Consider the following 60948-nt stretch of genomic DNA (forward strand, 5'->3'; position numbering starts at 1 on the left):
TTTTTACAGCAAAAATGGCAGCACTGAAAACAATGAAAAACTCAACAAAATGCACGCCAAGGCATCCATGGGAACAAGTGCTGACCGTGCATTTATTGTATACAAATTGCACAAACTCCTTTAAATTTGAATTTTACTGGCTTTTCAAGCTGTTTAGAGATGGCAACGGGAGCTTGAGAAAGCGACAGCCTTCAGAAACTGCGGTGGAAGGCAGTAAAGAAAAGGAGAACGTCAAGGAGCTTGTAAACAAATAGAGATCAATAAAAAATACGAGCCCATTCTCACACTGGTGAACTCTGGCCAGACCAGCATGATCCGTATCAGCACTTTTCAGCCTGGATATGGCACCATTCCCATTTCAGATCCTCCGGCACCCCGGGTGTTACTCTTCATTTATTTAAAACTGGACGGTTCAGTACATGGCTTCTCAACAAAGCAACTCTGCAGCTGGATAGACAACAGTTGCAGCAAAAGATCAGTAAACAAAGTGCCATCGGTGACATCTAAGCATTCGCTTATAGTCAATGTGCAATGTATTGGTATATACTGTATTTATTTTCCTTATTTATTATGGACTAAACACAGTTTAAAAAATATAGGTAAAATATTGCCTGTTTTCCAGGCAATGATCAATAAAAGACAAGAATACCCCCAGCATCCCAACCAACCAAGGTTGTAGACAAACTTTGCCCCCCTAGCTGTGGTAAAACTATGCATGTAGCTTTGTACCCTCCTGGGATAACCACATCACGCATCCCAGGAGGCCTCGGTGGGGTCTACAGGGCATATACCAAGGCTCATCATTGAGAGCCAGTTGTTTCTTACAGGTTCTTGCAGCCAGCCTCCCGAGGATGCACCATGGAGAATGCACATCATGAGGGGGCCGGCTGCACGAACCGTCAAGGGACATCCGGCCCATTGTTGAAGTCAGGAAAGAAGGTAGTGGTGCTGAACCAGATCCTTACAGATCACAACTGGATTGCTAGGCATGTGGGTATGTTTTTTCTGCATAACCCAACAAAATAAGGATGGGGTTGAAAGGGAGTGAAGTTTCTCTTTAACTCCTCCTACGGTGTTTACATCCTGGCCATCAATGTAGTGCACCATTGCATGTGCCTGTGCAGTAATGTCCCAGAGACTTGAATTGAAAGTTGCTTTAACAGTATGGGCTGTATGCAGCCAGGATGCAAACATAGCGGGAAGGAGATATATCCAATGAAGTAGACAAGTCTTCACATACGTGGGGGTGGACTTAGGTTAGGATAGTTTAGGGAGGAGGGGCCTGGGGAGTTATAATTAAAAAGTGGGGTTCTTTAAAGCCAAAATGAAGTCACTGAAATATTATTATTATACAGGATTTATATAGAGCCAACAGTTTGCGCAGCGCTTTACAATATAAGAAAGACATTACAATCACAATACAATTCAAGACAAGAGGGTAAGGAGAGCCCTGAGGACTTACAATCTACAGATAACCATTGTACAAGCTGCTTCCATTTCCAGTCTTACCTTCACTCTCCTGTAGACCAACCAGTAGATAAACAAGCTGGTAAAATAGATGGGAACCCCAAGGACCCATTCACACCATTGCATTGTGGGAACAAAATCTTTTTAACTGCTCTTTAACCATGTGTTGTGATCCACTACATCAAAGATTAAAGAAAAAGAAAATCAATGGGCTGTCTTAACACATGCACCTTAATGGGAATTTGTTAAAACACCACAAGCCTAAAGTATGGATGTGCTAAATCCCTGCGTTTCATTCCATATTTTTATTTTCCATTAAAAAAAATCATCTTTTTCATCCATTTTGCATCTCTGCTCTGCTTCTTTCAGCCTCTTTCTGTCTACAAGCACGTTCTTCAGCGTCAGCTGCACAATGCTTTGGGCAGCTCAGTGACACATTCATTGGGTGGGTTTCTTATGGGTACTCGGGGTTTCTGGTAGGTTAATTGGCTTTGGTATAAATTGTGCTTAGTATATGTGCATATGGTATAGGGGACCTTATATTGTAAGCTCCTAGAGAGCAGAAACTGATGTGAATGTACAATATGTAAATTGATGGAACTCTATAAATACCTATAATAATAATGGTGGACCGTGCCTGTGCAATGTGTGTCAGCACGGCTGCTTGAAGTCCTCATCAGGGTTGTACGTGACATGGTGACAGTTGTCACTCTATAACAGAAAGTACCTTCCAGGCAGGGTCACAGGGCATTATTTAAATTAAATCTTAATATTTAAATAGGACTTTTGAAATGACATGAACATGTTAAACCTTCAGATTTTAGTGCTTGGGTTTAGATATTTTTTAGATCAGAAATGATCATTTCAGAAGACGGGTCCTTTACTTTTGCATAACGTACAATTTCTTGTCTATGATAGCAGAAGCATTGCTGTCCTTCTGCCAAGTTCTGTCCGTCAGATACTTATGCCCTATGTGAATGCTGGTTGATGGCAGGCGGCCTCTGTGTCTAGTCGGGGCAGGGTGGGGGGGTGATTGTGAAGTGGATGTTTCATGGAAACGTGAGGGATGTTGGTCTCCGAACCGAAGACGGAGGTCTGGGGCTCAGCTGTTTGCAGGATGCTGCGACACTCCGAGAGGACACTCCAGGGCTCTGAAGAAAGGACAGGACAAGGGTGATGCAGCCACATTCAGTCTGCTGGCTTAACCCCTCAATAGCCACTGTGCCTGTGCTTCGAAGAGACACTCCGGACAAAAAAGAAATGCTTACAGATGCCAAGCTGCAGCTAACAAAGCTAGCAGAGTACTCTCATTCAAAATAGGGTATTTATATAAAGTATAAATCAATAATTCCACACCTTTACACTGGTTCAGCCCCATCTCCAGTATTCTGTTCAGTTTTGGTCGCCACTCCATAGGAAGGATGTCCTTGAATTAGAATGAGCACAGCAAAGGGCAAGAAAATTAATATGAGAGGTAGAGGACCTCAGCTTTGAGGAATGTTTCCATAGACTACACCTAATGACCCTGGAGAAGAGACGCTTGAAGCTGATCATACAGCATCCTGCTGACTTGGCCAAAATTCAAGCGGCAGGTGGCCCTGCTGGCACCACTCCGTTCAACAAAAGTCAATCAACTGTTGTCAAAAAAAGTTTGGTGGCTGATTCATTAAAGATTAGCCCAGGGAATAGACCTAGTCTGAAAAATGTAGTATTGCAATGTGTCTCCTGCACTCCTTACATTGATTGGACCTTGATTAATGGTCGTGGTGCTCGTAGTGATTGCACAGAGGGCGCTGTGTTTTCCAAAATCGTAGAAAACAGAGATCACCAGCACTCAGTCAAAAGCATTAGATCCTTTTGTTGAAGTGACACTATTTCTCCCTGAGGAAGGGACCCTGTGTGGCCCCGAAAAGTTGGCTACATGATGCTTGTGACATGCTTCTTTAATAAATAAGCAAAATAATCCAATGCTTTTGACTGAGTACTGCTCATCTCCGTTTTCTACAATTCTGGTCTGAAAAATGATGGCCAAACAGTGACTACAGTCAACCAGCTACATCCACTGTTCATGTATTCACGTTCTACTTGTGTGAATGGGCCCTTAGCAAACGGCAATATCTTTTAGCACTCAATCAGCAATCAAATGCGCTTGAAGAACATTTGTATCCACTTTCCTATTGCAACCAGATCTCAATTGTTTAATCAGACTGGTGAAAATGACTTCTGATTGGTTGCTGTGGGGTCACAGTACTTTTTTCCTCATCCTATTCTTTGGCTCGCTATAGAAGTCTGCCTATCGCTTTCTTCAATTTACTCTCCAGATTTTGATATATGTATCAAGATCAGCTTCCCAGATATGCTCTGCCGTTTCTCTGCTTCTGCCTGCCAAGGTGTAGCGAGTAGGTCCGAAAAACAGATGTTTCTCCCTCCAGTACTGGGCGGGTGATGGACCAGCTGCTGTTTCTGGTTTGTAAAGTGCATGTAAACCCTAATAATGAACTTTTTTTTTTATTTGCGCCCCTTTGGTGTATTAAAGGGATAGTTAACCTTTTTACATAGAGGTTGATTTATAAAAGTTCAGCCATGAGAATAGACTTGATTTTTGTCTACTGCAGTTGCGTAACACAGCCTGTTCACCTCCCCGTCCCCAGCTTGTGATTGGACAGTAAAGGAGCAGCAACAGACTTATAAAGTCATCGCTCTGTTCTCTCCTAATGTCAGCATGTTTTCTGTCAATGTATCTGCATACAGCACCCCTCTTTTGCTCCAAATGTTACCCCTCCATCTCCAAGTTGGACTGCTGCTGTACAAGGTGTAATAGGAAGTTGAAGTTATGTTGAATTTCGGTATTAACCTTTGTTGCATTTACAGTATAATTTATAAAGTTCCACCCAGCTATGCCATTTGCACAGCACTAGCACCACTAGATGGCGCAGAGGAACATAGGAATATCCTTGGTGCCATCTAGTGGCTATACACTGAGCAGAACATTTAAAGGGCACTTTAATACGGCAATTAATGTAGGGGGGCATTCCAATTAGGACAACTAAAAGTTAGTTGCTCCTTAAATTAATTGTCCCCATCAGTGCGCCCCTTATCAGTGTGAGGGGGCACTCTGATGGAACAACCAATGTAAGGGGGCAATCTGATGGAACAGCCAATGTAAGGGGGCAATCTGATGGAACAACCAATGTAAGGGGGCACTCTGATGGAACAACCAATGTAAGGGGGCACTCTGATGGGGGACAACTACTTATTAGTTATCCTCCTTACATTGTTTGTCCACTTTAGACTGCCCCCTTATATTATTTGTCCCCTAGAGAGTGCCCCTATACCTTATTATCCCCACATACCTTATTTTCCTACTTAATTAGAAGGCCAGAGGCAGGAGGCGGAGGGTGGATCTGCAGGAAAGGACAGAAGAAGATACTCCTCTGTCCTCCTATAATGCTATGGGCAGGGAACACATTTGACGTCACTAATTGCCAGGACTGCCCAGTGGTCCTAGCAACCAATGACTGGAGAGGATGTAGACACCTGATGTTGCTGGTTGCTAGGATGCCAGCAGTCCTAGCAACCAACCACTGAAGAGGAAGGAGCCTGCGCTGGGCTATGGCTTGCAGTGGATGTACTAGCCTTGGAGGTCAGCCATAACTGAACACAGGTTGGTGACTGGACAGAACTCAGTCTGTGTCTAGGCCATGGGCCGAACAGGGATAGCCAAAGGGGCTGTAAAATGCATCTCCAATAAAATAAAATCTATTATTCAGATTATGCAAAACAAGCTTATAGTCAATGGCATACTGGCCTGGCTTCAGGCCCGGCGCTAACGCAAGGCAAGTCAGGCGGCCGCCTGAGGGCGCTGCAGGGTACTCTGGCAGTCACCGGCCAGCTAAATTAGGACCCCACCTGGAGCTCCTCCCATCGGACCAGCGCTGACTCGCCGCTGCTCTCCCGCACCGAGGAGAAATTCTGTTGTTCTTTCAGATCCACACTCTGGGGTCTCTCTTAAGGAGAGCCCTCATCAAGTACTTGGTGGACCGGTGTTGGCAGGTCCCAAAGATCGGGGTCGGCCTGGCTTCAGCCTAGGTGGACCAGGGTTACCTGGCCCCTGTCAGGTGCCTTGTGTCCCGGGAGCTTCAGGGTATCGTGGCCCTTTCTCTTTAAAGGGGGAACAAAAGCACCTGTATGCACTTTTTTTTTAGTGTGTGATATCACAATTCACTTTTTTTGTTCACATAGGAAGTTTTACTATGATGCGGACTTCAAAAAAAAAAAAAGCACCTGAGCTCAGCATTGTGCAACAGAGTGGAAAAAAACCCATTAAAAATGTTTTATTATCTCTCTTTAAAAAAAGCCATATAATGCAGAAATCAAGTGAACTTCCTGTAGTGAGTGAGCACTGCTGCGCTGAAAGAAGAAACAAATTACAAAGATCACTTAATGAAATAAACCAAAATTACCAGAAATTAACCCCCCTCAAAAAAAAAAAAACCTCTAAATGAAAAGAAAAAGGACCAAAGGTCACCTATGCAGCTCAATGCCTTGGCACAATTTTGCCGAAATCCACAGAGACAACAGTTTTGCACAGACTGAGCACTGATCCTATGTCTATAGAAAGCCCCCCAAACCACCAGCATCGAAATAACCAGCAGGGCAGTATAGAGAACCTAGCCTATTTCCTTTGTTTCCTGCTGTGATAAGTGGGTGTGTGTATATATCTCCTGCATTGGACATGTAATTGATATCCGTAGGCAATGGGGGACATTTTCGGGCAAAGTATTGATAAGGCTTGATACCACAGTGTCAAAGCCTCTCCCACACTTTACTCTTCTCCGAACATCCTACAATGCAAATGCTACAGTAAGCACCTATGTGCATTGAGGTTTATAGCTCGATACACCCTTTCCATCCAGGCATTTGGACTGATCTCCCCATTTTCACACCTATGTACATTTAAATTACTAATGGATCATCATTCACTGTCTGGTGCATTGTGGCTGCATAAGGAACTCATTAGCTTCAAAGTGAATACAACTTATCATACAGATCTAGATGTCCTCCCAGGTTATAAAATGGGCTGGATAAATCTTTAAGAGAAACTGACAAGTCGACAAGTCTGTGATGACGTTATCCAATGTTCTCACAGGATTTTCTATAGAAATGTTTGCATGTGTAGCGCTCACCCCCGAAGGAGCCGCTCAGTATTGAAATAGGTTCTCCTACCTGTTGGTTCCAGCTACCGGTCCCCTTTGATCAGCAACAGCACACCGACACTCACGGACAGAACGGCTCGAGTCTTAGGGTCTTTTTAGGGTATTTATTTGCAACATCAATAGGAGAGAGAGGGTTTAGGGTCTGTAGGATGCCCTTGGAATCTTCTGAGAACAGCTGTCTCCCTTAGCAACTGCTAATGCTAACATCGCTGTGATCTGGCCCCAAGGACCAACAGTAGTAGTAATACTGTGAACAGATACCTGGAATAGGGTGAGGGCTCTCCCTTGTGGGTCCCAGACGGACGCTCGCACCTGCTCCTCTGCGGTACCCCTCTACAAGCGGACTCCTCTTCTGACCCAGTATTTTCCTCAGCAACAGGAGGAGCAATCGATCCAGCAGATTCAGAGACACCTATAGAATGCAGAGCTCTGTATAATCAGTATCTAGACTGGTTACAGTCCAGGTATCTCTAAATTGAATAGCGACATTTTAGAGGGCGCTACACATGTATGGCCAGCTTTACTTTACTTTTCCTTCATTCTCACTCTTTTCTCTAGGAGAGGAAGCCCTAGACAGTGCTTACCCAATGCTGAGGACAGTCTCATCACCTCCATGTAACAACACTGTGTGCCTGAGCAGTCAATAATCAATCACCTGCGGTGTCATGTGAAATCCATACCATATCTATACAGTTTGGGTACTTCTCTCTACTCTAGGTGGACAAATAGAGAAGAGGAAGTCCTAGTCAGAGCTTACCCAATGCTGAGGACTGTCTCACCGCCTCCATGTGACAACACTGTGTGCCTGAGCATTCAATAATCAATCACTTGCGCTGTCATGTGAAATCCATCCCATACCTTTTGGGTATTTCTCTCTACTCCTGGTGGTGAATGGAACAGCAGGGGAGTGAAGGTAAGGTCAATATAACCTGCTTGTTATGGTACTATCAGAGTCCCTGTTGGGTTTTACAGATCTTCTTGAATAATCCCAGTCAGGACCTCCAGAGGACCTGCCAGTACCTCTAATGGTACTCATGGGAGCTCTGCCATTACTTCTAATGGATTTCACAGAATTCAAGCCAGTATGGATAATGTTAGCCACAGATTCCAGACCAGGACATCCAGTGTGCCCTGAAGTGATGCTCCGCATATCACCTCTGATTTAGAGGGCCATTTAAACACTAGCTCTGCAAGGGGCTGGTTCTATGTCTTCAAGCCAGCTTCCTGCGTGTACAAAGAGCTTTAATACTACCCCTGTTTTGTGTTTGCTGAACCGGACCATTTGACCATTCTCCACTTGCCACCTGCCCTCATCTTCTGCCTGGACCCAACTTTGCTCTCGTTGCCTGCCTTATCTACTGACTGCTTGTTGTTGACCTAGACTACCCACTTTTTGCTCGTCGCCTGCCTTGATCCCTGCCTGGATCCGACCACGTTTTTTTTGTCTCCTGTTTGCTGGCTCCAGATCCAGACTGTCGATTATTCTCTGATTATCTCCTGTCAGATCCTTTGCCTTGTCCTGACCATGCTCCGGACTACTGTCTCCTCATTGGAACCCTCCTGACCTTGTCCATCCCTTGGCAGGGCGATCCTGGGGTCCTGGTACCAGCAAGCAGCTAAACCTAGCTCTGATGCAAACTGGCTAGTGCTTAGACTCCGCACCTCAGGTGAGCCCATCTCACCTGCCAGGGGATGTCACCTTAACACTGATGCAGGATTTGGCATTAAAGTGAACCTGCTGCCTTGCCAGCATGGGCAATGCGCAGGTTCACTTTAACATCTAGGCAGATATCTAAATAAAGTCACCTGCTTATCATGCAGTCTATTGGTTGTTAGACTAAAAAATATCCTATCCATATGGGCACTTTAATAATGCAAATGAGAGCAGATAGATTTGTAGATAGCTGGCATAAACGCTGATTAGACTGAAGAGCTAGAATCCTGACAGAGAGATTCCATCATGTAAAGAAATTTTGTGCTGTGCTAGCTGTCGGGGTTGGAATTTTTGGGAAGAACATTCTGCGGAAATTCCCTGAAGGAGTTAACACTAAACAACTCAATTATAGACTGTTTTAATGCGGCAAAAGTAGCTCCCCTCCCCCACCGGCTTGGGTCAGTTACTCAGATAAAATCACTGAATCTACAGATCTGGAGTCCCAATTAAGAGGATAGGTAGAAATCAGATGGGGAGTAGAGGGCTAGGGGGGGGTGAGGGGGGGAGACACGAGCACCAGTGAGATGAGATGTCAGCTGGAAAATCCGATGGGAAGACAGCAATTACTGACTCAAATCAAGCGTCCTCTATACACCCTAAACCTGCCTGAAGTGTGCCGACTCAGAATGTGTGTTCTGCAGTGAGGGAGGGGTGCAAGGCAGAGGGTGGGTGGGCTGCAGGAGGGTTTTATGCATGTGTGCACAGGCTCACCTATACCTGTCATAAAATGTTCATCTATTCATTAAAGCCAAAATCTGGGCTTATTGGGTTTTTTTGGGCCGCTGGGCTCCCTAAAAAAAAAAAAAAAGAAATAGCTCTGGCTGAAATACTCCTGAAAGACCTTTAATCATTATCTTGAAGTACCTCTTCTTCCCCACAAGATGTCCTAAATCTTCAAGATTGAATAACACCCACTCAATTGGGAAGACTTCAGATTGACTGCAAGTGCAGGGCGTCATGGCCCCACCCCCTCAGCATGACATCATGCATATTGCCACATGATGATATCAGCACGTGATGATATCAGCACGTGATGATATCAGCGTAGCTGTCATCATCATAAAGGGTTCCACAGACCAAAAAATAAACCCAGCCTATCTTGTGGCTGGCCAAAACACAGCAGAAAAAAAATCAAAAAGGAGAATAAAATACAGCCAGAGGAGTCAATCACTCAGACAGGAAGTGAATGGAATTCTTACAATAAGGCCACAGTAAAGATAGAGCCAAGGATAGTAGGATTTCCTATGCGCATCAACGTAATCTAGTGGCAGTAATGCCATGCCAATGGCAGTACCCCCTTCCTCAGGTACATTGATTTGTCTATTTGTCTATTCCTCAGGTTCTGAGGAAGGGGGCGTGACCCCGGAAACGCGTTAACGCAGGCATTCTGTGCTGGCACGCAGGCTGACTGTGCAGCTTCTCACCGATGTCCTCTACGTTTTTGCTGAATGCTCTCATTTGATCTACCATTGTAAGTATGTTTCTACTCTGTTTTGTTACCTTTCAATAGTAAAAACAATCTGCACTAGAGTGGGCGCCCTTCTCTTTTGTTTTCTTCTACTCATTGGTTCTAGGCATACTGACTCTTCTAGTCATTGGTTCTAGATGTACTGATTCTTCTAATCATGAGTTCTAGCTGTACTGACCCTTGGAGTCATTGGGTCCAGGCGTACTAACTCTTCTAGTCATTGGTTCCAGGAGTACTAAATCTTCTAGTCATTGGTTCTAGGCATACTGACTCTTGTTATCATGGGTTCTAGGCGTACTGACTCTTCTAGTCATTGAATCCAGGTGTACTGACTATTCTTGTCATTGGTTCTAGGCGCGCTGACTCAGGGTGGGAATTGTCTCATTTAGCAATGCTTCCCCCAACCTGGGTATGCTATATGAATTTTTGAAGTTAGCTTCTCACTCTGTGGTAGATACAGAAATAAGATTCATTGTTCATGACAATCTGATGGACATACAGCAAAGGTGATGGTCAAATTGTGCTGACCTCTTAATGCTAGGATCATAAGATATCAAAGCAGTGTGTTAGCATAAGGCCCAGGAGTGGTGGCCCAATGGTCAGCTCTTGGCTCGAGTAGGGATCAGCTGTTGTAAGAGACCTACGAGAAAACCAGCTCAAAGATGTGCGCATACCTCTGCATGCAATCCTGTGTTGGTGGTCATGTGCAGACGAGCACTGATGCATAGGCTTGCACACTAGAGTTCTCACTCGCGAATTATAATATCCCTGCACGCATTAGTGTGTAGGTGCACACACGTTAGCATATTGGCGCACACTCATTAGCGGGCACGCTCTGCCTATTTTAACAAACAAGAGACGAGAATAAGTTGCTGAGTGTTCGTCATAGTTCCCATTGTGACAAGGCTGGCCTTGTCACTGTGTGATAAGGTCAAAAAGGCACCTGCAATACTGTATGTATTCAGAACAAGAACCAGAGAGGAGCTCATAGGACATGCCTTTTGTTGGCAAGGGACACCATGACCATTAAAGATATGAGTCCTTGTGCTCCACCAACACTGGACAGGCAGTATGGCCTTCTTTGCATGGAACCACAAATGGTGTTGGCGCCATGGAAATGCACACTGCTGCTCTTACGCCCTAATCTTTTTGTAGGTGCATGTGTCTGTGACGGCGGAGGCCTGTCAAACACCAGTCTGTAACACATTAAAGAAATGATTATTATTTCCAAATATGCCCACACAGGATAGCTGATGTCGCTTGCCTCAGTTGTTGTTATTTCTATAGTTAGAAATTAATACAATAACATTGAGTACCCTGTCACATACTAGTTCTGTGTATTCCTACCTGCAAATAAGACCTGTCACAGTGATGGAAACCGGGGGACATTTGTCACTTCCATGAGTGTATGCAGAGCAGACAGGATGAATTTTTGGTGCAGTTACAAAGCAGTCAGATAAATTAAGTTACCCGTACATATACATCCAGTGCTAGCACACATACATAAATAACAAGAATGATTTAAATAAAATACATTGTTATACAGTTATAAAATCATTGTGCTTATTTAATACAGCGCTGCAAAGATCAATTGTGAGCAAAGACAAGTGCTTGAGACATTATAGTTGCTATACATTACTGACCTTTGTATATAGGTCTATTTAAGCAGAACATGTAACGGCTTGTAGAGTGTTTTCCTATATATTTTCCTATATTTCTTTTCTATTTTTCTATAACATATACAGTACAGTAAGTCCTTTATATTTATGCATACCATCTACTGGAGTAATAGGCTCCTTTTCACATGTTTACCTTGCTACTCTGAGCTGCTTTACCAAAATTGCAGAGCTGGATAGCTGAAGCTCCCATTTTACACTGAGCTGAAGATTTTAGAGGCTTGACCCATTCCCCTCTCCCTGCTCTCCATAGAAGCTTTTTTTTTTTCTTTACATATTCTTTTTTGGCAAAAGTTAACACACTGGATACAAGAACTTGTCCATGTGGACTAATGTACTGACACTGCAAGACACCAAACACAGAACCAGCATACATTGTGCCAAACACATATAATAAATTAAAAAAACGACACCAAGAAATTGCTTACAATATACCCAAAAATGCATTGGGGTCATTGAATACCACCGACATACATGGAGTGGAAATTATAACAGATCTGTGTACCATCTAGTGTATGAGTTTATTTCTTATGAAAGGTGAAAAGGGGGGGGGGATTTAATTAATTTGACCTATCCACAGAGTGATGGAGTGGGCATGTGGTTTTGGGACAGTGTTGTGGTGAAGTAGGAAAAAGGCTGGTTCAGCCAGTATTGTAAAAACGTTTTAGGATATACAACGTACTTTTGCCCAACATAGTTTCAGGACTAAGATATATGCAAGATGTCCCCTTTGGCTAATTAACATCTCCAGCACAAGTCTGGAGTCGTTGGAACCATATGGTTTAGGACTTATGAAGTCCTATACCAACACATAAGCATCTTAAAGCTGTATTCCTGGTATTTTGCGTTTATTGTGTGTAACATAGAGTTAGATTCCTTGTTCAGGTGTAAAATGTAGCTGTAAGTCTTGTTTCCATTTTGTTATATATGGGGGATGAAGTGTCCGGATGGGGAGTTTAACAGATTGTACATTATGGAGACATTCCTTCTTGAACATAGTGAGTGGTCCAAGAAAGTAATGTGCAGTTGGTAATGACCTGAAGAATTGAAAGAGTTGTGCTGTGCGCCAGAACTCTAGGCGCTCCAGGAGAGGATCCGAGGCCAGTTGTTCCAGTGTGGGCCATTGTTGATTGGTAATTAAACTATCTACCCTATGGTCTCTTAAGTGGACCAATGGCGAGAAACATGGGTCTTCATCTCCTGCTGTAAATAATAGGTTTCCCTATATAGGGGAGAGATGGGTGGGTGAGAAAAAATTTTCCCTAAGGAAAAATTTTCTGCAGATGGCCCAGGTAGTGCCAATGGTAGGATGAGATTTGATGAGAGGGGGACCTTATTAAGGCACCAGGTTATGCAGGTTAAAGGGATGTTGGTGACTGCCTTTTTTACCACCACCCATTGTTTGGTGTGGCCATGGTGACACCAGTTGATTATTCTGGTTAAATGACATGCTGCCTGGTAGTGTAAGACATCAGGTATTGCAATATATACGTGTCTTTTGTGAAGCCTCATATATTGTGTTTAAGTCTCACTGGTTTGTGGGCCTACAGAAAGTGGAGGAATGTTTTATTCACTGCTTTCAAGTATAAAGGTGAAATGTGTACAGGTAGAGCCAGAAATAGATAGAGGAGGTGAAGAATGTTAAACTTCAGAATACACCTTCTAAATCAAGAAACGGGTCCAGCATGCCTATGAGTGTTTAATTTTCTGGAGAAGGGGAGGAGGTATTCAATTGGCCCCTTGAGATGTTGGTAACAAGATATCTAATAGAACACTATGACCATTCATGGAGATAACATCATTTAAATCCTGTCAAACAAGTATAAATTTAATCACCCATATTTGATTGGAGGTATGCCATGCTCATCGGCGGCAGTGACATCACCACTTCAGTGTTAGCTATATATTTGAAGACCAGGCACTTGGTCACATGGTCTCTGCCAACGAGTAGAATCGGCCAGTCTGTATTCTGATCCTTTAAGCAAAGACCACATGATTAAATGCCTTCGCCTTTAGACATGTGGCCAGCACTCAATGGGGAATTTTCACAGCTATACATTACCATCTGGTATCATAGCTTTACGTTTAACTTTCCTCAACACTTTTTTTTAATGTTTTTTTCCTCTGCCCGTTATTTCATAATTTTTGTTATGATTAAATCGTTCCTTCTGTCACTGGGAAAATTACAGTTGAGGTGGTGTAATAACACCGCTGTTAGCATATGAAAGTTAACAAAAAATGTATATTTTTGTTGCTGCCAGCCTGCGGTTTCTAAATGAGGAATTATTAGTATAGAAAACAATGGCGCAGGTTTGACAGGTAACCCCCTCAACACCAGAGTCCTAGACAAAGTATTACTCAGTGCCAGATGTGCTTGACAAAGACTCGTTCATAAAAGTGACACAAAAGTGAAAGTTATTTTAAGGAGACTCACAAATCTGTTGCTCTGGGGTTCGGGTAGAGTGAAGTGACATGCTCCCTAGGGAGCAATCATGTCCCCAAATAGGGCGTTAATTGGAGCCGTTAAACATGTATTTTTGGTGATATTTGATGCAGAGCCTGATCGAGGTGAGGAGGTGCACAGCTGTTGTGTATTCTGTTATCTATCACATCTTCAGGATTCGGGAGGGAGAGAGGGCGGGACATGGCATTGAGAGGTGCCAGACCTCAGGATATCTTTAACAATGAGGAGAAGGTGCAATGCAAAAAGATGCTAGTACATACTTAAAGGGCTACAGCACCTAAAGCTGGCTTTTAATAACTGTTTTAGATTAAAAAAAGATAAGGAATCAAAGTAGATTAAAACCCAATCACTAAAATCCTATATAAGCTGAGGCTGATTTTGTTTCACTTTTAATACATTTTTATTGAATTTTCTATACATGAAATTCAACAAAGTTGCAAAGATTTGCATGTGTGTATATTTAACAGTCAGCTGCAGTACAATAAAGATAGCACAGGACCATATGTATGTCTCAAAATTTGATAAACACCTTCAAACTCATGTTTAATGAGAAGATATCTAATAGAGAATTGTGAGTGGGAGCGCTGGCATAATGAAAATGAAAAAAGGAGACATGGTCCATAATGAAAGCTCTGTAAAGAAGAAGGAGGAGACAAAGTCCATGTTGAATGCTCTGTAAAGAAGAAGAAGGAGACACGGTCCATGGTGGAAGCTCAGTAAAGAAGGAGGAGACACAGTCCATGTTGGAAGCTCTGTAAAGAAGAAGAAGGAGACATGGTCCATGGTGGAAGCTCTGTATAGAGAAAGAAGGAGACATGGTCCATGCTGGAAGCCATGTATAGAGAAAGAAGGTGGCATGGTCCATGCTGGAAGCTATGTAAAGAAGAAGAAGGAGACATGGTCCATGCTGGAAGCTATGTAAAGAAGAAGAAGAAGGAGACATGGTCCATGCTGGAAGCTATGTAAAGAAGAAGAAGGAGACATGGTCCATGCTGGAAGCTATGTAAAGAAGAAGAAGAAGGAGACATGGTCCATGCTGGAAGCTATGTAAAGAAGAAGAAGAAGAAGAGGTCGTCCATGCTGGCAGCGTAAAGAAGAAGAAGAAGGAGACATGGTCCATGCTGGAAGCTATGTGAAGAAGAAGAAGTAGAAGAAGGAGACATGGTCCATGCTGGAAGCTATGTGAAGAAGAAGAAGGAGACATGGTCCATGCTGGAAGCTATGTAAAGAAGAAGAAGAAGGAGACATGGTCCATGCTGGAAGCTATGTGAAGAAGAAGAAGTAGAAGAAGGAGACATGGTCCATGCTGGAAGCTATGTGAAGAAGAAGAAGAAGACATGGTCCATAATGGAAACTCTGTACAGAAAAAAGGAAGGAGACATGGTCCATAATTGAAGCTCTGTAGAGAAAAAGGGAAGAAGGAGACATGGTCCATGGTAGAAGCTCTGTAGAGATGAAAAAGACACATTCCATGATGGAAGCTCTATAAAGAAGAAGGAGACACAATCAATGATGGAAGCTCTGTAAAGAAGAAGATACAGTCAATGATGGAAGCTCGGTAAAGAGGAAGGAGACATGGTCCATAATGGAAGCTCTGTAGAGAAGAACATATGGTGCATGATGGAAGTTCTGTACAGAGAAAGAAAGAGGGTAGAAGACAGAATTAATAGAAAACATTTAGGATGGTAGAGAGAATAGAGGGGGTGATCTCAGAAAAAAGGAGGAGGGGAGAGGATACCGACAGATCAGAAGACGACCCTACACATCACATGACCAGCCTGAAGGCATCTGGAAAAGGTATACAAAAAAACCCCCATAAAATGTACACTGGGGGTCGCAAGGGGGAGTCTTTGGAAGAGGGTGGGTGGACAGGGGCTTTAATATGTTAATAATATATTTTCAAAAGTAATTTCAATATTTTTAATTCTGCAGCTTTCATTAAAATAATAGGAGATCCTGCCATAACGTTCTCTTTTAGGCACTTCCTGTTATAGGGTGACAAGGCCCTGTTCATCTCTTCACTTCTCCTGTGTTGTCACCCTTTCACACAGGCTTCTGATGGAGGCTACAAGTGGCCATTTTAATATACATTACCCTAGCTTCATTTATAAATACATATCAGGGTGGATTCATAAATGTTTCCAGCAGCGTATATATCTGGGAGGATGCTGTCTGCACAGCACTAGCGTTCCTAGATGCCCTAGAGGAGTATGGAAAATTCTTATGTGCCCCGAATGGCACTGAGGAGTATAGGAAGTTACTATTCACCCCTGGAAGGCCCAAAGGAGTATAGGAAATTTCTATGCACCCCTGAATGTGGCTGAGAAGTATAGGACATTCCCATGCACCCCTAGATAGAACTGAGGAGTATAGGAAAATCTTATGAGCCCCTGGATGGCGCTGAGGAGTACAGGAAATGGCTATGCACCTCCGGATGCGCTGAGGAGTATAGGAAATTTCTATGCACCCCAAAGATGGTGCTGAGGAGTATAGGAAATTTCTGTGCACCCCATAGATGGCGCTGAGGAGTATGGGAAATTCCTATGCTCCCCATGGATGGCGCTGACGAGTATAGGGAAGGAAATTGCTATGCTCCCCATAGATGGCACTGAGGAGTATAGGAAATTCCTCTGCTCCTCAGCGCCATCTAGGGGCGCTGGTGCAGTGCAAACAGCATCCGCCCAGCTAGGTAAAGCATTTACCAATCAAGCCTTATATGTATTTTTATATGCAACCAGGGTCATTGTGCTTTCCCTTGTTTTCTGGCATTGCTCTTCAGACTCCTTTAATTGTCGTAATGAGGTCACAATAGGTAAATATTTCATTCATTATTGGTACTTTTCTGTATTTGTGCAACTGGTAAAAGGGCAAGTCTTATTCGTCAAGTAATGACATTTGAATTAATGAATCCCATATAAATTAGCAGCTAATTACTATCTCCATAAAACAGCGGGCTTCTGTAGACGTTAAGGAAAACAAATGTAATAGGTGAAAATATAGCTGGAAGAAAATGGGGGAGGGGGGTGGGGGTGATGGTTGCCCTGCGGTTTCTTTAACACGATGCAAAATAGATCTGAATATAAAACAGATTTGGCACACTTGTGAAGAATTGATCCAGCTACCATTCAACTCCAATAATATTTGTGAGCGCTGAAAGCAAATCCGTCTCCTTTACAGTATGGGATCCTAGAGGAGGCTGGTGCAATCTGGAAATGGATTTGCATTTTTAAATTCATGCCGCTGCAGTTTGAGCACCTTCAGTTTAAAGTGAACTTGTTATGTTTGCCCAACCCGCTCCTGAAGCCTGAATTACTCCCATCATAATTTTAAGCTATAAACTGCAGGGATTGTAGTCCACATACATGATTTTTCTCATCAAACTCTGATGAAGGGGTGTGTGCTTTTGACCCCTGAAGTGTGCTGGCTTCACTAAGTGAATGTCCCCTGACCCTGATGGATTAAAGTTGTATCTGGACTATTTTAATTGTTGTGGCGCTTCAATTACTACATCTACTATTTTGTCATTTGATAGGGGAGGGTTAAAGATAAGCCGTTGCTTTGCTCTTTTAGGGACAATGACAGGTTCTCTAGAAAGAACAACCCCTTTCACCTTCACTGTGCTCCTTTACCTACCTTTCCTACAGAAAAGCCTGTAGGAAATACCTAAATATGGGGTATAGTAACCTCCCACGAGGTTCCAGTGCTTGGGTCTGAGTGGCCAATCACTAGACCTGAACACTGTCACATGGGGAGGGGAGGAGCCCTATGTAGGCTCTGACACTGGCTTACACAGAGTTTACATGGTGTTTGAACTCCTGGCTGTGGTGAGGAAGGTTTCAGCGGTGGAGGGCGGGTGAGGAGGTCAAAAGATTGAAGAGCCCTACCTAGAACTTCACCTGGTGGCTGAAAATGAAAACTCTAATTAATCATACATTTTATATATAGCTGATTAAAAAAAGAAATACAAATTTTATTTTTTTAGTTCTGACCCCAATAAATAAGGAATAGGCAAAGCCAACCACTATATACATATACAGGTGAAACTCGAATAATTAGAATATCGTGCAAAAGTAATTGCAGTAAGTGCTGCAAAAGGGGCCCAAACCAAGTACTGAGTACATATGCATGCTTGTACTTTTCAGAGGTCCGATATTGTTCTATGTACAATCCTTGTTTTATTGATTGCATGTAATAATCTACTTTTTTGAGGTTGTGGATTTGGGGTTCTTGGGGTTTTCATGAGCTGTAAACCATAATCATCACAATTATGACAAATCACGGCTTGAATTATCTTGCTTTGCATGTAATGAGTCTATCTCATATATTAGTTTCACCTTTTAAGTTGCATTAGTGAAATAAATGAACTTTGCACGATATTCTAATTATTCGAGTTTCACCTGTAGTTCTATGTGTACAGGTGAACTTACATACCTTCTGCCAGATGTGCAGGTAACGTGTACCTATAGCCCAATGTTTTTTTAATCCAGTTTGGTTAAATGAGAGAACAGTTAGAGATTCACCTTCTCTATTTGTCCTGGTGGCAATACTTTAGAGCAGGGGTGGGCAACTCCGGCCCTCTAGCTGTTGTGGAACTACAAGTCCCATGAGGCATTGCAAAACTGACAGTGACAGGCATGACTCCCAGAAGCAAAGGCATCTTGGGATTTGTAGTTAATGCACAGATGGAGGGCCGGAGTTCAAATAGAAACAGAGTTTTACTTATTTCACTGGTATGTGCATGCAAGTGACCTTTAAAGCTGATCTCCTGGCTGATATAAAAAAAACACAAATGAATGCAGCTGGCAGGTGTGCTGAAGTGCAAGAAGCATGCTGATAGGAGGAGAGAGTGGCAGACAAACAAGCTCGTCAGTCTGCTGCTTCTTCTTTCACTGTCCAGTCAAATGAATGAAGGTTATAAGACCTGTAAGTGCAACTGCAGCTTCAGTTCTAGGTGCAATTTGACTGGCTGTGATTGGCTGTTAGGGCATTGCTTCTCTGCGTTCGCGAACATACAGCGGCACAGTGGCGTCACAAGGGGGGTGCGGTGTGCACCCAGGTGCCAGCATTGGAGGGGTGACACCAAAATGACTGACAGTCATTTTGGTGTCACCGCCTCTGAAAAGTCAAGCACTCGGTCATGGACCGGAGAGAGGAGGGGACCTGGCAGCATACCTCATCACGCCGGGTGAATGTCCCCTCCTCTCTAAATGTGTCAATAAGATGAACGCGCATGCGCAATGATGTCATCGTGCACGCGTGCGTCGATGTCACTGGCATGCGCAATGACGTCGGGGGGGGTGTCACCCCTTCTACACTCCAGGTGACACCCGGCCTCAGGACGCCCCTGCACTGGCATGCATGTAATTACGTTTAGACGTGTATACCCGCATACAGCACATTCTGTCCATACAATCCTATCGGCAGAAAAACGGCACAGCTGGCGCTCCCGGGTGGCGCATAAACCAGCGTATTTTACCCTGTATGTCCTTACGCCTATATGTGCATGAGGCCTTATAAGACTGAAGTGCTCCATGGCACCCATGAGGTTAAGTGTCACCTCCCACAGTATAGAGGGACACATATCATGTCTCTATGGCAGGGGAAGAGTTAAGGCAACTCTCCCCGGGCTGAGAGTGACCCATTTATTGGAGCGCAGCGTGTATACAACCCTGAGCTGAGCCAAGCCTGAAGAGTGCGAGCTCCCGAGATTAGGGCAAATCTCTCAGCCTCGTTACACAACGAAGATAGATCTCGGCAAAGAGACGTTCGCGCTGCCAGGAGAAAAGAGGGGGCTGCTGCTTTGACAAGTGACATGTTATAGATACAGGGATAATTACTCACACAAACATGTTCATCTGTCTACACTTATACATCATATACATGTATTCGCATCACTGAATGACACATGACTGAAGAACACACGGCTAAAGGAGAACCCTCCCGCAATCCTACACATATACCAACCGATTTCATTTAAGGGGGCGGTCTACCCACCGCTGCTATTTACATTTTTGGTGGATGCCGGAGGGTCAAATGACCTTTTCTCTCTTAGGGACTCGGTTGGTGAGATCTCTGAGCTGAGTTCCTTGGTCTACATAGCTGCTGCCATTCGGAGGAGTTGCCACTCTCCACTCACTGTCCTGGAGTGGATCAGAGCTTTCCTCTGAGTCCACTAGCTGCATGCTGGTTCTACGGACACTTAAGCTGGCCGTGCGTGTATAGTTTTATTACTTTCAGCTCACGGGATGCAACGAGAGAACACCGCTTGATTCCCTCATTCATACTAAATATCATGGATGGGGGGAATCTTCCCTGCTGGCTATTGTATTCTGACAATCAGTGCCCACCGCAGTCAGAATACACAGCTGATCGGCTGGGGTCACTATTCGGCTGACAATTTATTTATCAAAGTTTGTGGTGAATTCATAGGAGTTGGAGGAAATTCTAAGGGCTCATTGCCATGGACGCAAATAAGACATTTAGGCATACGGCAGAAAATACGCCTGTATTTGCGCCACTCGGGAGCCCCAGCTATTGTGTATTTGTGTCCATAGGACTGTAACCCCTATTCACCCCATAGCGTTGCTGCAATGCATTCCCATGCATTCCCGGGCGTTTGTTTCTCATTTTGGCCAGCATCCCTATTGATTTCATTGGGTCCCTGGACATGCCAATTGCAGGAAAGTATACACATGTCACGAATCTTGCAACATGTGTTACATGTTTTTTCCCCGCGGGTTTGTACATCTTCTCCTGTGGGGAAAAACGTTTGTTTGTTTGGCTGCATTTGGGGCGCTATTAACTAGCAATGGTACCACAAGCACATTCTGCGTTTGGTGTGCGCAGCTGTGAAAGGGTTTCATTATCAATAATGGGACTCTTCATGTTGAGCGTTGTCATGCTTCAGGAAATGTGTGACAAAACACTGAGGTGTGAACGGGCACCATTGACAATAATGGGACTCTGAATGTTGAGTGTTGTCGTACTTCGGGAAACCGGTGACAGAACCCTCAGGTGTGAATGGGCTCCATTAAAAATAATAGGATTCTCTTTTATGAAAGAAAATAATAGGATTCTTCATGTTGTCGCACTTCGGGAAACGTGACAAAACGCTCAGGTGTGAACGGGCTCCATTAATAATAATGGGACCCTATGTGTTGAGCATAGTCGTGTTTCAGGAAATTTGTGACAAAACGCTCAGGTGTGAATGGACTCCATTGATACTGATGGGACTCTATATGTTAAGCACAGTCGTGTTTTCGGGAAATATGTGACAAAATGCTCAAGTGTGAATGGGCTCCATTGATAATAATGGGACTCTATATGTTGAGCACAGTCGTGTTTCGGGAAACGTGACAAAGCGCTCAGGTGTGAACAGGCTCCATTGATAATAATGAGACTCTATATGTTGTCACGTTTCGGGAAATTTGTAGCAAAACGCTCAGGTGTGAATGGACTCCATTGATACTGATGGGACTCTATATGTTAAGCACAGTCGTGTTTCGGGAAATATGTGACAAAACGCTCAGGTGTGAATGGGCTCCATTGATACTGATGGGACTCTATATGTTAAGCACAGTCGTGTTTCGGGAAATATGTGACAAAATGCTCAAGTGTGAATGGGCTCCATTGATAATAATGGGACTCTATATGTTGAGCACAGTCGTGTTTCGGGAAACGTGACAAAACGCTCAGGTGTGAACCGGCTCCATTGATAATAATAAGACTCTATATGTTGTCACGTTTCTGGAAATTTGTGGCAAAACGCTCAGGTGTGAATGGGCTCCATTGATAATAATGGGACCCTATATGTTGAGCACAGTCGCGGTTTGGGAAATGCTTGACAAAATGCTCAGGTGTTATAGGGGGATAAGTATTAAAGGTTCTGGTAGGGGTTGGTGAGGTATTAGGCGATGCTTTAGTATCTGAGACACTTTACTAGGGAGAGTCAAGGGAGTGTTCAGATTTTTACTTGTTCCAGTTACGCTTCAGAGAACAAAATGGACGCCCGATTGCTAATTCCAGAAAGGTTTACTATAGTCCAATTACCCTTCAGGTTCTGCAGTTACTTAACACGTTTCCTGAGATAACAGCGAGTCAGATCTCCAGAGTATTCCTTCTCTAACAATATATAGGATCATTGTGTACTCATCCGTACCGCAGTGCTATAGACTAGTGCTGGTGTGTGTATATGAGTAATGAGACAGACAATGCATACAAAGTATAGTACAAAGTAGTCATCCTACCACAAGGAATATGTTACAGTGAATAAAGGAACACCAACATTTGAAGTATTATAAATGTTATAAATTATACAGCAGTCTTCCTTCTCTGTGTGCGTGTTGCCAGCCCTTGGCTCTATCCGTTTCCCCTGTGTCATGTGACTGCTAAATCGTAAAAACTGTGCGTCTCCTATTTCTCTTTATGGTTTCTTCACTATGTAAATATGTATGTCTCTAATCAAATCTTTTTTCTATCAAGAAATACCCTTTTTATGGGACCCAGTGACATCATCACTAGGTCGGCCCTTACAAGTGAGAGTCTCACAGACAAACAAAAACCTCACAACAAAGGCTAATTTTGATCAAATTGATATCCTCTATTATACTGTATGAATTGCTACATATATATAGAGAGAGAGAGCTACCCCTTTCTTTGAGTCTACAAGGGGAGGGTCTCACAGACACACATAAACCTCACTACAAAGGCTAACTTTGATCAAATTGAACTCCTCCATTGCCTATGATTTACTGCATATAGAGTCACCACTTTGTCAGAGCCTACAAGAAAGAGTCTCACAGACACACATAAACCTCACTACAAGGGCTAATTTTGACCAAACTGAACTCCATTACATATGCTTTACTGCCTACAGAGAGAGCTACCACTTTGTCTAAGCCTATAAGTCAGAGTCTCACAGGCACACATAAACCTCACTGCAAAGGCTAATTCTGATGCAACTGAACTCCTCCATTACATATGTTTTACTGCATACAGGGAGAGCTACCACTTTGGCTACAAGTGAGAGTCTCACAGACACACATAAATGTCACTGCAAAGGCTAATTTTGATAAAATTGAACTCCTCCATTACATATGCTTTACTGCCTATAGAGAGAGCTATTATATGTCTGAGTCTATCTTAAAGGAGAACATTATGAACATTATAAAAACCACTGGGAACTGCTTAGCAACAAGTGACTAGTCAGGCAATGATTATGTAATATATAACATAATGTATAGAGGGATCGGGAGTATAGAATATAGAGTGTAGTAGTCATTCGCATGTTTTGTGTTCTGTGTATGTTATGGGTGTTTAATTTGAGATAATATATACTGTATGTAAAGAAACGTGTTAGCACATATAAAAAAGGAGTTGATTGTTTTAATAAAGAATCCATCCCTGATCCGTCCGTCTCTCTGACCCCTCGTCTCCACACGGTCCTTCTCTGCCCCTGTTTCCCATTTGACATATTCACATTTTCTGTCTAAGTAATTGAATTGTTGGCAGACAGTGTGAAAATGTACCCGTCTTGGTAAACCTCCTGGATTTGTTTGTGTTCTTATTTAAACTGAGTCACAATCCTCAGTAAATCTGTTTTTGTGAAGGAATAGCATACTGCAGCTCTTGAGATGAAAGACATTCCATATATTAGGCTGATGCAAGGTACGGAGATGTTGGGGTGCAGCGCTAATGTGTGGAGGGAAAAAACAGCCAGCCGTCAGAATACAATACGGCGGCTAGAAAAAACCCAACAATGGAGGGGACTGGTTGAGAGCAAACGTCCCCAATGTCCTTATTACACTTTGAAGTAGAACTAAATTCAAAAAAATTCCCTAAAAGGGGCACCCAAAATGTATGGGACCCCTTACTTTTTAATTTTTTTGGCCGTTGGGGTCCCCCTTAAAATTCCTTCCAGACCTAAAGGGTTTGGTGTGAATTGGGGAGGGACTCCACACTTTTTTCATTTTATTTTAACGTTTAACAATACAAGTTTATTACTAATGACATTGTGAACATTTTTTGGATGCATCCGAATTTTATTACCGGAGAATTCAGATACGTTCGGATTCGTTATTTCTTTCATTTGGACATTCAGATCCTTCGGCATCCCCGAATATGCCGATATTTCTCCGAATTTCGATTCAGGATGAAAACGCACCGCACTTGTCTAAGTCATCCCCCTAGATTGTCCCTAGCCCCATAGTCCCTCTGTGTCTTCACATGACTTGTAGCACTGACTGTGATTTCTCAGCCAGGAAGGGCAGGTTCTACCTCCCGAGACACTTCTGAAGCCTTTTTATAATTTCACATATCAAAACAAGAGCGATAACACAGAGGAGGTTCGTAGCGCGAATCTAGGAAATATGTATTATGGATGTGACACCCAACACCCACCCCATGCATTAAATATTATGGAAATGAGAGCTAGCTCCAGGGTATGAGTCAGGGCTGCGGAGATTCTTGACACCTCACTAAACACCCTCTCTTCCGCATTCTGCCCAGTACACAGCCCCGCTCCCAACCTTCTATTTGTCTCTAATGGGTTATACAAGTCTTAAAGGGACCCTGTCACCACAAGAGGAAACCATTCAACTCCCCCATCCATGGATGGAAGAAATCTCCCCTGACGGCTATTGTATTCTGACAGCAGGCATCCACAGCTGTCAGAATACCCCAAGAAAGAACCTGCCTCTTTTCCTGGCTGGCAGACATCCAGCATAATCTAGCCCTCCTCACCACTAGTCTGACTGTCCCTGGCCAACCCCTTTCATTCATTAATAGAGGCTCAGCTTTCCATGTAGCCATTACCTAGGGCAGTCTGCCTCCCTAAAAACACCCACTCCATCAGACTGACATCAACCCATCAGGACAAGTTGATATTTGCATAATTCTTCCCAAGAGCCTGCCCACTGCTTGTATCAGGGCTGAGGGCTCTTTGTAGGAGTACTGAAGGAGGGTGCTGTGATGTTTTCAGAAAGCTATGTACAGCACCCTGCTGGCTCCTCCTACCAGCCATGATGTGCCTGCACTGCATATAACAGCACAGCAGGAGAAGGGAGGGGACAGGTACGTCATATGATCTCTCCTCCTCCAATCTCAAATTGCTTTGTATTCTTTAAAAATACAAGACTTGGTGTGATTGGAGAAGGAGAGTGAAGGGTGCAGGGATGTGACTGGAGCACTTCAGTGCCGTAGCCCCTGCTCTCATCCCCACAGCGGTCCTTAGACTGCTGGAGAAGAGGCTGCGGGTCCAGGTGGATCAGGTGAGTATATCTGCTTTTTTTTTACCCTGGAGACAAAATGAGCCATTTGCAGTGAAGGTGTAGCCCCACTGCTGGGTAAGTTTGTGATTTGTTTCCGGAGTTCTTCTTTAAAGTGTAGGCATAGTTAAAATTCACTACAGGCCCAAACTATCAAAAAAGCTTATAAAAGCTGGACCCCCGGCAGTCTCTATCGGGGAGATCTTTCCTCTTTCAGTCCTGTCTCCAGTACAGGAAGTGCGGGGGAACACTCCCCATTGGGGACACAGGTAGCAAAAAAAATCGGCTTCTGGAGTTCACATTTATTTAATACATGAATAATATATCAAATGGATCTAACCTGATATTGATTACATTTATGGGTTTTTTTTCTTTCTCCAGTAAAGTTTTCCTTTAAGAAAAAAAAAAAAAAAGCGTGTTTTTCGGTATGAATCTAATGACTGCAATTGGCCAGACATTCTTTTCATTCGTTTTCCCTGCACAGTGCTGATGAAATGCTAGATCTGTTTGAAGTGGGATAGACAACATCTGTCCTGTCGGTGCCAGCCTATTAATTAAGGTTCATTATTGCACCAGTGAAAATAGAAAACTGATGGTCCAGATGTACTGGAAGTAATTATCCAATCACCTAAAACCATTGACGGTTTCCACGCACCGCGTCCTGGAAGTGTGCGCGCCAAAACTGAAAACTGATATTTTATTCATGTTCTACCTTCCAGAGGCTCAGATAACATCTGTGTTTTATAAAAGAGTTTGAAGAGCGGGGAGATCAGATAACACAGATGGAAGGACACGATCCCCCCACCACCACCACTCTCATAGAAGACTCTCTCTGGCTATGTCAATTCTACACAGGCAGACAACAAGCAAGTAGACAGCAGAAATATTTTTTTAGTGTCATGGGTGTAACCTGCGGTAATGTTTATTTGTAAAAGAAAAATGTATACACAAATAACACATTGCCACATTCAGGAAAGATGAAAAAAATAAATAAATAAAAAATTGAGAGGGATTTATCAAATCTGGAGTAGGCACAATCTGGAGCAGTTGCCCATAGTAACCAATCAGCTTCTCTCCCCTCAGATGGTTCAGCTAAGCTTTGAAAATGAAAGGTGGATGTTGATCGGTTACTATGGGCAACTGTTCAAGCTTTAATAAATGCCCACCATTGTGTGTGTATAGCCATCTATTGATCCAGTTAGAACCGATACTTTGGTCTTGTAAGACAATGGCAGGTGAAATCACTTACCAGCCTCTGAGGTTTTTCCCTGAGGGGCCCTTCACACTATCGCGTTGCGGTAATGAGCGTTAAAAGAGCCGTTTTCAAGGTGCGTTACTGCAACACCCATCAAGCCCATTGCAGTGCCACTCTTTATGAATGGCACCCCAATGCACTTATAGAACGCAACGCACGTGTGTTGTAACACAACACATAGATGTGAGTGATCTGTGCATTGTGGTGCATTGCCAGTTCCATGTCCAGTATGAGAGCACTGCAGAGCTTCAAAATGGACAGGCTGCTTAGCGCAATGCATGTTAAATGCGAGTACGTAACATAAACCGCCCCCCAGTAGTTCATGTCTGCCTTCCATATGGAGAACTCTCACACTTGGGTTCCATATTGTTCTATTCTTTCCCATGGAGAGTCCTTTATGTGAGCGGGCCACCATCATTTGGCTTTGTAATTGTTCTACCAGGTCTTTGGATCTGGAACTTCTGCTGGGTGAGGCCAAAAAAAGATCCCAAGAGCTTTAAGAAGCCAGCCTATGTTTCATCGTGCAAAGCAGAAACCTCAGATATAGGCATAACTGACCTAATGAATGGCGTATATTCCTAATTAATTCTACACAAGGTATAACAATTGGGAGTTTGCAGTTTGAGAACAAGGGAAATAGCTAATTACCAACTGAAATGTGTCGTGGCCACAGGTATAGTCGTCCTGTATAAGAAACGTATTGTCTCCATGGGTTTGTAGGTGCCAGGCTGGTGATCTGTAGCTCACTGCTGCCACCTGCTGGCCAACAATGGTTTTCATTTCCTCATTGGGAGAATAAAGTACTTAATCCTATTTTCTTCTGTAATCACAAAGCTTCTTACTGGAGTGAGGTGCCACAACTACAAAAAGGGAGAAAAAAAAGCAGCCCTAAAAACGCAAAGTGCTGTGAGCACCATAAAAGCTAAATCTTTGTCCTGGAAAAGCTTCCGGTTCTCATAACTGGGGTTAATAATTTGCCAATTTTGATATAATTAAAGTGTATGTAATCCCTTACAATGAACTGACTTTTGCAACTTGCAGTGCGGGAGTAGCCTCGTTTTAGTCTAGAAAGGAAAATAAAAAGGTTCTACTCACCTGATCCTCGGAGGCAGCTTGCTGTTAGACTGGTGCTTCCAGCCTCTCTCCCCCACCGCTGCAAGTCCCTGAGTCATCACGTTCTATACACAGGATATAGGATGTGAGGACGCAGAGATACATACTATTGCTGGAGCGGAGGAGGAGACATACAGGCATAAAGAGTAAATGTACTCTATTGGAGTACAGGGGTTGTATCAATGAATGTGATGTCACCACCCCTTGTCCAATCAGAGAATGCTTTGTATTCCTTGATGAGAAAACTAGGTGTTCTCTGAACGGCTGCTGTGCAGAGTGAATGACCCCCTGTGCTTTTACAGTAGATGGGAAGTCGCTCAGCACAGCGGCAGTACCGGGACCTGAAAGATCGCGGCCAGCACTGTAGCAGCTCTGACTACTACAGTGTTTTATCGGATCCCCGTGGGCAGGCCAGGTATATCATATGGCCAAGCTGGACCAATGTATGTATGAATAATACTTTAAACCTGGAGTTGAGCTTTAAATGAACCATACCCACCAAATGTATATATTTGATATGCTTTATTCTGTGACTTTATAAAGAGACATAAGATGGATCAGCGTTGAACTGTTTTTAACATCAGTATCCTTTTCCTCATTGGATATACTTTTTAGCTTCCCAAATAAGTCCCTGCAGCTTCCCTGTTCAGCTTTACTGAGGAAGACCAGGTTGAGGTCAAAACGTTTTGTCTGTGCCAGGCAATTCAAGATGTCCATCACTTCCTGCCACTGTGTTCCCTGGAGGTTCTCCTCCAGTACCTGAAGGATGTCTCCCAAGAGTGCCGAGCACACCTCCGCATGGAAAATGAGGGACAGTTTTTCAGCTCCGATCTGCAGGAGGAAGTCGTATCTTTTCTTTGCGTCTATCCTGCGCCACTCACGGGTGAATTCAAACGCATTAAATCAGTGGCCAGTCTACAGAGTATGTGGGTTTACTAATCAGTGGCCAGTCTATAGAGGATGTGGGTTTACTCCTCGGTGGCCAGTCTATAGAGGATGTGGGTTTACTCCTCAGTGGCCAGTCTACAGAGAATGTGGGTTTACTCTTTGGTGGCCACTCTACAAAGTATGTCAGTTATAGTGACAGCATTTAGTATCCACTGAGCCCCAGAGAAAGAAGAGAATTGGAAGGAACTCTGATGTCACCATAAAAAAGAAAGATTAAAAAAATATATATATTAATTTTTTTAAAGGGCTGCAGAGGTTCTCTAAGGAGGTGGGGAGAAGGAACAGGGGAGGAAGATTCCTGGTGTGTATGTGGCCTTTAAAGAGAACCTGTACTTTGACCATACTAGGTAAAGTAACAGGATCACTTAACAGGAGGTACTGTAAGCAGCCAGCAGTGCACTTGCCACTGCCAAAGCAATATTTGATATTCCATTACTTAGTGGCCAATCACCAGCCCATGCATGTCCCACAGGAACAGGGGGATCATGCACAGGACTTTGGTGGATTTGGCAGCAGATCAAGGTGACAGGATATGTACTGACCTTTTATATGTCACCTGTAAAATGGACCTGTTACATTGCCAACTACCTCCTAATGTACTCATGATTGAAAAACGTTTAGATGTCTTCCTGGATGAGCACAACATACAAGGATATGTATACTCTTAGAATAGTTAACTTATCTGACACACACACACACACACGTTGACCTGGATGGACCTGTGTCTTTTTTTTCCAACCCTAACTACCATGCAACTATGTAATCCTAATGCCAGACATGTCTGTGTCCACTGCAAGAAGGCAATCAGGACACAACAAAGGGGCTCCGTGGGAATACTTTCTTAGAACAAGTACCATTTCACTGGTATGTGGATGTGATAATCGAAGAAAAACACAACTTTTCTGGAGGTAATCAGATGGACACATCTGGATTAAAGGAGGGGATGGAGAGGATGGAGTTTGCAATAATGTCATAGGCGAGCGGTCGGGACAAGCAGAGGCAATCAATTTCTGTTTCCGCCTCACCTGTAATACGGTACAAACTGCCTCTCTGGATGAGCCGCTTGTTGAGGCAGTTGGATTCCATGGCTGCTTCCTATCTCCTCCAATCTTGTCCTTCCGCTCCAAGGGTTTCAGGTTAGATGCAAGTACAATATCTCTGCACCGTACAAGAGAGCATGGAATAAATTGGAGAAAGAAAAAGTCAATACTGACAATGCCAATATATTACCTTACTGGAAACATAATCCAAACTCCTCTTACATTAAAGAAAAACATATCATTGTATAGAAAAATTGAAATACAAAACAACTATTGAAAGAATATGAGAAAAAAAAGATGCAAAGAAATTCTATAGAGGGCGCAGAGAAAGGAAAAGGTTTGTAAGCAAGGGTTAGCTTTTGTAGAATTGCTAGAGGAGTTATGTTGTAACATATATTAGATCTAAATCCCATCACTTGGCATGAGCTCAGGTTCGGACATAACCTGGTCTGAACTCCTCTGAACTCAGAAGGAAGCTCCATCCCTCCTGCCCAATCAGGGAATTCCCTGCCTGCAACTTGATGTTAACAAAGGGCCGGGATTCAGTGACGTCTTTGACCTTATATGGCTACATGCCTATATTTGGTGAATGACATTTATGTGACTCTATAGGGTAAATGATGTGAGCACAAGCTTCCCTCCCCTTTGTTTACATTCAGCTTCGGAGCAAGGAATGCCTGATCTGCAGCTGATTGAGTAGAAGTGCCCATGGCTCTTCCTTGTGTGGAGGAGCTTGGGTTCGGACTGAGATAGGAAAAAAGTATTTATTTCCTATGCTCCTCAACTCCATCTAGTGGGAAAAAAATGAGAACATTCGTTTTTTCCTCTATTCGCACAGAATGCACATACCTTGTTTTGCAGGATGAATGGTTCTGCCAATTTTGAATAAATACACTCCATAGTGTATGGCCAGCCCAAATGTTTATAGAAAGGTTTGCTGACAATGACTGATTGCTGGGTGCGGGGCAGTCTCTAGGAGCAGGGTCATCCCGATAATGAGGCAGCCTGAAGCGGTTGCCTCAGATGGCATCTCAGTGGGTCACATGGGAAAGGGGGGGCAGGTGTCCCTGTTGCATCTTTCCGCCTAGAGAGCCAGGTTGCTCTTAGCAACCTGTGGCGCTCTGGCCGGCGTCCCACCCAGCTCCTGGCAACCAGATATGTCAGTGAACTGGGCGGAACGCCGGACGCCGCCCCCCCATCACCAAAACTCCCTGCCAGTAACGTGCAACGCCACTGACCACACCCCCAGCGGTGAATAGTGTAGGGACACCCCTGACCATGAGCCCTTGTTCACACCTGAACGTTTTGTAGCGCGTTCTACACTCGACGAACGCTCTACAAAACGCTCAAAAATATAAATCCCATTGTATTCAATGGTCTCGTTCCCACCTTGGCGTATTTCCACCCGTCCCTAACACGCTACAAAACGGCCCACGCCTGAAAAGGTACAGGTACTACTTTGGGCCGTTTTGTTGCGCGTTTCCATTGGGATACAGACAAGTAGCCTTCGAAAACGCGCGCCGGTCGCGCAACTTTTTACCACGAATCGCGGTAAAAAAACACGTGCCGGTCGCGCGACAGATGCGCATATGCAATACGCCTAGGTGTGAACAAGACCTTAGTGACAATGGCATTCTGTCACCAGCATGTACTGATTATCCCTAGGTTACCAGCATTTGTGTGCAGCATTCTGTGTTTTCATACGCCCTCCCAAGCAATGACGGACACAGTTCCACAGATTACAAAGCGCTGTCCACACTTTCTTGTTCACAGAATAACAGCGCCTCTTTTAAACCCACAGTGATTGGTACATAAACTCAACAATCGGGGATGTTGACTACAGCAGCCAATCAGCTTCTTTATTCTATAATCCGTTCTGAAAACTAAAATCCGATTGGTTGTCACTGGCACATACCTGAACTCCTCATAAGATGCCACTTTCTGATGGATGGCACGGAACTTGGCATCATTCTCCCTCTGGTACTTCTCGTCTGCAGCCACGGCATTGGCCAGCTCTCTCTCCAGCTCCCGAAAGTCAAGAACCTCTGCGGTATTCATTGTCCAGAGCTGAGAATAGGGAGGTGATTGGATCATATACATCAACATCTCCCCCCACCATGTTCTAAAGCTGGCCACAATGAGAATTTCATTCTAAACCGATTTTTTAAAAACATTCATTTCATTTTCTAATAGTTAATGGGAACAAATTGACAATCTTTCTTGACCGCAATGACGAGAAAAATAAAAAGCCCGGGTTGAAAAAATGTTTTTTAATCTGAATGAACAAAATTCTAGCAATTTGCAGGGCCCGAAACCTTGTGAAATTCACTCTGTATGAATATTTGCACAAACAAACATTCTTTATTTTTTCCTTACAAGTTAAATCAATTTTGAATGTTCTTCTAATATCACATTATGGACACTAGATGGAGCTGAGGAGCACATGAAGGGGTTGATTTAAGGGGCAGTGAATGTTTGTTCTGTGTGAATATATGCACCAATGAACATTCTTTGTCTTTTTTTCTTTACAAGTGGAATTAATTTTGAATGTTCTGTGTCTAATATCACATTATGGCATTGATCGGGAAGTGAGTGAACACATACCGCTGATCGCTGACTTCCCGATCCTCTCCCTGCAGAGAGTGGTGACTGTCAGTCACCCCAGGGATTCCCCCCTCCTCTCTCTGTTTCTTCAGTGCTGACTGGAGGAACGGACAGAGAGGGGGCGGGCACAGCTTTTCAGTCAGCTGTCAATCGGCCAGCGGGGTGGATCTCCACAGTATTGTCGGGATCCATCCTGGCTGCGGCCTGGCTCTGCGCTCTCAGCATATAGCGAGCAATAGCCCGCGATATACTGAGTTTTGGGTCACCGGAGAACATTAGTATATGTCCTCCCGTGACCCTGAAGCAAACTATGGGCAGAAATGTTTGCCCCATAGTTCTCTTTTAAGTGCTCGTTGTGTCTAGGTTAAAAAAAAGTCACTCACCCGGACCACCGGGGCCGGCTTGCACTTAGACCGGTCCCTACCACCTGTCCCCTTTTCTGCTGCAGCGATGGTATGTCCCTCTGCTTCCTTACAATACGGTGTATTAGACGTGATGACTTGAGGATCCTTTGACTGCAGAGTGGAGGAAGTGAGAGGCTCCAGGGAGCGGTATAAAGCTGGCCATACACCTAGAGATGATCTGCAGATTTTCTATGGTCAGATGGGAAAAGGGCCACAGATTCCTCCATCTACGCTACACTGTGTGGATAGAGGAATCTCCCACTGGTCCAAGCTTCAGTATCTTGCTAGTCGGCCCCGCTGGCTCTCAAAACACATGAACAATCTGATTGGATGCAGGCATTGTTCAGGTGTTTTGAGCGGTATCGTGCACGCGGTCACGGATCGCCCAGGTGTGACCCTGGCCTTAAGCTGACCTGAATGATCCCACCATCCCCCTGCACAGATGAATAATTGCTGATCCTGTCAGTCCCAGCCTCTGTTTGTTTACAACCTGCGGAGAACATCTCCATCTCCTGGCTGCACCCGCACAGTACATCCCCATCGACTTCTATGTGGCCTATCTACCTTTATTGCCCTTTAATGGGGATGCAAGGCGCATGTGCACGCATGGCCATGATTAGATAAGATCAGATCTAAAGGTCACCACACACATTGCAATCTGATTGTACAATCTCCTTAAAGCTGCCCATACACCTTACAATTATCTGCAGATTTTCTGTGGTCAGATAGAAAAGGTGCAACAGATTCCTCCATCTACACTTAACTGTGTGGATAGAGTAATCTCCACCTGGGCCAATCTGTTGCACTTTTTCCATCTGCAGATAAATTGTAAGGTGTGTGGGCACCTTTAGATCGATTAACAGCTATGCAAGGGCTGGATATAAATCGATTGGATAGATTCGTCAGGTCCTCATATTCCATCGTTTCGGTACAAACATTGTACGCTCAGATTGTAAAGTGTATGTGAACATAATACAAACACACACAGCACTCCATGGATGCAACATACCTGCTCAGAGTCAATAACCAATGCTACGCGTCGATTACCATAGCAACCAACTTCAAGCTGTTGATATCCACACGAGCCAATCAGGAACAAGAACGTCATGATCAGGAATAGAGACGGCTTCCGCTTTCGTCTCCGGCATAGGTGTCTATCATAATGCCAGAATTTCACCTAGTTTTGTTTCTGGAGTTATTTTTCCAACCTGAAAGGAATTAAATAAAGGATATTTTAAAAAAGAGCCGATATAAAATATAAACATGGCATTTTGCAGTGTCGTGTCTTTCAGGCAATAAAGGGGCAGCCCTCAGTGGCGCGTGTGTTGGGAAGCACGGGGGTCCTTCGCTGCTGGTGTCGCAGGAAGTGGTGTGAGAGAGCGGCGTGAGCGGGTGAGTGAATGGAACGTAGGGGGAACGTTCCGGGTTACGGGGGGTGATATGAGGGGCCGTAGACTGTCGGTTTTTCCATTGTGTCTATATGCTTTATAAGTCGGTATGAATGAATGGAGAGAGCGAAGGAATGCTGCTGCAGAACATTCCTAAAGTTGTCCTCAGACTTGCTGGAACCAAATCCCTCGGTCCTTCTCTCGTCTCCCTTTGTACCTCTATAACAATGTATTATATAAAGATACCCAGTCATAGGCCTCTATAGCAATGTATTATATAAAGAGAACCTGTAATAGGGTTTTTTTGCAATGTATTATATACAAAGAACCTGTCATAGGCCTCTATAACAATGTATTATATAAAGAGAACCTGTCATAGGCCCATATAACAATGTATCATGTAAAGAAAACCAGCCACCAGCTTACAAAATTGTACCTAAACGCAAGGACTATAAAGCAGGGCTCCAGGAATTACATTTTACAGGTTATTTTATTGGTTCAGCTTGGATAAATGTAAGATATTTGATATCAGGTGGGGATGCTGGAAATCACTGTAGTAGCCCCATGATAGCTGTGATCTTCTGGCAGTGGTTCCTCTGGGCACAGAAAGTCGCTCATTTGGCACCACCAATATTCAGAGAATTCTTTGACTACAAGGTGTTCTCTGATTGGACGAGGAGCGGCTGATGATGTCACAATGCATACAGAAAAAATGTCACATTAACATTCATAAAATAGGTAAAATGCACATGTAATTTTATAGGAAGATTTTTGTTGTTGAAATAAATACTCTGTTGACCGGGTCTCTAAAGCCCAATAGGACCCTCGGTTTAGCTAAATACATACCAGGTGTATCACAACAATAGGAGTTCAATGTCCTACAGTGCATTGCTTTCTAAAGCGGCCACATCCTGAGCCACACCTATTGCTCTGCATTCAGCAAAGCTCATATTCCCCACTGATTGGAGAGCTCTAGCTCCGAGACTCAGCAAGGAGTTGACCTCTTCAGAGAGACTACTGCTTCCACATCAAGAGCAAGAGTCCTTGCCTGCAGCATGCAGGTTCTCTGCCCCCTGCTGAGTCCGTCCTATAGCTCTGCAATAAGCAAAGCTCATATTCCCCACTGATTGGAGAGCTCTGACTCGGCAAGGAGTGTGTCAGACCTCTGCAGAGATAAATATGGACACCGACACTCCAATGATAGAATACGTCTATTTAATGACGTACGTGCAAAACATATTTATTGCACAGACCTCTGCAGAGAGACCACTGCTTCCACACAGAGCAAGGGTCCTTCCCTGCAGCATGCTTGTTCTCTGCCCCCTACTGCAATCAGCTAAGCTCATATTCCTCACTGATTGGAGAGCTCTGACTCAGCAAGGAGTGTGTCAGACCTCTGCAGAGATAAATATGGACACCGACACTCCAATGAAAGAATACGTCTATTTAATGACGTGCGTGCAAAACATACTTATTGCACAGACCTCTGCAGAGAGACCACTGCTTCCACACAGAGAGCAAGGGTCCTTCCCTGCAGCATGCTTGTTCTCTGCCCCCGAATGCAATCTGCAAAGCTCATATTCCTCACTGATTGGAGAGCTTTGACTCAGCAAGGAGTGTGTCAGACCTCTGCAGAAACACCACTGCTTCCACACCAAGAGCTAGGGACCTTGCCTGCAGCATGCTGCAGAGTGGGAGCCTTGTTCTCTGCCCCCCATGCTCAGTCAGTTCACCACCTCCTGTCTGGCCAAAATTCGCACAGTGTATGGACACCCTAACTATCTGTATGGAAGCAGTGGTCTCTCTGCTTCGGTCAGACATGCTCCCTGCTAGTAAGGACGTTAGAACATCTGTCGGGTTTATTTTGTTTCCTGCCTGTGTGCAAGGAGAGGTTGCGGAGATGACAATGATGGTGGAGGGGAGGTTTGGGTTCTTTGTCATCCATCAGAAATTAAGTAAGCACGACTGACACCACTTGCTTTGGGAATCAGAACCGTGAGTCATGCCAAAGGGGAAAGTAAGAAGCTCTTTATATTTCTGGCACATCAATCAGTATTGTTCTGCGTGTTTCAATGGATAAAACATGGGGAGATGTATTCCAGAGATATACTAAACTAAAATGGTTTATTTTTGTATTTTGTCTTGACAAACCCTTCAGAATATCAGCTTTGTGTGCCTATTGTACACCCGCCCTGCTTCCCTCTGTGGTGTCCTAGCTGCTGATTTTCTGATCTGTCTTGTCACATAGGGGAATGGTTATAATACATTACATTTGCTTTATTTACATCCAGGATCTGCAGACATGGACACTGACCCATATGATGAGTTTGGTAACTACATTGGTCCTGAGCTGGACTCGGATGATGACGACGATGATGATGATATGGGCAAAGATGACAGAGATGTTGATGTGGTGAGGCACATTTCTGTAACAGTAGATTGAACTAAGCAGACATGGAATGCATGGGATGTCATTTTTTTTCACTTTATTTATTGGAATTCATATGTGTGGACTGTTTTACATATAGATGGTTACGAGTATTTGCATTTGTAGCAAGTAGTTATTCAGCTTCAACCCCTTCACTGCCAGCGCTGTATCCATTATGGCGCTGGCTGTGGGCCCCTGTAAACAGACTCCTGGCATAGCCACTGGGACTTTGTTTACCTGTGTCCTATTTTACACTGGAAGCGATTCCAGTGGCTGAGCTACCACCAGATTCCTTCCTCGGTGGTCTAAAGTCCTTTTCAGGCTTAAAATCTGGATTTTAACGTGTGCCAAAAAATGACTTGGCAGCAAAAGGGTTAAATAAGCCCCACTGACCTGGAGTTGCAGATGCTGTTGAGCAATTCATGCTTAATGTTCACAGCAGAAGTCGTTCTGTCAGCAGCTCAGCTCACCTGCCCCACTGTCTGGGGGGAATTTATCAAAACTGGAGCAGCTGTGCATGGCAACCAATCAGCTTCTGTCTTTCATTTTCAAAGCTTAACTGAACAAACTGAAGAGAGAAGCTGATTACTATGGAAAACTTCTCCAGATCTGTCTGCTGCAATATTGATAAATTCCACTCTCTGTGTTTTTACCTTAAAGGTTATAAGGCTACCAGGAGGAGAGAGCAGGGTGAGCTGAGCTGCTGATTCACTTCTTGAAGAAGGAAGGAGGGTGTGTAAGGAGTCACTGCTGAGAGGGAAAGCAGGGTGGTAGTGTAGAGTTGAACTGCCTGGGAGAACTTTAGTGTTACTGCTGTGAACTTCCAGGATGAGTTACATCAGTTTGAGCCCCTTGGTTTCCTCTATACTCATCTTCATAATTGCTTGAAATCTTAAATCAGCAGAAAATGCTGGTCTGTTCAATTTAGCTGCAAGTCGCTTCTGGGAGGGGGGAAGGAGAATGAGCTAGGTTGCTGAATCGCTGGTAGGAGGAGAAGAGCAGAGGGCACTGAGCTGCTGAGTCACTGCTTGGAGGGGGAGCAGGGGGAGCTGAGTTCAGTTACTGCAGGATGGGGACCCGCGTTGCTTGAGGGCACAACTTGGGTGCTACGGCTGTGAACCTCAAGCACTTATTATTCCAGTTTAATCCTTTTTATACTCTTCTTCAGAATTACTCTGAATCGTAATCTGCAAAAATCCCGGCCTGTTGAATGTAGCTGCAAAACATAATATAAAACTAACATTAAGATAAACAGAGTTTTCTCTCCCACTTTAGCAGCAGTGCAGCTTAGCATTACCAATTAATTTACTGATATTACTTCTGTCCTGTAACAATACATTGGTGCTTTGTCTGGCTCCAGGCAGAAGATGACGATGATGATGAATTAATGGGAGATCCTGATGAGGATCGAGGAGGAATGGAAGTTGTTCTCCATGAGGACAAGAAGTATTACCCCACTGCAGAGGAAGTGTATGGGCCCGAGGTGGAGACCATTGTGCAGGAGGAGGATACTCAGCCCCTGACAGGTAAGTGGAATACTATATTAGTTTGTTGTGGGCCTTCTATATAGTATATAGAAATGTACCACTTTACTTGATCCTTCAAGATGAGATGTCACATTCTATAATGTGTGCTCTTAAAGGGACTGTGATGGCCTCAGTAGTTTCTGCTTCTGTCATCAGTGTACTAGATTGTTGCAGTGATCATAGTTTAGAACTATGTAACTGCTTTGTTTTATTTTTTTTAGTGTTACAGATCACAGACTTATTCTGTGATATGCCCGAGACCTGTGAAGGGTCTATGTGTCCTCTAGTTAACCCTCAGTAACATCCCTTGGCAAAGTTCCCTTTACCCTGTGGTAAAGGAGCCTGTAGCCAAAAATTAACTTTAGGTCCACTGTTCACCCTTGCTCCTAAAATTTACATCTATTTTCTGGGGTGGGCTTTCTCTGACATTTGTTATATAAAAGCTTCTTACTTCTGGGACCTAGTTCCTAGCTCAGAAGCGCTTTTCATTGATAAGCGTGGTCATGTGACCACACTGAACAATGAGTGCTCATCATTTGCAAGCATTATGAGCATTCCATTATACAGTGCTGGGAAGTCCAGTGTATGGACCACTACAACAGCTGGTGGGGACTTCAGACATGTGACTTGAGTGGGGGCCAGGGGAGGTGTTGAGGTGATGTGGGTAAGTTATTTATTTCACATTTTGTGAGAAAGTGAACTTACCCTTTAAATGCATCTTTTAGTAGTCTATGCTGTTTTTCTATATAATTCACCATTTTCTTTTTTTTTTTTTCCCATAGAGCCCATTATTAAACCAGTGAAGGCAAAGAAGTTCTCTATGATGGAGCAAGGGCTTCCAACCACTGTATATTCCATGGAGTAAGTATCCTTTCCCACAAGTTCATCCATCAATGCCCCAGTGTCCAGCTTTTATCTTATCCTTTTTTTTGAATATTCTATTTTTAGATTTCTTGCTGATCTAATGGATAACTCTGAGCTTATTAGGAACATCACTCTGTGTGGACACCTTCACCATGGAAAGGTAGATGACTGACGATACGTATTTGCTTAATCAATGAGAGCAATAATGATGCATGAAATAACAGTATGCTGTAGAAGGCAATCAGAAGATGGCTTCGGTGAAGGAATATTGTTGTTAGCCACTATAGCTCTCCTTTGTAAATGAGTCCAGATACTATTATTCTCACTTTTCAAAGCATAGTAACACTGAAAAATCATAATCAAATAAAAATCATATTGGAGAAAAGACCTTCAAGATCTAGCTTGTAAAGATGTAGAGTGCAAAGTTTCCAATCTGTTTTTTCTAATGGAATGTTAGTAAAATATGAACGTTTGTCTTCTGAGGCAAGCTGATCTTTAGATCCCCACTGCAAGGGTTAATACAAGTTTTGCTTGGAGTTCTTCTTTAAAGCTGAACTCCAGACAGATGTGGAAGACAAAAATGTATGCAGCACTGTATTGATTGTTACATAATTAACCACAGTACTGGAGCAATTCTTCACACATGTTAAAATCTGAATAATTGAATAGAAAATTACTTTTATCCCCCAAACAATTATACATTTTCTGGAAGCAGAGGAACAATACTCTAAGATAAATATTAGTGCACATAAAAACATTATAATACCCATTTTTTGTAAAATATAAAAGATAAGGTCACTGAGTAAATTGATACCAGACACGTTAAGCCATAAAATTACAAGCTACAGCGCAATAGTGAGAAACTATGCTATTCAAAATTGCCCACAGATAATTGAAAGCCCATCACTCTGACGTTTGCGATACGTATATATACCAATACTAGTATTGGTGCCAATACCGAGTATTTGGGCAACCGGTCATGATCCGCCCAGCTTCCTCATAACCGGGCACCGGTATCGGTACTCGCTATCGGCGAGTCCAGAAAAAAAAATATTGGTACTTGTACTCAATACCGAAAAACTGGTATCGGTGCATCCCTTGTTTGCGATGATACCTAACATGTGGAATTATCGCTGTTTATCTACACATGCATGCCCTACGCAAGCGTTTGCATTCGCATGCAGATGCCAGGGGTTGATAGCATTGCTTTAAAAAAAAAATATTTCAATCTTTACTTTTTTTTTACGCTTAACTTTATTAGCATCACAAAGGGGATAGCAAGCAAGCCCCTATATGATATTTGCAGGTAACAGGTTCTCTTTATGAAGACATTGTGGTCAATTTCAATACCCCTTTTTATCATTTTTAAAATACACAGCAACCTATATCTACACCTTCTTTCTTTCAGACCTGCTTTGTGGACTGTTTGGTCGAGCAAACCCATCCAGAAATTCGAAAGCGCCATGATCAGGATGTGAGTGCCTGTCGTTTTTTTCCAGTGACCATGTACTACACTTTCCCTGCAAAGTAGGATGCACATAGAGCGTGAACACTATGCCGCCAGTGTATTTGTATTGCCTGCACTTTGGGGGAAAAAATGTAATGATCCTTATATGCCATGTAAGAAAACTTTATCAAGCTAAAGCAGTTTGACTTGCCTTATCCCTCATTCCCCGGGCAGCTGGCGCTCTCGGCTCCCTCACATAAAATGCAAGATTGCTGGTCCTGCGTTGTATGTGATGATGTCAGAGTGTGACCAATGGATGGAGCGCTGAAAAGAAGCAGCTTTGGTGTAATTGGCTGCACGGAGGAATACAGTAAATAAGACTGATTTTTAATGGTAACCTAGACAAAAATGAGCATTTATTCCTTGCAATGTGGTGGAGCACCACTGCCAGGGTAGTATTTCTTAATTTCCCCCAATTTCTGCTGTCAAATAGACTTGCTATACCCTCCAACCTTTATCAATCGTGTCTCTAGCCCTTTGCAGGAAATGTGTTCCTTACTATTTCAGTCAGTGTATATAACCCTAGCATACATGAAGCCACTTTTATCATTGAGGCAGCTTTGTGATCAGGTTTTACCAGATCACCTTTTTATTTTGTTAATCAGATGTATTTTCCCTTTTTCTTCCTCAGCTATGCTATACTGACATTCTGTTCACAGAGCAGGAGGTGAGTTGTTGCATCGTGATGTATGCATGTAGCAGTTTATGGTTGTGTATGAACACGCAATAATGATGTCTTTCCGCAGAGAGGAGTCGGTATGAAGAGTACGCCGGTAACCGTCGTTCTTCCAGACACAAAGGAGAAATCTTACTTGTTCAATATCATTGATACACCCGGTATGTGAAATTGTTGGATGTGGTGGTTAGATTGTTGTTCCTGTTCTCATACTTTCCACAATGACAGATTGATTTGATCATCCTTTAGGCAGAATCATATTAGTTGTTTTCTTGTATCTACATAGTCTTTAGGCCTCGTGTGAACAAGGCCCATTATGAGGAGCTACATTTTAAAGCAAACCTGTGATTTGTCCATGAAGGCCAAAGCATCAGTTTTGGATTATTGTTTTCTTCCCCCAAATACAGCAAATACACACATTTGCACACTTTCGAAACTCCACTCAAAGAAAGTACTGGGTAAGTCCTGGTTTGGAGTAACATGTGACTCCCTTTCCTTTAATTGGGCAACACTGATGCTTGGTGATTGATCCACCAATGTAACATGGGGGGTGGAGAGAGGCTTTGGCCCTGTGTAAGCTTTGACTAAAGCAACTTGGAGCTTACACCGGGCCTCTTTCCTTGCTCATGGGGGCTCAGTGGAGCATCAGGGTAGTGAAGGAAAGAGTGTGCCCTGCTAGGGAGAGGGACATTAAAGTGAACCTGTAGCTTTGCCCTTTAAAGCCCCAGAGAGTAAAGGAACCTCGGGGTAAAATATATTTGACAATGGCCTGATGTTTTAGTTTCAACTTTATTGTAGAGAAGATTGACACCTTAACACTTCATATGCTTGGAACTAGGGATGCACAGATACTTTTCGAGTACCAGTGCAGATACTTGGCATTTTCATGAGAACTACCAGCGTTGCAGCGCGGACCTGGCTCTGGCACTCCACCACTGTCCTGAAATCATTAGTCTGTATTGTTTTAGAAAAACCGTGACATGACAATAAACATGTATCAGTACTTGTAAGTACTCGGCAAGTACCAGTACTCGTACTCGCAAAACTGGTATCTGTGCATCCCTTTATTTATATTTATAAAAACAAAATTGTGCATTAAAACAGAGATGTAGAAATCCCAGGAGCTCCGTGTGCTCCTTACAAATGACAGCTGCCTCCTAATTTTTTAATTTTTCTCTAGTGTAGTCTTGGAGCTCAAAAGTATCGGTACATGTACTCGTACTTGTACCGAGTACTGTACTTGGTATCTGTGCAACCCTACTTGGAACAATGGTCTACCTGCACTTGGAGAAATATGTAGGCTGATAATACTGACCTTCTAAACAATGCTAATTGTCCGGTTGTTTCTGGCTTTAGTCCTTCCAGAATCACTGATCCAAAGCAATCATGCAGCAAGTGAACACATAACTGCTTATAGGCATTCTTGTTTCAAGTCAGTGACCTAGAATGTATAGAAGAAAGGTGGGAAGAAATTTAGCCAGACAAGAATCCATATCACAAGATGAGAAAGAAGGCCTCTATAATTCAATACAAGTGTTTATGCAGATAATGCATTTTTATGCTGTTGCGGTGACATAGTCTGCCTTGTATCTCTGTTTTAAAGGAAACCTGTCACAAAATACCGTGGACCCAGCCATTTCTGACATATCCTCCTGAAAATGCTAGCTTCCTGGATGGCTGTCACTCTGAATTGTATTCATTGAGTCACCAGCCTTAACCAAGTACACAGATGCACATTTCTCTGACTTGCATACTTGTTCCAAGTCAGGGTATAACAGCCAGGCAGCTAGCAATTTCAGAAGGAGGTAAGCAACAACAAGCCCCATGTTTCTCCCATCACTGGATGACACTTGATGCAATATGAACATTTGTGCAAAATGAAGACATCAGTTAGTTACTGTCCTTATGGAGAAGTTCCTCTATCCTGCAGCAGAAATATATGTAATGTTACCTTCTGTGCTTTCTAGGTCATGTAAACTTCTCGGATGAGGTGACAGCTGGGTTTCGCATTTCTGATGGGATTGTCCTGTTCATTGATGCTGCTGAAGGGGTAAGCATTCCTATACCATGGCTGGTTTGTGCACCCATACGCTCTTTCCCTTGCTTCTGTTGTATTTCACTTTTAAAGACGAAAAGGGAACAGTGAACATTCTTAAAGAGACTATTGCCCTACATGTACTATGGAACACCTTTCTGTCAAGTGCTCACATCATAGGTTTTAATCCTGTCTCTGACCAATATTCTGAAGTGGTACCACTTAACCTCCCATGGAATCGTCCTCAGATGAGCAGCTCTGGCACAGTTCCACTTTATCCACCTGTGTCCCATTCATGTATCTACAATGTTAACTTGCTTCCCTTATTTGTCCTTACAGGTCATGTTGAACACAGAGCGTCTGATAAAGCATGCCGTGCAGGAACGCTTAGCTGTCACTGTTTGCATTAATAAGATTGACCGTTTGATCCTGGAGCTCAAACTTCCCCCTACTGATGCTTATTACAAGCTGAGGCACATTGTGGATGAGGTTAATGGATTGCTGAGGTGAGTAGACCTTTTCAGTGCTGCAGTAAGAACTGAAGCTGTGCTTTCCCCATGTAGGGCAGAGTACGAGATTAACTTTAATGTTATCCCTCTCAGATGCATATAGTCACATTTCTGTCACTCCAGTTGTATGTTTACGTATCAGGTTCGTCTCTGTATAGGAGGCTCCCTTCTGCTCCCACATTACCGCACTGGTGCTTGGTGAGTGGCTGCTCAAACACCCAGCCTTAATATGTGGAGGTAGTGAGAGTTTTCAGCTGGAACTTGGAGCATTATCTTCTAGTTTCTGCAGGGGAGCAAAGGGAAAGTGGTTGCAAGGAAAACTGCTGCAATGGGTGACATTAAAGTGAACCCGTTGCTTTCCACTGCTTTGGTAAAGCACAGGTTTACTTTAAAGAGACCCTGTTGCCAGACCATTAATTTCACCCTAAATCTTCCCATAAGATTATATTGCAGTGGACATATTTTATGCTTATTATTTACCTGTACTTACCTCCTTTTGTGTAGACCTCCAAAAGCTCTGAGACTGCTGCTGGGTGCTGCCATCTTGCTTGTGATGTCAGCAGACTCGAGTGACACTGTAGTTTTCCCCCTTCGCTCCTACCAGGCAGAGACATAAAGGGTTATGTAGGGAGGGGAGGGACAGGGGAGCTGGGACAGCACAGAGTAATTAGGCATTCCCCATAGGGGAGAGGGCTGTGACGTGAAAGGAGGAAGGGTGGATGTGTTAAGGAATTGACCGTAGCGAAAATAGTCACAGCAAGCGAATACAAAATTAATTGGAAAGGGAAACACTACAAGTAGGCATTTAAAAACTTGTTTTTTTTCTATGTTTTTTCCTCCATTTTTTAATGTTGGTGAAAGGGTCTCTTGAAGGCTTCACTTACTAGTGCTTACTACTGGTGAGTTCCTTCTTCCTGTAATAACTGTGCATCTTTATCTTCAGCATGTATTCCACAGATGAGAATCTCGTTCTGTCTCCTCTTCTGGGCAATGTCTGCTTTGCAAGCTCACAGTACAGCATCTGCTTCACCCTGGGCTCTTTTGCCAAAATCTATGCAGACACCTACGGTATGTTAACTTTTTATACTAATTAATGTATGATATCATAGCTAAATGTTATAACACACGTTAAAGGGGTAAAAAATGACACTTATCTGTAAAAATGGGAAAAACTGCTGTTATTATCAAAGAATCATAAGATGTTGGAACTTAAATGAAAGGAAAAGGTATTTGGTGCTAGACGAATAAACTGCCCGCTACCTTACGTCTGTGGCAGACAGGCAGCTTCACCAGTGACAGAATCACTGAAATTTAACTTCCATTATCACTTACTGACGTTGACTTCCCACTGGTTCCTGCAGCAGGAGAGCGACTCCATACGACGAAGTAAGCTGAAGTTTAGGGTATTTCGGGTTTTTTTAGGAAACGCAGGTTTGTGGGATGTAACCCTTTGCATATGGATATTGTGTTTAAAAGGGAACTATAGCCAACCCTCTTTTTTTATTTTGGGTCACAGGAGGACATTTATTACTGTAGTCCTGTGACCTAAGGTCCGAATATAGAGGGCTACTGCCCGCTATATGCTGACAGCAAAGTACCGTGCTGCAGCCAGGAAGGATTCCCAACAATATTGCCGGAATCCACCCCGCTGCCTGATTGACAGCTGGCTCTGCTTTTTTAGAACCAGAGCCCGCCACCTTCCCCATCTGTTCCTCCAGCGAGAGGGAATCCCTGCAGGGAGAAGCTGTGAGCTGAGCGATCAGTGTTTTGTGATTACTCAGTTCTCAATCTATAGAGCCGGCATGTGACAGCTGCAGTGTCGCACGCTGGCTCTAACTATTGGAAAGAGTACATTTTACTTTCCCAATACTTCTCCTTTTAATGTGCTGAGGCAATGAGAGCAACACAGATGTTTGCAATGGTATACTTCTGAGATAGGACTTGGCAACTTAATTGGTCTGCTTATTTATGCATGGTACATTAATACTATTAATGCTGGAAGCACCTGTGATTTACATTTTAGAAATTTTGAGTGAACATTTAGGGCCCGTTTACATCTAAGCATTGAGTTAATCGCACAATACGTATTCATTTGAATGGCACATCAGTGCACCCTTCTGGCCTGCAGTGTGCTTCAATGCAGCACTACACATGGCACCGCAATACCATGCAGTGTGGTGGAAAAAGGTAGTGCATGCTTTGCAGCGCACACGAGCGGAGCGGTGCATTGAGGTGCCATTCAAATTAATGACCACGCACCTGCCACCCGGTAACACACGACAGGTGTGTTTATTATGCGCTTAGATGTGAATGGGACCTCAACTGTTTGGAACCTTGCTTTACAAATATGCATCTCATGTTGTGTGTGCCGGTTGAGTGTGGGGGTACCCCAGGCTTAACTGGTTTGGTGTTGTCAAATACCATGCTTTGTTTATTTTTTCTAGGAAGACTTTTGAACTAAATTTTGGTAAAATAAAGGGTTTGTTGAGTGCAGTACTCTTCTCTTTTGAGAAAAAGCTTAGGCTGAACTGTGACTACAAAAGTGTCTTAGCAGTCATGTTAAACTGGAAGGAAGAGATGCTGGAGGTGCTGCCGGTTTTTCAATTCTTTTAATAATGTGGTTTAGTGCAGATAGGATGATTAGCAGAGTTTGGCTGTGGGCAACATCTCTACTTTTCACTGGTCTGTAGAAGTGTAGGCTGTTTGGCTGCAAACCTTTACGACAGGTAAGTCGCCAGGATCGCTTCTGTTGTAAAGCCGACAGTCGGCTCTACAAGTTTAAACAGAGTCCCGGCGGCAAAAGTCGCCGGGAGTCTGTTTAAACAGCCCCGATGCTGGCGACGTACACTGTACGTCGTCAGTCACGAAGGGGTTAAACCCCTATAACCTCCTTAATACAGCTAAGGTTCAAAATATCAGAGGCATATTGTAACATTGTTGTGTTTTTTTGTAGGTGATATTAACCATCTGGAGTTTTCTAAACGATTGTGGGGCGATATCTACTTCAATCCAAAAACGTAAGTATTTTCTTAAGAAGGCACCTTTTATATGTAGGCAAACGTTGTTAGTAGCTATTAATAACTATGCCCTTGTATATTGCTACATGAGGTTTGCACTTTTGTTATTTGTTTATTTTACTTATTATGTGATTTGCACATTTTTCTCAGTGTCTGTCCCTAAGGGGCTTACAATGTAATATCCCCACCACAGTCAAGCGCACATGCTAGAGCCCACTAGGTGAAACCACGTAAAGTGAACCCGTGACCTGGCTATGGAAATTCAGTTATTCACATGTTTTAACAAGCTGTAAATGTACTTATGTAGCTGTACGCAGCGTGGAAGGATTCATCCTCTCAGCAGAAGCACTGAAATGATCCAAGTCATTTTCTCAGCAGCTCACTCCATCTCATAGCTCCTGGTCTGTGTTCACATTTGAGATGTGAAAGCTGATGAGTTCCTGCTAGAAGAGAGAGCCGGTTGAGCAGAGCTGCTGAGTTACTTCTGAGAATAGTAGCAGGGTAAGCTGAGCTGCTGAGTTATTGCTGGAAAGGAGTAGCTTAGCTGCTGATGGAAGGCCTCAGGCAGCCTTAGACGAATTGCTCCACAGTGCATGCAGCTACAGAGGTCAGTGAGGGATTTCTTTAAAAACCATTCACTGCTTGCTTAGAGTACTGTAAATTCCTGAATGTCCATAGCCTTGCTAAAGGCTCACTTCAAAGTACTTATATGATTTTGTGTTGGGGAGGGATCTGGGACAACACATGGAGAACATATTCCATGCAGTTATTGTACTCATGGTAAGAATTCAACCAAGGGCACTAAACCCTTTGTGTTCGGTGTTTATGTGCATAGTTGTAATGAACTGTACCCAAAGGAACCCATACCAACAAATCTTCCATTAGCTTCTCTTTTTTAAATAATTTTTGGGTAGTGTGTTGCAGTTTGGGATTTGTTGTTTCTATGCATTTCTAACTTGTTACCTTTTCCACCATTCTCCAGTCGAAAATTTACCAAGAAAGCTCCAACAAGCAGTTCCCAGCGCAGTTTTGTGGAGTTTGTCCTGGAACCCCTCTACAAGATCCTAGCTCAGGTCTGTTGGGGTTGGATGTGTAGGTTTTGGTCCTGGTGTGCACAGATCGGAATTATTCATTTAAATTTTTTTGTCGAGTAGGTGGTGGGCGATGTAGACACGACTCTGCCTCAGACCCTGGAGGAGCTGGGGATCCATCTCACTAAAGAGGAGCTAAAACTGAACATCCGACCTCTGCTGAGGCTTGTGTGTAACCGCTTTTTTGGAGAGTTTACAGGTAACGTCACGGCATCATAATTTTTTTTTTTATATACATTGTATGTCTTGTGGTTCCACGTTGCTTATATATATTAAATGGCCAAATGTTTGTCTATCTGACCATCACACTTGTATGATTGTTGGACACCTGAATACAAAACCATGAGCAATAACATGCAGTAGACTCCCTATTTGCGGCTGTACTCCTCTGGGAAGGCTGTTCATTTATTTGTGTATTTTATATGTGTCCATTTGTGAGGTCAGGTACTGATGTTGGATGAGAAGACCTGGCTACAATCAACTTTCATTTCATTCTAAAGGACACCAGGAGCTGTTCACATCTAGTCGCCTTGGACCTAAATGATTGTTTCATTACCTGTGTGTAAAGTTATGCTTTCCTTGCAATCCCAATGTGACTCAATGCTATAACGTTCTTCTGTATCAACATTTGCTATTGGCTTCATTGTGTTTTTGCAGGTGCCAAGATGGGCAGGAACATAGTGTGTGCTGGGGGATTTTCTAGGGGTACTTCATTGTGCAGGATCATGGGGTCATATTGCTCAGACAGTCTATTGAGTCATCCGCTGCAATCTCGTCTTTAACCATATTCATTTGTCTTTCGTCTTCCCTTTTCTGCAATGTAAAGGTTTTGTGGATATGTGTGTCCAGCACATCCCTTCACCTAAGAGTGGCGCAAAAATCAAGGTTGAACACACGTACAATGGAGGCATTGATTCCGAGCTAGGAGAAGAAATGAGCCAGTGCGATTCAGATGTGAGTTCATATAATCTCTCCATTTCAGAAACACTAAGAACATAATGCAGCCTGAAATATGCTTTGTGCTATTATTTTGTGTGTGTGTCGAGGCCCCAAGTCTGTGCTGTTATTGGCAGAGCAAAAGGGTGCTCAGAAGGCAGACTTGAAACAAGTCTGCTAACCAGCAGGGACACCACTTAACACTGCACAGAAAGGGTGATGGTCAAGGGTTATATCGTCTAACTTGGTGCTCTGCTTTTATTACCTTTATATTTATACCACGGTCTAAGCCTGACCATAAACCTGGTTCATGCCATAGCAAAGGGAGCTGTAAATTCCATGGTTTTCTTCAGATTTTATTATGTGGTTATTTTACTTACTGTATATCTTTATATGACTTTTGGAAAATAAGTAGCATAACTCGAATTGCTGAAATCATATTTCCTTCTTATCATTGAGGGACACAGGAAGCTTTTAACCTTTGTGTAATACTGCTGTCTATAGGAGGATTGGACACTAGAAAAAAACAAACTCTAGGCCAGCCTAGTATAACCCGTCCTGCTACCAGCATGCCCCAGTTTTGGTCCTAGGAGGATGGACGTCTTTTACTTCAGCTCTGCTGTGTCCTGTACTGTACTCCAAGAAATAGATTTCTGTGAGTCTGAGAGACACAGGTCCCACCCCTCTGTGTTTTATGATTATCATGTCTTTGTACCTCTTTGATACAAAACTGAGGCATGCTGGTAGTGGGAGGGGATATCCTGGCTGGCCTTCAGTTTTTGTTTGCCTGTGTCCAATCCTCCTTTTTTGTTGGCAGCATAACTGGAAGATTAAAAAATTCCGGTGTCCTTCAATGGATTCCAAGAAAAAGATTTTACAGTGAGTACACAAATCCAATTTTTTCATGGCATTTCTCTTTTAACAAAGTGATAAGAGTGTAGTTTGGTTTTTTTGCAAGGTAATTGCACACAGTAGTTTTGTACAATCAGTTCAGTTTGACTTGCTTTGTACAATGACACACCTGCCTACTTTGCCCAATCTGTAATATTTGTCTCTGCTATATGCATTAGGGACCTCTAATGTGTCACACCACCAAGATGTACAGCACAGATGACGGGGTGCAGTTTCACGCCTTTGGCCGGGTGTTGAGCGGCACTATTCAGGCCGGGCAGCCAGTGAAAGTGTTGGGAGAGAATTACACTTTAGAAGACGAAGAGGACTCTCAAGTCTGCACTGTGGGGAGATTGTGGGTGTCCGTGGCCAGGTGAGTCCACAAAAACAGGCCTTTAACTCGCATGCATTCTAGATTAAACATACCTCTTATCTTCATAAAAAGTTAATATGAATCTTTCAAGACATGACAATTCTTGACACAGCTTGAAATAGAGATGTCATCAGCACACCAGCATGACAAAATCCAAGTCAGTTCAAATCCATTTATTGATGTCACTCAAAATGTCAAGCGCTTTCGGGGCCGCACAGGGTGCCCTTCATCAGGCTCAGAGTAGACTTGTCTGAGCCTGATGAAGGGGACCCTGTGCGGCCCCCATAAACGCTTGACATTTTGAGTGACATCTATCAATAAATGGATTTGCACTGACTTGGATTTTGTCGTGCTGATGACATCTCTATTTCAAGTTGTATCGTGTGCGGCGCCATGCGCTGCCATTTCGAGCACCCATTAACACTTTGGGATTTTGGGTAAGGAGTGCTACCTGACTTTTGGAGATCTAAATTCTTGACACATCACAATATACTGTAATTGTGTAGTTTTTCAGAAAAGCTCTACCTTTTTATCATTAAAAATCAGTCCTGGAAATTGAGTTTAGTTACTTGGCCTAGGCAAAATGTTGCCATCAGGCTGCTGCAGGTAGGAGAAAGCATTTGTTCAGTCTTTTCTACTTCAGTGATCACTCCGATTTGTACATTGTCGCAAGGTGACAGGTGCTGCTCTGTTTCCGATATTTGTGAACACAGACAAGAACTGCACTGACACCAGTATATGATTAATTGTCCTACCTGAGTCAGCATGTCAGTCCAAGAAGTAGACACTGACCCTGAATGATGCCTTAACAAAGATAGCTCCATCCTTCTGGAGTGAATATCAAATGAAGGCATTGTTGGGGTAGTAATGTGATCTTTGTCAGAAATAATACATATCTGTAAGGGTTACATCTACATATTACTTAGAATGTGTTGACATAATTAAAGATATGTGATACTAGGTCTACATTTATCTTTTAATGTGCTTAGTAATTTAGCCTATCAGTCTAATTTAGCCGTTTATAATTTGATTTGTAGTAAGTGTCCACTGGTCGTCTATCTAGAAAAGCCTGTTCAGTTTTTTGCCTAAGCCCCACAGTTGGCCAGGGGCATAGCTTCCAACACTGTAACATATCCTACAAATAGTGACAATGTTCTGTTTCCCACAGGTATCATATTGAAGTGAGCAGAGTGCCAGCCGGAAACTGGGTTCTTATTGAGGGAGTGGACCAGCCAATTGTGAAGACTGCCACAATCACTGAGCCACGAGGCAATGAGGAGGTAATTATGAGGTCCATGCCTGGCTTATTTGAAGGCATTTTTCAGCAGCACCAACAAATTGGGAAACTGCTCGACATACCAGCATCCTAACCAATAGGGGCATCCATGTATCGGGTACTGTTGGGCACCATTTATAACTTGAAGGAAAGGTGAGGGGGGAATGTCAAATGTTAGTATTGTCACCAGAGCAATAGTAGCGTGAAAGCTATTTTTTTTGGAGATTTTTACTTCCTGTTGTGTCTCTGGGTCATGAAGTGTATAGAAATCTCTCCAATGGGAACACAGGCAGCAGTTAAAACCAGAGGTTCCTTTGCGCATCAGCAAAATTGGAAAAAATAAAAGCTTGGTTGGAGTTACACTTTAAATACGGAGTTCTTCTGTTCTGGAATATGTGTAATATTGAAAACTTGTAGCTATCGGCATAGTAACCTCGTGTACATTTTGTCTTTCTAGGCTCAGATTTTCCGGCCGTTGAAATTTAATACAACATCAGTCATTAAGATTGCTGTGGAGCCCGTGAACCCATCAGAGCTGCCAAAGATGTTAGATGGATTAAGAAAAGTTAACAAGAGTTACCCCTCACTCACCACCAAGGTAATGTACGTTTCTGGTATCCATCATTGGTTGCCATGGGTCCATCACAGCAACTAATTCTATAGACAATTTCCACCATCAATCAGTAGTCATTGGAGGAAACTTACTGATGACGATGAACACTACTGAGAATGTGCATTAGATGTTCAGCACTGGAGTTTTATGGACTGTAGTGTTGAGTGTCCTATATACAGTGCTGCTCCTGTATCATGCATTCTCCTCTGAAATAACCTTGTACATGTGTCTAGGTGGAGGAGTCTGGGGAACACGTCATCCTGGGTACTGGAGAGCTGTATTTGGACTGTGTTATGCACGACCTCCGCAAGATGTATTCTGAGATTGACATTAAGGTGAGTGTGGCCATCAAAGTAAAGGGCTTATTTCCCATAGGATAAAAGAAACCGGATTCCCAGGCCTAAGCTTTGTATTCTCTTTAGCTCCGTTTCCTTTTCTTTAACTAGTGGGTTCAAATATAGCTAGTTTTATTTCATTAGAACAGTTTGTGAAATGATGTGTTGTTTGACATTTAAATGTATGCATTTTCGGTTTGATTAGTGAACGCAAAGTTTGAAAAGAATGTCCGTAATCATGAATCCTGAAGTTGAACTGCAGGCAAACAGCTAAAAATGAGGCTAAAATGGAATTATTTTACCTGTCGATGGATTTATATTTCTTTTCATCTATGCCTAAAGTTTACATAGCTCTGCCAGACCACAAAATCTTGTCTGGCATGGCTGAAGACCCCAATTTCTATTCTGTAGTTCAGTAATATTTACAGGTCTTGTCCTTTCCCCAGAGACTGCATAGTAAAAGAAAAAGCAGTAGACTTATGATCTTGACTCTCTGTCATTCTCTCTCTCCTTCTATGTTCATGTTCGATCTTAGCACAGGAGTACCGTAGCACAACCGGCTGGCCCCCTGTACTGCTTCTCCCTCTCTTAGTATGAGCTCTGATGTACCCCCATCCAAGAAATAACTACAAATACATACTCTGTTCCTCACTCCTCCAGCAGCCGGTGCTCTCATCTGCTGTCTGACGCTCCTAGGATGTTGGTAGGTCCTCACCATCCAAGTGTACAATGCCAACCAGACAGCTCCCCCCCTCGCACATCATAGCCCTCTCCTCTTCTGGGTATGTCAATTCACTGTTTGTACTGGCCCAGCTACTTCGCCCTTTACCTTTTTACAATTAATAGAGGATTAAAAGGGAATACTATAGAGTGTTACTTGAAAAACATCTCTGAGTCAGCGGCGCGCTGCTGACATCACCATTACATCCGAGAATGTGGCACCCAGACACAATCACAGGGCTTTTTGGAGGTTTTTGCAGGTCAATAACATGCCCACAATCTGTTAAATGCATATATAATCTAATAGTAAGATTGTTGTTGAAATGAATGGCCTGGTGACACGGTCTCCTCAAAATCAATGTTAATGTTTGACTGGCCCTGCAGGTGGCAGATCCTGTGGTGACTTTTTGTGAGACTGTTGTGGAAACCTCATCACTCAAGTGCTTTGCCGAGACACCAAATAAAAAGTAAGGATTCATCAATAACATGTTGTGTTTGCAGCTTGTATTCCGGCTGTCCATTTTCCTTTACACTGCCATTTGTCGGTTTCTGTAGTTTCTAGTCGTAGTAAGAATTGTTTTTGCTGTTTGTTATGGACATATGATCTCTTACTTATGGTTGACATGTATTCTTTTGTGTGAAGGAATAAGATCACAATGATTGCAGAACCACTGGAGAAAGGACTGGCTGAAGACATTGAAAATGAAGTGGTACAGATCTCTTGGAACAGGTAGGTTCTATAATGAATGAAGGGGAGTTTAAGCCTGCATCAATGTCTTTTGAAGATTTGCAAAATATATTTCAAGAGTTTTGTCTCCACCATTTTGTTTTCTATTAATAAGGTGATTTTCAAGGGAAGGGGGGAATAAAAACTCAGATATTTTGCATACGATTGCTTTGCTACATGCAGTTCCATAGTTTAGCTTCTTCTCCATCTGATGGTTAAATGTTGTATTGTAATGGTATTCCAAGCTCCCGCAGGCATCTGAAATTGTTTTATTTTTAGAGGGGGTCACATCACTAGCTGCTTTTCTCCCTGACCATTTATCTTGCTGATCAACAGGAAGAAACTAGGAGAATTTTTCCAGACCAAATACGACTGGGATTTGCTGGCTGCCCGTTCTATCTGGGCTTTCGGGCCAGACATTACTGGACCTAACATCTTGGTAGATGACACTCTGCCATCTGAGGTATGTGTCTTGTTTGCAGCCATGTGTGTTAAATGTAAAGCAATACCAAGCAACAGCAAACCAAAGTAACTGTTTTAGTAAGAAACGTTTTGGGAGGAACTAATAAAAACCAATAAAGGGTAGTGAGGTAGTGAGTTGATGCTAAAACATATTTGTATATATTATTATGATTATTATTAGCTCACAGTTTTTTATGTACACATTGACAGATCTTCAGGTATATATTTAAAACCATACACCTCTCATAAGACAGCCCATCATCCGGAAAGTCCCACCCACTCCAGTACAAGTATCACTTACTTTAATATGGAGCTAAACTCAAAATGTTAATAATTTGCCATGTTATAACAAACACCCAGAAGTGTGACTTGTGCCAAAATATTACCCTGAAAAATGTACCTTTTACTCCTCTTGAAAAATAGCCATGTCTTCCTAGTATGTGAGGGTGTCTAGGAACTCCTGTGTGTACAGCTGTGTATATTGAGTTTGTGGCACTATTATCTGAGACTGCTAGACTTGGAGTGATGTGATATTACTATGGTGCTGCTTATGGTTCTGAATTCTAGAGCTTCTGACATGAGGAAGCAAAGCCCTGCCTTCAGTAAGATAGCAGCCTCCTTATAAAGACACATTGCAGGACAAGGCATGGTAATTCAGTAATGGGAAAGGATCAGCTGCAAGATGACCACATTTTCACCTTACAGTAGGAGAAGTTTCTTTTCATTATAGGGGTGGCTTTTGTATGCCACATTAGTGCCTAATTTGTTTCTGAAAGTTCAATCAAGGAGTCTTGCCATGAATGCATTTCATTGTCCATCAATGCCTGTTATGTGTGTCAAATAATGAAAAATAAAAAATAGGCCTCTACTGTGTACAGCGCGTAAAAGCCTCCAGGACTCCCCAGCATCCACCATTATACAACACCCACAAATATTAAATTATAACTTTTAATATTTAAATATGAACAACACATAAATCCACCCAATTAAAACTTTAAAACCCCCAACACAAAACCCACATCTAACATACATGGGGCCTATGTGCTATTTTGTCAGATTGCATTCATATGGATTTGCAGTTGATACAAAGTCCAGGACTACGAAGGAGACATTTGTGGCTTCCACCTTTTTATCATGTTGTGTGTCAGTTTTGCCTTCAATATTGCCTTCTTTAAATTGTTGGGTATATTGGGGTTTTGTGAACCTAATGAAAACAAGCTGCTAGATGGAATAATCTGATGCACTGCTGCTCTAGCTCTGCTTTACCTTTACACAGAATATTGGGATGTTTGTTCACATGTACATCAGCCGTACATACAGTCACCTCTTTGTATTTTTCTAGGTGGACAAAGCTCTGCTGAGTTCAGTAAAGGACAGTATAGTACAAGGATTCCAGTGGGGTACAAGAGAGGGGCCTCTCTGTGATGAACGTGAGTATTAGAACAAGGAACTTTTCAACCTTATTCTTGTTAAGAAAATAATATATCACATGCACAGAATCTTTGAATTCAGTTAGAAAAAACACCAAAAAGCCTCTTTGGCAGGAATTAAACATTCTTCTGATGATGTAGAAACGGCACAGTTAAATTATGTTACACACATTTACTAAGCATAGGAAATAACTAGAACACATGTTCACTACAGGGGACTACTCTGTGTATGAAATAAAGGTGTAATCTTCCAATCAGGTGACAACTGTCTCATAGGGGATTCCTCTTACTTTGGGTGAGTTTCCTCTGACTTCCCGTTTTGTCTCTGGGGCAGATGTGACAGTTACATTCCCCAAAGGGACACATAGAGAAGAAAAAAAAATCTGTCAACTTTTACCCATCGCTTACGCTATCCAAAACAACAAAAATATATACTTTAACCTAGATGACAAGCAACTTGCTGCAATCCTGGTGGTGCATGCTAATAAGGCTGTAGCCACTGTCTTTAGAGGTTGATTAACTGTTTACCTTGTAAGTATCGATTCTGTGCTCTACTGAAATGTACCCTCTGATACTCAGCATTTGTCTTCCTCTCAGTGATCAGGAATGTGAAATTCAAGATCCTGGATGCTGTGATTGCGCAGGAGCCACTGCATCGTGGTGGCGGACAGATCATTCCTACAGCCCGCAGAGTGGTATACTCTGCCTTCCTCATGGTGAACTCCTGTTTTTTGTTTGCATGTTGTAATCCCCCTAAGTCTAAAGCTAGCCACACGGGACTAAAACAGTGTTGATGGAGGAATCTCTGCTGCCAGCTACAGTATTCAGGCAGCTGCAGCACCCATGGTCGCCTTAATACAGGAACAGTGCCTATATCTAATAGGACACAGTCACTGTTCAACCAGGAATTCTCCACCTGGCTCAGTCAATTTTTAAATCAACGTTTGTGATGTCATGTGGTTCTGACAGTGCCATACCTGGTTTAATTTTTGGCTGATTCAGAAGGGATCAGCCAAAATTCAAGCCCTGTATGGCTCACCTTAATGTCATCATTGTCCCATACCATATTATTCTGGAAATGTTTACTCTTCATCACATTCGTCATGCTGATAGATACATAAAGGCATGTGGATTGTTCACAGAATAGTATGTGTGTGGATTTGGTTTAGCCAAACAACCAAAATCTTTTCCTTAAACTCTTTGGAAGAGCCTAAAACACTTGTCATGGTAAGCCTATTCTGAAAAGCAGATTGTGTGTCGCTCATGTTAAAACCTTTTTCTCAGTTGGTGACACAGGACTGTATTGTAATTGTTTGAATCTTATCAGCAGATGGTGCTGAGAGACCAACATCTGATAGCCTAGCCTGTCATTGCACTTCACCAACTGATGGGGGGAAACCTTTAGTTCTTGAATACCATCAGCATACTAGGAGCCCCCATCAAACTAGTCTCACTGCCAAAATAGAGGAAAAACTGAATATTGCCCAACACACAGCTGGTGGGATCAACCCAGAAAGGGCAGAGAACGATTGGCCGCATCAGTCAGGTCTGTTTATGAAGCCCCTAACGGGAAGCAGTAAAATAAATACATTTATAGTTGTGTGTGTCCACTTATCTTCCTCAGCATGTGGCAGGTGTCAGTGGTGGAGCAGAACACAAAAGCACAGTATGATGGCCAAAGGGTGAAGACCAATATTCTGAGCTAGCCCCAAAAACTCAGACAAAAGTAATAGGTTATATTTAGACTTCTGAATATCTCTGCCATTAGATTGTCTTTATTTACCCCAGGGCTCTTGTTTTATCCGAAACCCGTGAACAGCACAGAACTTTTTTAGTAAAAGAATGTCAAGGCAAAATAATAAAAATAAATCTGCAGCGCACCTCTGCAATACTTTCTCTGTGTTTTATGCCTTTAAAGACCCTTCAAGTACAAACAATTCCTAGTGATTGCTCAACCATGCCCACTCTCTGATCGCTAAAAATATAAAGGCAGATTAGTCTGGAGTCAAAGATGAGCTAAGTAGACCCTGAGATGAAACAGGAAGTGTGCAGGGGACACATGACAGCTCTGAATTTATGCCAAGATCAACAGGAATGTTTGCACTTATCAAGCAGACATAACAAAATGCTGTCAGTGGTATATTTAACAGACCAATAGGGAGAAAATAAGAGAATTCAATTGTTAAGGTTTCATTTCAGCATGAATTTGGGGGGGGGAAATGCTATTTTTTTTTGTACCTGTTTGTAGGGTGTAATGTAGAATACATATGAAAATCTAATTGGCTGCTGGGAGTAACATGTAGTTCTTAGACATTTGAATGCTGACTTGGCATTTCAGTTGTGTCTGGCACTGTGTGGGGCTTAACAGTAAGATTGGGAATTCATGTCACCGCTCCAGTAATCTGTTCTGGTTGACAAGCTCCAGCCTGCCCTGAAAGCACGTTCAGACTTGTAGCTGTTCAGGCGATAGTCGAACCTTTTCTGTGGATTGCTCATTTCTAGTTGGACAGTTGTTTCCACACTGAACGCACCATGCGTATAAAAGAGCAGGACCTTGTGACATTGATTCACATCAGAAGGTAGCAAAACACAGATATGAAAAGAGCTTCACGTGACTGGCAGCATTATATGTTCCAGTGTCTTGATATACCCCTGTCCCCTTCTTCCACCATGACATCAATGAGTTTCAGGTTCAGGTATTGGCATTCTTATTGATGAATGAAAGAAAGATGTTGGGTCACTTATCATTGTTTCTCTTGCAGGCCACACCCCGTCTCATGGAGCCATATTATTTTGTGGAAGTGCAAGCTCCCGCTGACTGTGTCTCTGCTGTGTATACTGTCCTGGCCAGGAGGAGGTGGGTGTCTGCTTTGTCTATATAACCAATGAATGAATTGTCCCTCCTTTTGAAGCAAGTTATTCATTTCCTGGTTCTGTCTTATAGAGGCCACGTCACACAGGACGCCCCTATACCTGGATCCCCACTCTACACCATCAAAGCATTCATCCCTGCCATAGATTCTTTTGGTTTTGAGACAGATCTGCGCACACACACCCAGGGACAGGCCTTCAGCCTGTCTGTTTTCCATCACTGGCAGGTAAGTTGGAAACAGTTAAGACTAAGTCATCTCATCAGTACTCCTTTGGAATTCTGTGTTCACTGATTTACTGTATTCCAATGCCAGATTGTGCCGGGAGACCCCTTGGACAAGAGCATCATTATTCGACCTCTGGAACCCCAGCCAGCCCCTCACCTTGCCAGGGAGTTCATGATTAAGACAAGGCGTAGGAAGGTATGTAACACCTTTCAGTGTTTGGAAGTACACTTTATTTAGATTTTAGAGGACTGTACATTGTTGGGTCATCCATATCGTTAAAGCAGGGGTGTCAAACTCAATTTAATCGTGGGAACATTATGGTTGCCCTCAAAGGGACCTGTAAGACTATATAAATGTATCTAATCTTTATCATAATTGCCTCTGCATTCGATTCTCACTGGTTTTAGTAATAACTTAATACCTAGATCTGAAAGTAGAAGTCTAGGCGATTCGGCCCCTGTGCCTTGAGTTTGACACATGTGCTTTAAAGTGACTGTCTCACTTCAAGTGGATTTACCCAAAGTTGTTCTTCAGTGTGCAGTGCAATCATAGTAAGCAATTTCAGTCCAGGAGAAGAGCCTGTACAACTGTGCAAGACTGAAGGCTGGGAGTCATTGTTAAAGGGAATGTATCATCGTATCAGGTTTTTCTTTTTTGGTTATTATGTAAAAGATGTTTGATGTAAATCATCATCCTAACATTTATGTTAGGAACCAAGTCTATATGATATGCAAATATGTATGTACATTGAAGCAGCTGCTTTCCATTAGTATGCAGTAGTTGTGCTTTACTGCTCCTTCTCACAGTGCTCCCCTCTCCATTATACTATATCTGTTCAATGCAGCAGAGAGAACTTTGTGTTTGGAGGAGAGCCAGTGGTCACATGACTGGGCTTTCCATCCATTTTTATTTTTGTACCTCACACCCTCCATTTATTTTCTAATAGCAATTTGCTGTTTTCGGAGTGCTAGGCACATTTGTAGTCACATTGCTAAGCTTTATAAATGTGAAGGGTTGGTTTTCGCTTTCTGGTATTGCACTGCTTCATAAATCGGCCCCTATGTGTTACCCAGCTATTCACCTATTGTGTTGACTTACTACGGAGGCCATTACTCATATGATGTTTTCATATTTCAGGGCCTGAGTGAAGATGTAAGCATCAGCAAGTTTTTCGACGATCCTATGTTGTTGGAGTTGGCCAAACAGGATGTGGTCCTGAATTATCCCATGTGAGCGTAAGGAAAGGCTGTCATTCAGATATTTGTCATTCTGATCCGTCAATACCAGCCTGCCACCAGCACAGCATTCTAGGTCAGCTCTCCATATTGCAGTGTAGTGAGTCCACACCATGGATCCCTCTGCAGTCCTGGATATGTTGTCTCGGTGAGTCAGTAGAACCTCCTGCTGGCCATGCTTTCCACAGAACTCTCACGTTTTTTTACCATAAAAGCTCGCCTTGTGATGTGTACATACTGTTTATTTTTAGTTATTCAAATAAACTTTACAGATTGTTGGATTACTGGGTGAAACTCCTTCTCTGCCTTTTGTCATAATTCACTGAGAGGTTTATTTTAAAGACCACTAAACACAGAGAACATATTCAGATTGAGGAAGGAAAATGTCTATGGAAACATTCCGAACTAAATATGTTAGATGCAAGATCTAAATCTATGACAGGCTCGTTTTTTTTACACAGTGTCAGCCCTCCTCATTTAAATGGCTTCTGCAGTAATATTGGTTTACTCAGTAATGCCCAGACATAAGAGCTGGTGACTTGGGCTCCCTCTTCTGCTCTCTTAAGGTTTGATCAGTGAGAGGTGGAAGGAAATGTTGTATTAAAAGAGAACTTCCGTCAAGTGAAACCATCAGCAAACTTAAAGCGGACCTTTACCCATATCTTTAAAATAACAACAAACACACCTTTTAGAAATGTTTAGTAATGACAATCTACAAACACATACTTCTAGATAATTGCCGGCTTTATATTCTTTACATACCTTATTCTTCTTTTCTTCTCCAGTCTTCTGACAGTGGCCATGTTTACTAAGGGCAGATTACTAGATCTCCTATTACTTTCTGGCACATGTGACTAGGTCCATCTGACCATGCTCATCATCTCGGGAGGAAAATGCTTTTCCCAGAGATAAGATTTCCCAGCAATGCTCTGCTGATGTAACCTTCCCAGGATGCAATGCTTTGGCAAACTGAAGTCATTTGCACTTTCAAAGCGGGAAGTGAATGCTCTGCAAGTATTTCATAATCCCAGCATTTTACACCTGATATGTCTGTTATTATTTATCATCATACGTAGAGGGATGCATCGGTAAAATTATATTTTTGAGTGTAAAGGTTCGCTTTAAGTTTACTCCAGTGTGAAATGACCTTTTCCGAATGTATTTATTTTTTAATCAAA

At 42.9% G+C, this 60948-nt stretch overlaps 2 protein-coding genes across 2 annotated transcripts; one reads left to right on the forward strand and one right to left on the reverse strand.

Moving 5' to 3' along the window:
* Positions 1–28149: 28149 nt before the first annotated feature.
* Positions 28150–33668, reverse strand: CCDC103 (coiled-coil domain containing 103). Its single transcript, XM_018555192.1, is given in 5 exon segments — positions 28150–28572; positions 29481–29487; positions 29611–29743; positions 31541–31692; positions 33643–33668. Coding segments are annotated over 4 exon segments (696 nt in total). The 5' UTR covers positions 31684–31692; positions 33643–33668; the 3' UTR covers positions 28150–28159.
* A 279-nt stretch (positions 33669–33947) lies between these two features.
* On the forward strand, positions 33948–60051 carry EFTUD2 (elongation factor Tu GTP binding domain containing 2). Its single transcript, XM_018555206.1, has 28 exons — positions 33948–34025; positions 36313–36434; positions 37810–37975; positions 38758–38836; positions 38924–38999; positions 40248–40313; positions 40978–41013; positions 41093–41183; positions 42990–43072; positions 43397–43563; positions 44510–44634; positions 46520–46583; positions 47566–47656; positions 47738–47873; positions 48501–48628; positions 49681–49874; positions 51043–51154; positions 51608–51748; positions 51997–52098; positions 53203–53285; positions 53462–53548; positions 53882–54008; positions 55350–55437; positions 56035–56153; positions 58200–58294; positions 58382–58535; positions 58623–58730; positions 59673–60051. The coding sequence occupies exons 2-28, from the start codon at positions 36324–36326 to the stop codon at positions 59766–59768; spliced, it is 2925 nt and encodes a 974-aa protein (XP_018410708.1). The 5' UTR covers positions 33948–34025; positions 36313–36323; the 3' UTR covers positions 59769–60051.
* The last annotated feature ends 897 nt before the right edge of the window (positions 60052–60948 follow it).

The sequence above is a fragment of the Nanorana parkeri genome, unplaced genomic scaffold (genome assembly GCF_000935625.1).
Source record: "Nanorana parkeri isolate BGI_ZX_2015 unplaced genomic scaffold, ASM93562v1 scaffold187, whole genome shotgun sequence".
NCBI classification, from domain to species: Eukaryota; Metazoa; Chordata; class Amphibia; order Anura; family Dicroglossidae; genus Nanorana; species Nanorana parkeri.

What these genes read in the sequence shown, in the direction of transcription:
- EFTUD2 (XM_018555206.1), top strand. Translation starts at nt 36,324, where the DNA reads ATGGACACTGACCCATATGATGAGTTTGGTAACTACATTGGTCCTGAG. An exon ending in TCTACAAGATCCTAGCTCAG is followed by an intron (nt 47,657 to 47,737) that starts GTCTGTTGGGGT and finishes TTTGTCGAGTAG; the next exon opens with GTGGTGGGCGATGTAGACAC. An exon ending in GCCGAGACACCAAATAAAAA is followed by an intron (nt 53,286 to 53,461) that starts GTAAGGATTCAT and finishes TTTTGTGTGAAG; the next exon opens with GAATAAGATCACAATGATTG.